The 61,111-nt window shown below is 38.7% G+C and overlaps 1 protein-coding gene and 1 pseudogene across 1 annotated transcript; one reads left to right on the top strand and one right to left on the bottom strand.

Annotated features, from left to right (window-relative positions):
• Positions 1 to 843: 843 nt before the first annotated feature.
• Positions 844 to 7,824, bottom strand: LOC139745194 (uncharacterized; the record flags this gene model as incomplete). Its single annotated transcript, XM_071655601.1, has 8 exons — positions 6,957 to 7,824; positions 5,558 to 5,781; positions 5,146 to 5,196; positions 4,546 to 4,611; positions 3,608 to 3,676; positions 2,495 to 2,542; positions 1,448 to 1,521; positions 844 to 957 (listed from the first exon to the last, which is right to left on the bottom strand). Coding segments are annotated over exons 2-8 (596 nt in total), but the record flags the coding sequence as incomplete, so codon positions are not given.
• A 4,026-nt stretch (positions 7,825 to 11,850) lies between these two features.
• LOC139745187 (uncharacterized) lies at positions 11,851 to 55,711 on the top strand (annotated as a pseudogene).
• The last annotated feature ends 5,400 nt before the right edge of the window (positions 55,712 to 61,111 follow it).

The raw sequence follows: 61,111 nt of genomic DNA, 5'->3' as shown, positions 1-61,111 counted from the left end.
GAGCGTATCTACATTAGAATTGATTAATTTCAATGTTCAAAAGTTGAAATAATCTAATTTATATCAATTAAACAAAAAACCCCCACAATTTGCATTGGATTTGCACACGAAATCATGAATTTGAGCTGTTTTCAGGTTGACATGCATATGCAAAACATTGCATAACTTTAGAACGGTGTACCTGGACGTTGCAAATTTGGTCTCAAAATATGCGAGAGACTTCAATGAAAAAAGTCATGAAACGACGCGGCAAAATCTTTTCGCGTTGCGGAATCGTGGCGCGAAATGTCGAGGGGGGTCAATTTGACCCCCTCCCCCAGTTAAAATAGGGTTAAAGGTAAGACATAGTTCTGGTATGCCTGCAGAACTGTCAAATTTCACTCCAAAATGTACATGCATGCATACATGAGTGTGGAACGATGCTGTAATAACAAGATATTCTTTGGGTAACGACGAAAATGTGAAATATCAACCAAGAAGGCCTGGATCCTTCTGTAATTACCGGTAAAGTCGGTATTCTACACTTTTCATCTCAAAATACTCCAAAACAACTCATCATCCCAGCAAATTGTATCAGCCAGGTAAGTTTCTTGGTAGACTCTTTTGATATATTGCATGCAAATGTGAAATGGTGCAAGACAGGTTCTCATACTCTTACCAGAACTATGTTTTCACTTTAATTTTAACAAAATTGGAAGAAAATCTTCCTAGTTCTTGACCAATGTCAAGTCACTTTAACCCCCTCAATTCCATCGTTTTAGATTAATGTCAGGGTGGTACATGAAAAAAAGATGCCGGTGGTAATGAACGAGTTAAAATGCCCATGGTGGTTGCATGACTCACTGATCCATCTGCTCCCTGGTGAGCTCGTTGAGCACCTCGAAGATCTCGCGGCCGAGTCGTCGCAGCTTGTCGCAGTGCCGCTTCAGGTGCTTCTTGCCGTCCGCCCACACCTGGCTGCAGAGAGATGAGAGAAACAAGAAAGATGTGACCGACCTCCTTTTTGATATCCTTCCTTGGGCTCCTATTCATCTGGGGGATGAACTAACCCCCTCTACTTCGACCACATTATTTCATTTCCACAAACTGGTTTCAGAATGTTCCACTTTGGTTTTAAAGCCTTACATGCTTTGCTTAATTTTGAGTGTATAATGCGTATGAAAAGAGTCTAATCTTTATTTTGATAGATTGACTGAAAGATTGTGCATGACAGTTTGTACATATATGAATAACTTTTCTTGGAAGAAAAGAATGTAATTTTTCTTGTTGGCTTGTATAGAAATTAGACTATAAACAGATTTCTGTTAGATTTCTGTTATAAAAATGCTTACATGTACTTGTATGTGTCTTAAATATCTACAACGAAGACCAAAGAAACTACATGCAAAGTAAAACAGCATTTCTACTTAATCTTTGGTGACAGGTGTTTGTGAACCAGCTGACGTACCTGCATTCCTGATTCATCTCAATGACCTCTTTCTCCCTGGCCTTCATATCGTCCTCGCTGGCCGTGTTCTTTTCCTGTTCAGAGGGCATCACCAAATGAGTGAAGAAGCCAATGAGATCACGCAATAAATGACCGAAAGGCTCCAAACATCTTAAAAGTGTTGGGTTACATTTGGGACATATATGAACCACAACAGTCTTGCAGTGAATTTTGCCAACAGTTTAATACCAGATAAAACATTAAGTTGATCCATTTCATCTTCACAATATTATTGTGCTTTCATGCCTAGTTTTCCATTCATTCAGCTAGGAAATCCCAAGTGACTAACAGCAAGTCACATGTGACTTTCAAAGGACAATTGCTCAATAACATTCTACTACTAGTGGCTACATGCTACTTTTCTCTGTACTTTTTGCATCTCTATATCCGGTAATTTCTGTCAATTTTGGAAGCAAATTTTGCTTCTATTTTAAACTTGCATATCTTGGTTCACTGAGGACAGTTGCAGGCCTACAACATCGATTCCCACTGCCATCCTTGTTTTTTAAAAGCTTAATCTTTCTTTTACAAAACTGTACCACTTCTAACCCATCAATAGGAATACAGTACACTGTACATCCTGGTTTAAGTGCTGTTCAGTAACTTACGGCACATACATGTAGCTTGCCACGGAAACGGAATGGTAGCTTTTCACAGGATAACCCTATCCTCTGTCTGTTACTCAATCACAGCTGATTGGTCTACAACAGTTAGAAGTTTGCATCTTGCCAATGCTGTGTATGGCTAATCTAATTTAATATACATATATACCAGCTCACTGGTAGCCAAGAAATTTCAGGGATAAAACATAATGCTTCCACATCATGCCCAAAAATGAACTGGACCCAAATAAAAAGATCAGAGACTTCCCTCAATATCTCAGGTAAAAAAAAAATTCAAATTTTGCTGCACAGTTTTCCTGTGGGATGCTCCATAACAGCTGGAGGCAGATTTAGATGTCCACCAGTAATTGTTGTCCATCGGAAAATACCTCAAAAGAATACTCACCAAAGTAACTTGGACATCATATAACCAGTCATGAACATCCTCCATATTCTGAGATGTGAAGAAAAGTGCAACGAAAACAAGAACAACAAAATGAAATTTCTAGTTTTTCTTCACAAGAATTGAACAAGAACGAAAAATTCCTCAGAAATATCTACATGTAGTATGGACTCGTCTGAGTCATAGACCCCGTTTACAGTGCGGCGCTGGCCGAGCCGTGGCCGAGCCGCGGCCTCAATTGCGGGGCCGAGCCCGCAATTTTGTCCGTTTTACACTGCCACGTTCGGCCCGGGCTTTCAATTCAAACCTTTCAATATTTTGTGGTAGTGGCGTTCTGCTTGTTAACAAACGCAATTTGGTATAGTCTGGTTTTCGGACCCTTTGCCAACTGGATTCTGTGGAGATGAAGTAGCCGTTCGGGCAAAGGCCTTTGCCGAAGGAAAAATCCTTTGCAGGACAAAACCACCTTAAACTATACTAGTTTTTGACGTTGAGGGGTTAATATTCTGAATAGCGAAAAAGTACGGCCAGAGGGTCTGGAAGCCAGACTAAAATTGGCCGTGCATTTAAGGCTCAGTTTGCGTTTACACTAAGAAAAGGCCGGCTTGGCTGCAGCCGAGACCACCTCCAGAGCGTGGCCAAATGCGCGGCCAATTTTGGCCCCGCATTTGGCCTTTTGCGCGTTTACACTGAAATGAAGGCGGGCTCGGCTACGACCGAGCCGCGGCCCAGCCCCGCACTGTAAACGGGGTCTTATTCTGCACAGATATGCTTGTTGAGCTTGGCAAATCACGGTGAAAACACAAATAACTCTCTGCTCTTGTTATATTTTTTTCTCGGGGTGAGGGATTTCTTTGCAATTCATATACACTGTACATGTATATTTGATCCATTAAATAATCTTCATCCAAGGGTTACGTGTTTTTCTTTTTATAAGAATAACATCTACAATTCCCCATTTTATACAATACAAAAATTTAGCAGCTTTCAAAACTTGGACTACAGAAAACATTTCATTACCACTGCATAATTCATTTACAAACAGAAATGCTTATAAAACATAAATGTCAACATGCCATATCCACAAATATTAGAAGAAAAATGATTCTCACATACCCGTTCACAAGACAAGCAGGTCTGTCCAAACTCATGTAGGGTGTCCAGAACCTTTTGTTTCTCCAGCATCTAATAAGGTCACACAAGAGGTCAAAGGTTATATCTGCATTACAAGCTATCCAACACTAGTAACGTAAAGGTCCACACTTGAACCATGCTTGCCTGAATATGACATTAACATAGTGTTTCTGGAAATAACTCACTATAAAATAATGCCAACTTCTTGCTCAGTTTTTCTGTAACTATTATGTCACCAAGTTACACACATTATCAGCATTTGTTTCATCTATTACTGTGTACACTAAAACTATTTCCATGACATTATTTGTGTAGAGTCAAAATCCTTGCAAAAACTTGCATAGCAACTTGCACGTAACATAATTTCAAACGATCTTATTCTGAACTATGAACTGATCATGCTAACCTCAGAATGTTTTGTCAACATCAAACCATTGGTTATCACAAATAGTAGTAGTGTGCTTGCATAAATCCTAGATTCTTTTAATCATGAGTATCATCAACACCATGAATGCCTATGAATTGAATTGAATTGATTTGAATTGAATTGAATTGAATTGAATTGAATTGAATTGAATTGAATTGAATTGAATTGAATTGAATTGAATTGAATTGAATTGAATTGAATTGAATTGAATTGAATTGAATTGAATTGAATTGAATTGAATTGAATTGAATTGATGAGGTTTATTATTACTGCCTACATGTATTTAAGATGACCTTTGCACATATGAGCCATCAAAAACTTTGTCAGTTATACTTTTTCTCTGGTTTAACAAATGTGTGACAGTTTTCCTTGTGCAACATACAGTTGTATTATGAGATCAAAAATCAAAAGAAGCATTGCCTGTTGCCCAGAAGAGAAATTATTACAAATTCAGTATCCTCAAGACACAAGTATGAATATTGTGATACTCAACCTCTTGTTTCATTTTGGTGGTTATGAAGCCAGGAGGTCGTCTCCTTCTTAGCTCTTCTTCTCTCATCTGCAAAATAATAAGCACAGGAATAATACCATACAGTGAAAGCATTTGAACTGAAGTAACCCACAAGCAGTAAAATGTCTATAATTGTCACTAATATATTTGCAAACTTTAATAAACTCAATCAATATATGCACAGCTAAAGATCTGGGTCTGTGAACTCCAGGAAAATGGTTCTAGGGCAATTACTCCAGACCCTTCCCCTAACCTAACCCTAATCCAAACTCTAACCCTAAACCTAATCTTTACTCTGAATATGAGGAAAACCCTAAAACATGTGCTCGTGCATGTCCAATTCTGAAATTTGTATAATCTCAACAAATACATTGTATAATATTGCTGCTGTTTTGCAAATACACTAATATGTGTGTTTGCACACAAAGAAGATCCCTACACTTTTGGTTCTGAGACAGCTGTTTTAATTCAATGTACAGTAGCTGGAAAGCATCTTGGAAAAATAGCAATGAGTGTACTATTATGCAATTTCTTCACTTTCAAATGGCATATCTTTAAGACATTGGATTAAAAAAGACTTACCTCTTCTTCTGTCAAAACGAGACTTCCACTCATTCCGAAGTGTTCAAGGGCCTTCGTAAAAAGTAAGAGAGAGAAAATGATGAAGAAAGAGATGAAAAAATTCCTTTAAGTTCGCATTGCACACACAACATTATACAATACTAATTTTGAGTGTGACACTTGTTATATATTTTATTTTTTTTTTGAATGTAACAGATATTACAGCACAATAATTGCATCATGTCGAAGGAACATTTAAGCTAGATTCTTTTCAAGATGATGGCAATTTGCCACTTAAGGGGTATTTGAAAGTAAAATAAATTTGGGCTCCTTCATCACCTCACAAACAATGCCATTATTTACTAATCATTTCTTCTGCCTCTTTGGCACGATTTTCTCCCTCAAAAATGTAGTGACCTCGCTGACGACTTACAGCCTGCACTCTACTGTGAATGGCCTGGAGCTGCTGGATAATTTCCTGCTGTGCCCGTATCTGCTTGCCAAAGACGATGGTCTCGAAGATCCCCGCCACAGACGGTTTGGTCTCGAGGACAGCTTCCGACGACGTGATGCGTCGGATCTCCATGCGGCCCCAATTCTTTGACATGATGACTGCTGGACTGTGGCGTTATAGTGACAGGGTCAGAGTATCTAAATCTGGGAAAGATGTCCAGTATCTAATTTTATAAGTATGCATTCATCGTGGTTCTAATACTGTATACGCTATAATTTTCGCGTACATAAATTTTCGCGAATTGCCGCTGTCACACATTTTCGCGAGTGGTTAAATTCGCGATTGGGGGACCAGAGAAAATATGAAATGGCAAAGAAAGTGTGAATTTTCAACTTACTAGCATATAAGAATGATACTAGTTATGCACTGCATGAAAAAACTTACCGAACTCTGCGAACTAGTAAGTTAGAATTCAACATTTTTGAAGTGGTTAAGTCCATCGCGCTAGATTTCTGACGAGTGGTGCCCTTGCGATAATGGATTGGCTCTCTACAGTATTCGTAAGTAGACATGGACGTGCGTAAACAAGCTTAGCCAGTATGATCTCTTCGGTAAGCCGTGACATGGTATACTAGTACTGAAATGTTCGTATCATCAAGGCAAGGGATTCATTTTGGAAGGTAATATTTTCTCGTGTTGTTAATTTCGCGAATAGCTCCCGACTCGCGAAATTCGCGAAAATAAAACCCCCGCGAAATATATAGCGTATACAGTAGTTATGTTTTGTGCAATTTATGATGAGTGAACTATGACATTGTTCTGTTTTAGTTTTTTCAAAGAAGTTTCATTACGACCTACAAGGTTACTCATTAGTACAGGGACTGCCATGGCGTTTTTTTTTTTTGACAGTTTAAATGTCTGACATGGAAGTCATGGCAATTATGGCCTGTCACATTTTGCCCATCCCGTACCCTCGCATTGTCTATTTGAAGTAAATTTTGTCTTTGTTTATTCTTTGATATTCAAATTTAACCCCACCCCCCCCCAAAAAAAAAAAAAAAAAAATCAAAGTGAAAACAAATTATGATATTTTGGAGAAGGCATGTCTCCAGTATTCTACAAATATAGCAAGCATAATACTCAGGGTATTGGTACACTTTAAGAAATACTGCAATTTCAAAGGAACTAAGACTGCAGGAAGTACATGTATAAAGAATCATTACATAGCAAAGGAGTTAGCTACAAATCCAAAGAAATTGTGGGAATGTGCAAACAGAAAAATAGAAAACAGATCTGGAATAAGTGATCTGGTCAATACAGAGAGAAATCTTCTCAGCACTGATAGTCAAAAGGCAAAACTACTAAATGACTTCTTTACCAGTGTTTTTTGTGGAAGAAGATCTGAAAGACACTTGTATGCCTGACATTGGTTGGTTGCACTCTGGTCCTAGAGCTGTCCTAGATATATATACAGAAAAGAGGGTGGAAAAGAAATTGATCAATCTGAATGCAAGCAAATAAATCACCAGGTCCACACGGAATGCATCCAAGATTGCTATTCAAGGAGCTGGCATGTACAGTCTATATATTCTGCTCCAATGCAGGCCATTTTTGAGAAATCATTAGATGGAGGCATCCTTCCCAGAGACAGTAACATGGGCAACATCACTCCTACACATAAAGTGGGAATCATCGACCGATAAGTCTTACGTCGGTTGTTGGAAAGGTGATACAAAGCCCAGTCCAAGATGCAGTGATGCGGCATCTCTTGGAACACAATTCAATTTGCTCTCTCAGACTGTCAACATACCGATTTACTGCAAAACAGTCCTGCATGACTCAACTCCTTTGTGCAATAGAGGAAATAACACACAAACTTATTGCTGCGATTACAATCGATCGTGCATATTTAGATTTTTGCAAAGCATTTGACTCCATTCCTCAACAAAGGCTTCTGAAAAGTAGTGATATCATAATTATGGTATCAATGGAAAGTTTACCTCATTCAAGGATTACTGGCAACTGGAAGGGACCAACGAGTTGTCATAAATGGTCAAAGTTCAGATTGGAGTTAAGTAAACAGTGGAACTCCACAAGGAAATGTATGAGGACCGATTCTCTTTGTTATCTTTATAAATGGCTCGCAAAATCTTTGGTGATGTCAGTACAGCTGCAAAACAGGAATCTCTTCAAACTGACTTAGATGGTGCTGATGAATGGAGCACAACAAGGTAACTCAGGTTCAATACTAGTAAAGTGCAAAATCCTTTACATTGGAAGAAATAACCCAGTAGAAAACTTCAGTATGAATGGTGACGAGCTGGAAGCAACCAAGCAGGAGAAGGGTCGTTGACAATGATAGATGAAGAACTTAAAATCTCCATCAACATGTTTCAGCAGCTGTTCAGAAGGCAAATCAAACGTACTCAGATTCCTACTCCGGATGCTTTCAAAAGTGGCCACGACATACTCCCCATCTTGTTCCTATCACTAGTTCGACCTCACTTGGAGTACAGCAACATCTTATGTCATTTTTGTGTGTGTGTGTGTGTTTGGAGTTTTTTTGAGATATGAAATGGACTCTTACAAAGTTTAAAAGAGCACAGAGAAAAGCTGCTCACATGATCCTGGACTCAAGTGCCTCTCTTTGAATAACGCTTTGAAAGACTCAATCTGCATTCACTACTTACAGATTTATCTACTAGAAGAGATGAAAAGGTGATATGATTACTATCTATGAATTGCTTAAATTGTAATTGGGGATTTCTGGTGAAAAGTTTTTTTTTTTTGGAACCAGCCATTCACTCGGCTGAGGTCATAATTCAAACTCTTCACCAAATGCTCATGGTTAGAACTGTGAAGTAAATTTTTAGCAAGAGAGCAGTTGCTGATTGGAACAGATGGCCCTCTAGTGATGACAGAGCAACCTCAGTTAATAACTTCTAAAATTCATCGCACAACCATTGAAATTTTGTTTGTTTGTTTGTGTTTGTGTTTGTGGTTTTTTTTTTGGGTGGGGGGGGGGGGGGGGGACAAATTCAAAACCTCTGCTCCTTAATGTGCATTTAAAAAGCAACAAAGTACAAACGATGCAGAGTTTTATATTATCCAGATTGGAATATTATACACTATAGGACCAGTAGTACCAAGGAGGTTCGAGAGATGGAGTTACAACTGACTATAATCATTAAATCAGCTGTCAGTTTTCTATGGATGGACAAAAGAATTCCACAGGTGCATTTGTGCCTTAGATGTTCGATGCTTGAAGCCGCCATCTTTCTGAGCAATCTGAAGATTAATTTTTAACGCTAACATACTATCGGGTATATAAACCCGATAGTATGTTAGCGTTAAAAATTAATCTTCAGATTGCTCAGAAAGATGGCGGCATGCTGCTCATTTATATATCAAATGCAATGAAATTTCACCTAATGATAAAGCATATAAAACAAAAGTCAATTCCATTTGAAAATGTGTGCAAAAGTGTAAATCTGAGCTGTATTTTGTGAAAGTGTTTGAAATTTTACCCTCATGGAAAGCCGGTTTGATCACTTTTCTCCTTATTTCCGCTAAATGAAACTAATAATTAATATGGTATCATCTTCAAGTATAGTTCTTTATAAATGAATATGTCAGATTAGCGAACAGACACGTACAGTCGAGTAATTTTGATATCTATTTCAGCAATATTTGAGCAATTTCTATTCGCGCACCCCCTTGCCTTTACCATTGTCTACCACCCATCGTTTGTAAGTAGGGATAGCGAAAAGTAATTACCATCACAAAGACATATCTTCCTTGGAAAGTGGCTGGTGATTATGCAATGAGACACGAGTCAATTATCTTCGCATCTGAGCGGCAGATCCAGTTTGACACATACTTCAAATATTTTTGAGTGGCGGCTTCGAGCATGGGATCAAAGCGAATAAGACTGTAGTGACTCCATTTCTCGAACCTCCTTGGTAGTACAGTACTTGATAAATTACTTCTATGCCACACTGTGATGTGATGATATGTGATGTGATCTATTTGAGGAGGCCACTACTGTATACTCGTCTGTGGACTAGACTAGACAGTAGACTGTGATACGTGGCTGAAGCGCTAGTGCAAACCAGGGTATGGTTGACCGTTGCACTACAACAGCCAGGACACTACACATTACAAGCACAGGCAAGAATTTTCAAGACTAGTTTATTAGGGGTTCTATTTAGGTTATAAGGCAGGTCGATATTTCGGCTTTCCGAAGAGAAACTAACCAGACAACATGTTCCTATATAGTGCCTTCCCCTGCAGCTAGTCCACTTCTTTTACCAGCTGTGTCACAAATAGGCCTACAAATAGTAGAAATACAATGTGCTGGACTAGATAGATACTCCTAGTCCTAGACTAAGTAAAACCTACTCTACACGACGCAGAGCTCATGCAGTCTCCACGCCACGGCGCCACGAGACGGCATCTCCCTTGAGCGAGCGGCAAACCACTCTGACTGTGCTGTGAGCACTGCACCGAATATCGCGACAGCGTTCCTGATTGTTATATAAGTGTTCTATTTAGATCTAACGTTAGATCAGTATAATTAATGGCATAATTAATATCAACGAATGTGGCAATCGACTAGCGACTGAGCTCACCCACCTTGTATGCATACGGTATACGGTACGTACGGTATCAACACAACAGTTTATATGTACGTTACCTTCGTGTCTACCTTTTCTCCGATTACTTCTCCTCCATGACAATAAACACGCCTCCTTGTCAAGCCTGTTCTTCCTCCACTGCATGTTCGTGCATCTTTTTGTTGATAGAGACATGATTCAACTAAACTGTAGTGTAGAGAATCGAGGCCTGAATCCCCGTGGAAATCAAAATGTAAACAAAAGCACACTTCACACGTGTCACATAGCGGCCCATGAAAAGATAATGGCGCGTGCGTGTACTCAAGCGTGAAATAGAATATACCAATTTGTGTGAGGGGAGTCATGTATTTTTATAACAAAATTGTTTGAATAATTACCGTGAAAGAAATACTGAATAAACGCCTTGCACTGGAGTTATGGAGTTTTGTAGTTATTAGTATATTGCACTGTCATTCTAAATGAGACGTCATATCAGGGAAATGATAAAAGCCAATCTTTTACAGAATGGTTTGACCCGTGTTGACATCGTGAACCACGGTAGAAGCCATAGTCTATGCCACCAGGCCCAATTGTGATGTCACAATGGAGCATGACTTAGGGGCTTTCCCGGATGCGTTTTTTTTTTAAGACGGCACAGATTGCGCTTCCCGGATAGATTTCCGCTAGGAAAAAAAAAAATGAATGATGCTCATGTCATTTTTTTTTAAATGATAACATTAATAGAAAATTATGCTACTTTTACGTTTTACATTAGACGAATTAGTGTTGTTATCAACCGTTAAAAAAAAATAATAATAAAGGAACCTAGGCCCCTTGGCTTTATGGTCTATGAGACATGCAGGGAGGTATTCTTTCCACCCCCTGAATCATGTCTCACGCACAAAATGACGGCATACTCTAGGTAGTTTCTTTTTTCCCCCATCAGTTTATATTTTGATTAGAATATATGCAGGTTAAGAATGGAAAATTGAATGAAAGTGACACTGAAAAAAAAATCATGTGCAATATGAATTAGAAGTAGAATCTAGGAAATATACCCAATCGAGATCGACACTGACAGAAGAATAGCAGGAGAATGAGTGCTGAAATAAGGATGTAATATCGGATAAGAGTATAGTAGAGGGACAAAAAATATTTGTAATCGCTCTTGTTATTATAATTCACCCTATATCGCGTGTTTGTGATTCCTAAACCTAAAACCTGTACTGAACGAAAACATTCCCTTGTGGAGGACTTTACTGCTAAGCTAGGCCTTAGGGATGAAGATAAGCGCATTATTGATGGATAATTGATGTGATACAGGTCTACATTTTCACGTTTTCCAGAATTTGGTTCGTGTAGAGCATTGATGACATACAGACCAACACACTACACATAAACACTGTTACGTCAGTGGTCGGAGACACATTACGTGGTACACTGGGTATGTGTAAAGGCGACCTCTGACTAACCGCAAAGCGATGCGACGAAATCGCGCTGTGTGTATGTATGTGTGGGATGGGAGGGAGGCTCCGATTCGTTGTGTGGATGGACCACGGCCGCTAGATAACGGTAGCAGCGCCTTGCTCTACTGCTTGCCAAATAGCATCGCCATACGTGATTCGCATCACGTCACTGCGATAGTCGTACTAGGCCCATTATGTGTACAGTTGACGTGTGCGATTTAGTGAACATCTGAATGGGTGTGGAACAACGTCGGACGTCGCGTTTTGTTCCCTTGAAATCCATTGTTATCGAAGCGTGAACCGTACAAGGAAGAGAACAAAGACCGGCTTGTACTTTTGCTGGATACTCCGGGCTATTTAAACACTGTGTTTGATGGTAAGTTGTGGAGAAACGATCTGTGATTGCAATACGAGTCGAATAAATTTATATGTTCCATGTCCATATTGAACATGTTGAATGCTCACCGTACGGTGTACGAGCTCCCCCTCAAACGCCTCGGATCGCAGAGAGCTGGGTGAGTTGGGTTGAAGTGGTACAGTAGCCGGCAGACTGCCGATCGAGATCGTCCAACAACAAACCAATGCCTCTGATTCACTGATTATGCCTGTTTTACACTATATACAAGAAGAGCCAGTGACTGATGATATTGGCCTTGACTTTATTTCCAAATTTAGTTTAGTAATGTTATATGGTAATTTACTGCCTGATCTTTCACACTGTTCACTGTGATTTTATACACGTTGTAACGTTTAATTCAAAATCTCAAGACTCAGATATGTGCGGACCTATTATTAATTTACAGTATAAATTAATAATATAAACTGATGATTGGATTGAATAGTGGAATGGCTTATTTAGCTATGGCAATTTTTAGCATATTCAGAGAGTAGGGACATCAACTAGGGCCTACTTGAAAGTTTTTTTTTTTTTTTTAAATCTATATACTGAATCTGAGAGGCTCCCTAACAGTTAACTTTATGGATTGCAAAGTGGCAGAAATAGTATTTTATTTTATTTTATTTTATTTCATTTTATTTTATTTATTTTTTATATAACTAGGGGAGCTGTCCCAAAGAAAATACCGTAATTTCTGCCAATGAGGAATCAGTAATTTCACTAATGGCTTGAAGCAGTGTGTGATATATTTGTTGTACATCCCTCCATTGAATCATTCAAAAATGAATGATATTGTTCAAATGAAATTGCTTTTACCATTGAATTTTGTGGCACTGCGCTGCGGTGGATGTGATTACAACGTCTACATACAAAGCGTGTAGTGGTCTCTGGAGTCCAATACCGATGGCAAGTTTGCACTAGCTATGCGTATGAAAAATCATTGATCAGTCTCATATTTGTGAAGTAATATTCATGGTAGGAGAGTGTGCACAACTACCATGAGTATATATTTCATCACAGTATAACATTTATTTTACTCCGTAAAAGTATTTTGTCTTCAACACCACAAGCATCGTAGTGACATTATATTTTTGTCACATGATGCTAAAGCTGGCATGTAGACTAATCAGTGAATGATAGTCTGCTTTCATGTGACTAAGGCTGCCTTTACCATCATATACACCGAAGGACAATTGTGGGTAATATCCAGCAATGTGTCATTGTTTTTAGCTTCACTGCTTATGTTTTTAGTGCTATTAAATGTTACAATCTAATTCTGTTACCATAACATAGTGTATTATTCATTCATGATTTGTCCATGGGACTGTGGCTATTATAAACTCATCTGAATGTTAGGCAAAATTGTGACACTGTACAACGTTATAAGTACAATTATCCACCCTTCATCAAAACTGTACTACGCCTGTCTAGGTACAAATGTAGTTGTTTTTTTTTTACATTTTCTATGGAGAAAATGTATTACATACTCAGGAAACATTGAATATAATGACCCTGAAAAATCTAAGCTTTGAAAGAGTCAACTTTGATAAATTTCAAAATTACATTGTATAGTTGATAGAATATTTGATAGAATTCTTGCAAATTACTTCAACCACCAGTGCCACTGCTGCTTATATGCTACTACTACTTCTTTTACTGCTACTTGTACTATATATACAACTACTGCTACTACAACATGTACATGTACCTATACTACTACTTCTATAACTACTTTTACTACCACTACTATTATTATAGACCACCACGGTCTAACATGGGGTGACATCATACTTCAAGAAATGTACTTTATTGAAATATAGAATGTCATGATCTTATCTGATAAGACTAGCAATACAGCCATCAGAACAAAAGAGCCCAAATGTTGTTCATTTATTGTTTATACCCCATTTGTGTATTACATGTATGCAGGTTTAGTGTTTCAGTTTAGATTGGTGGTACACAAAGTAAAATATCACTGTAAGTATAAAACTGTGTCGAGATTGGAGAGAGTCCAGACTTTTTTTTTTTTGAAGTACAACAAGCTGGGCTCTGCATTCATTCCTCCTTTTCTTCAGGACCAAAACTTTGAAGTGCCATTAAACGAAAAACAAAGCCATTTTCTGTGTATAAATCACAAGAATCAGAATCCAATGAAGCTAGAAAAGGAAAGTACTCTCATTGTATGTTGCTCTCAAAATGCTCTTAATTAAAATGCAAACAAAAGGTAAAGCTCATGAGATTTTGCCATCATAGATAATGCTTTAAAGTGTGATAGCTCATTACCTTTTATGGTATTGCTTTTCTGTCACAAACAAAAGGTGAAATACCTTATAGACCGAATTTATATGAAGCTATACATTATTAAAGGTATTATTTACCATTTGGAGATGAAACAAGAATCCAGCTTTAGTGCTTCAAAATAGTTCTAAAATGTGAGTTGATGATAGGGATAGAGACAACCAATGTAAAAATTTTAATTAGGATAATCAATGTTAAGTATTGTTAAATGTACAAAATGTGAACAATAGTTATAGTAAAAGTGTTTCCAGACTAAACCATCTGCAGTTATGGTTTAATGAGAAAAATAGTCCTATCTCCTTATACAGTATTTTAGGTTTTATTGCAAAGTTTGTATACAGTTGTATGGTAGGATGTTTTGTGATACAACTGACCTACACATATGCATCAAATGTAATAACTCAAACATTTTTAAAATCACTGAGCACTCCCAATGGTAAACAACACCCTTAAGATTAAGTATGAATTGAAAGCAATAAATGGGGAAGGGGGATGCAGAAAACCAGCAGTACTTTTATTATAGATAATTTTTTAAGTAAGTTTACATCTACGTGTGAACATATCCATTTATGCTCAAACTACTGTATTAATTGCATGATAGCTACATACAGGTTTACCATAGACAACAAGATTAGACAGTTGTGGTAATGTACAATATTTGTACGTACATGTATGTACAGGTTGTATGTGCTTTATTCACCAAAGTTGCCCTTAATAGCCACAAATTTTGCCAGAGGCTTGCCGTATCTAGCAACAACCAAGTGAATTCTTGCACAAGGAACTTGAGAGATGGTACAGTATTGGTGGAGGCGAGGATTAGGCTTTTGACTTTTTGTGAAATACCAAGAAACCACTTATGAAATAGTACAGAGCATACATGTGTACCATTCTAAAACAAATTCACAGTTTATTTGATGAAAATCGTTTTTGGATTAGCTGAGACATCCAAAAACAAAGTAAAATAAAGCGATCATATGAAAAGGTGGGTTCCACCTTTTATTAGGATTGCTCTATTTTGCGTATCTCGGCCATTTCAAAACCAATTTTCATAAGATAAATGTTAAATTCCTTTTGGAATTACATGCTTTTTCATATTTCATAAGAGGTTTCTCATTATCTCACCCCAAGATCTTAGAAACATCCTTGACTTGTAATACATTTATTACAGGAACAGTCTATTGCCATCCTCACATGGCAGTACTTGATGGCTTCAAGTGCATTTAGAATATCCATCAGTCTGGATCTGCCTCGACCGAACTTGACCCATATTGTACTCTACCAAGTTCAGCACTGAAGGTTATTATGTACTACACTGTACAAGAACAAGGGAAATGACATTGATTGTTTAAACATAGACAGATATGGATGTAACAGATCACTGTTTAGGTGTTTGCTTTGGGGACATTTCCTGTGTCAAGCTGTCCTACAGGTACAAACAGTTTGTGTACAATGTAATTACCGGTATGGTCAGTGTCCTTTATCACATAGTACAATATACTCATGTATGTTCAGGATGAAAGCTCAAATGCTGTTAATTGAAAATGCACACAGGAGGCAGTATTTTTCTTAAGTTGTTAATTTTGTGACTATCAACAAGGCTTGACACTATCAACTATTTCTTTTTGTGGCCCAACAATGAAATTTGATAGCCCTACAATGTGTATTTACAACGCCACCAAAACATACGTTTCCCGAGAAAGTTATGGCCTGACATCTATTTCTGACGGCCTCGGGCCACTGCTAATGTTAAAACCTTGATCAATTGACTAATGACATCGCAAAAGTAAAAACACTGCAAAAATTTGCATTGTACCACATGCTTGTAACAGTAGTGTCTAGTGAGTGTCACAATTTAGATAATTTTTTTTTTTGCAGTATTTTGGGACCAGTTGACAGTTTACACATTGATATTATGGTATTGTGATATTGTGATATTGTGATATTGTGGTATTTTTCAGAATACAGTATATATATGTTTAGAAGGAATGGATATCACCTTTTAAAATATGTGAAGCCTTCGTGTATGAATAAGCTGGCTGCGTGGTCCTCACCGTGTGGGTTGTGGGAAATTAGTCCTTTCCTGGAAGTAATAGTCAGGGCTAATTGAACATTTTCAGCAGAGATCTGTACGTGCAGTAGTGTGTTGGAAGTGCAGACGGCTCAGTAGTCACGCTGGATTTTGTAGCAGACAGACACAATGAATCATACAATTTATAGTACAATGGTTGTATGTAGTCCCGTCACAGAGGGGTTGAAAACACACTTGCTTGTTCATTCAGACATGGTAATGTTTGTTTTAATACATGTAAATCTGTCAAGTGTACTGTCTGTGCTTTAGGCTGTGTCCTATCTGCATGGATGATTATTCACAGGAAATATGACAAAATAGCAGGAGAGAATAATTATACATCATAGATAATACTAGATAATCATTAATTATTATTGTTATTATGATCATTTCTTCTACGTACTGTAGAACCTTAAATTTTAGCGTGCATTTTAATTTCAAAAGCGCAAAAGTTCTTGTCTTCACTCTTTTGTATTGGATGCCAGTGGCAATTTGCAAAAATTTCATTCTGTGAAAAAGGCTGTTTGCTTTAATTCCTAAAAATTTCATGCCACAAATATTTCTTGCTCTACAGAACTACTTCTGCTGCATCTATTACTAAACTACTACTACTACTACCACCACCACCACCACCACCACTACTACTACTACTACTACTACTACTACTACTACTACTACAATTTACTACTACACTTGTACTACTACTACTACTACTACTACTACAACTATTATTACTGCTACAATGTACCATCATAAACATAAAGTGGAAGGGGGAGGGGAGGGCAAGGGGGAGGTGGAGGGTAGGGGGAGGAGGAGGGGGATGTTAGAAGCTGTTGCCCCATGATACATTGTATAGACCTATGGATTTCTAATTCTTCTCAACTGTAGCAAAATATATATATATATATTTTTTAAATGGAAAGAATTAAGAAAGGGATTGGGAGTAACCTGGGGAGAAATAGGAGGGGAGTGGAAGGGGAAGGGAGGGGAGGGGAAGGGGAAGGGAGGGGAGGGGAAGGGGGAGGTAGAGGGGAGGGGAGGGGTAGGAGGAGGGGGATGTTAGAAGCTGTTGCTCCATATGTACATTGTATAGACCTATGGATTTTCTGATGCTTCTCAACTGTAGGAAGATACCTTTTTTTTAATGGAAAGAAATAATAAAGGGATTGGGAGTAACCTGGGGAGAAATAGGAGGGAAGGGGGAGGGGAGCGGAGGGAAGGGGAAAGTGGAGAGGAGGAAGAGAGTTTCAATGTAGGAAAGGAGTGAGGATGAGGATGGTAAAGAAAAGAGGAAGGATACCTTTGAACTCACTAATTTTAGTCTACCTAGTCTGAAATATCACTGAATAGACAGACAAGTGACTAACTTGGGCAGGGCTCTGCTCAACTTCAGTTTTCTGGTCTTGCATTGGATAAGAGACACAGTTTGTATATGATCACTCGGCCCAAGCTTTTCCTCGTCTGAGACTGCAAATGTGTCACTGTCTCAAACTCAGTCAGTCATTGCTTCCACGAGTACTTATAGTTAATTTTCAACCGTGCTGCTTGGTGTGATGTGTAATGGTATAGTAAATGCTTTACTTGGGGTCATAACTATGTGTACTCGTATGTGATGTGCATTTTGCATATAATCATGCAAGCTTTGTGATGATGAAACTACAGGGAAACAAAACTGAGCCTGACATGCAGGTAGCACAACAATGATTGATACGTGCGAACTGGATTCCAAGTACACTGTATTTCAATAGGGGTCAAGTAAAGAGTTCATTGGTAAAGTTGAACACGTGTACAATGTAAAGTGGCTTTTGCTGTACAAAGACCAATCAAATAGTAAAATACAAACCATATGTGAGAACTATCAATGTATCCTTTATTTATAATGTTTTTTCTGTAGGATATCACTTGTATGTCAAATAGAGGAAAGCGTATACGCTGTAGTAATGTGCTACGACTGCAGTTGCTGTTGTACACTACATAATCATAGTGTACAAGTGTACCTAGCAAACATGATTGAAATTCAGTCCTGCCTACTACACTGTAGACTTTCGATGCATAATCTGTAGTGCATGAGACACTTTACAGTACTTGCTGTTAAAGGTCCTGTTTACCTTTGGGAGCAGTGATTTAAAAATTTTTCAAGATACATCACATTTGATGCATACAAGTGTATGTATGTGGAGGTCTGTTGTATCACAAAACATCCTACCATATAAAACTTTCACAAGAAAGCCTAAAATATTATAAGGAGATATCAGTATTTTTCTCATTAAACCATAACTGTAGACAGTTTAGTCTGGCAACATTTTTATCATAACTATTGTTCACAATTTTGTGTATTTAACAATACTTAATATTGATTATATGGATTCCAATTTTTACAGTGGTTGTCTCTATCCCAAACTCACATTTTGGAACTAATGCTGGGTTTTTGTTTCATCTGCAAATGGTAAATTATGCCTTTAACTTGAAATGCACAGTAAAGTACAAGTACACGGGTGCGTGAACATGGCACTGGTAAATTTTGCTCCATCATACCCTCATCAAACAAAGCTATGAATTAATGATTTGAAAGTGCGTGACAACCAAGGTTAACAACATACTATCAATATCTCTACCTTAGTGCTCCCATCTAGATGACTGGTACACTATCTTTTAATAGTTTAATGCACTTTAATACTAAAATGCTCTCAATTTTCTCTGAGCAGATTTTCACCTTGTTTTATTATCACACTCAAAAGTAAGAATAAGTTTTGTTCTCAAGGTGCCAAAGATCTTTATGTAATTCTGTTCTGTCATTTCTGCACCTGTAATGATACATGTAGGCCTATATTTTGTGACTCTAAAAACTTCCCAGATGGTTGGCACTATACAGGGGCTGCAGAATGTTTTTTTTTTCCAGGGTAGAGGGCCTGCAGGGGCCAACCTGTGGGGGGGTTCAAGGACAGTGGTCAACCCAGTAATGTGAAGACTAGTGAATGCAACATATGAAGGCAGGTATGAATGTAAGGAGTATGGGTTTTGAAGAAGAAAATATTTAGAAACTGGCAGCTGTCACAAAGAGCTAGCAAGATCTGATATTTTTTTTTTAGATTGTGATTTACAAATGAATAGTTTGTTCGCAAAAACCGATAAGTCCATATTTGCCAAATGGAGATCATCTCTGACGATAAAGGTACAAAAAAACCTAAAGAGAATAATACAGAATATTTCTGCTTCTTTTGACCATACACGTAACTTTTAAAATGTACCTTTATATGAAGTGACCAATATATCATTTAAAAGGTATTATTTTGTACTTTATGTCAGAGACTGTACTTCAAAATCTTCAAAAATGGACTTATCGGTTTTTGCGAACAAACTCTTCAAATGTACAGTTGCACCTTCTTTCCTTAAAATTTTACAGCTAAATATACATACAGCGCACATAAGAAACTCCACTGTGGTGTCACAATTGCAGTGTGCTTAACCCTATTTTAAAGCCCATGCTAAAATGTATTTTGACCCTTCCCAGGCCCGGGGGCACAGTGTGCCTACCCCCATGTAACTTTTTTATTATTTGATGTATCATTGTCATATGTGGCACATGAGTAGAGCAACTCATACTCTACATGACCGTACATTTGAATTTTCTCAAAGTCACCCATGGAGGGCGCTATTTACCAAAATATAAAGAAATACATAGGAAATATGCTTTAAAAAAAATGATTTTTCTGTTCTTTATCCCCAACATATAGGGACTTATGTCTTATTATAGACCAGTCATTTTCATATTTGTATACTGTTGGAATTTGAGTTTGCAGATTGATAATATGATAAACTATTTACAGGCATAACTTGGGTAAAGGAATCAAAATCAATGTCACAAAATAGAAGGGCAATCTTTGGAAATTGCTGTTGTTTTCAATTATCTCTATTATATCTATATTGTTTTATGCCTTTGTCACATAAAAACAAAGGAGATGATAAGAAAAACATTTCAAGACCATATTTACGTCACAGTTTGTTTCTTTAGCACTATATGCCCCCCTTGGGCTTCATAGGGCTAAAGGGGAAATGCATTTTACTATGATCCATAATTTGTCAAGTTTTCAAAACTGAAAGTGCAGTGTCCAAATTGCTGTAGAACTACTTGTAGCATAATAACGATCGTTTTGACGAAAGTAATATCATCAATGACTGAAAGAACAGGCATGAAAAATGTGTTTTCTGCATGATTATTATGTAATTTTGAGCTTGTTTTGGACAATAAATGTCACCTTCACTTCATGCCACCTCATGTGGGCTGAATGAAATTGACGTCCTCAGTGTATAGAAGTTTGCAAATATGCCAGCGATCTAGAGATGGGGAACAGTGAAATATGAATGGAGAGAGGGAAACACACTGCCGCAGCCACATGCTAATAAGCCTGATGCTGCACAAGGGAGGCAGAGCCGTGTCGTCACTCATTAGGACACGCCATCATGTCGCCGCGTTCCCGTCTCTGGCCTTTTCGCGCAACTCTGCGACCATATAGATGACGCGATAAGGGCGCTTGGAACAGCAAATTGGAGGGTGACATTTTAGGAGATGTTATCCTGTCCTGCACGGGGGAAAAAAAACAGAGAAAGAATGTTACTGTCAAGCTTTCTCACGTAGCATACATCCCATGAATGAGTCTTTAGGCATCTCATTAAGTATCATGTTTTATTGGATACCAAATTATCTGTTTCATGCACTCAAAAAGGCCTTTAATAGAACCAAAACAAGCACTGTTCCGTACCTTGTAAACCTAGAGTATTGTTCACATCACCCTTTTATGCCCCTGTAAAAACCATGCAGAAGAAATATGCCAGAGAAAGAGACATTCAATTCAGACATAGGCCACTTTTCTTTTTCTGCACAGGAAATTTTTGCAGGCTTTTGTGATCTCCTATCATAGCTCTTGTGTGATAAAAGAAGAAAGAATGATCTTTTGTGTTTACAATTTAGAGGGTGCAGTATACGTAGTTTTGAATTCTCTGTTTCTGGAGAAGGAAAAGTGAAAGGGCTCAAATGCTTTTTATAGTTTTATGTCTAGAAAATAATATGAAGAAAGGGAAAAGCAAAGAGAGGCTGAGGGAGAGGGGGGGGCGGGGGAGGGACAGAAAGAAAAAAGTACTTAGTGTTAGAGAGAGAATGTGAGAATCACTAGGATTTGCCAGGAAGGATATGAGCATCTCTTTCGTGTGTACACATACAGTAGTACATCCAGTATACCCGAAGAGGAGACTCTCACAGCCGTTCCAGCGAAAGTGGTTCACGGTGCAAATTAGCATTTCTGGCGGAGGAGGAGGCTCGCAGAACCAATTTCACAATGTACAGCAGGCATATAGCGGCAGCTATTCACCGTGCGCAGTCGGCTGAAAGCCTGGGCAACAATGCCGTCCATGTACACCAAAGAATGTACTACAGGTATACAGCAAGAGCATTTGATCAAAATCATCAGAATTTTTTTTTTTTCTCTCTCCCTCCAAGGCTTGGGGTAAGCAAATAAAAAGGTCCTGCCCATCCAACCTTCATTCTCTCCCCTTCTCTCTCCTGCTTTTCCCTCACTTTCTCTCTCTCTTACTATTTTTTTTTTTTCTGATGCAGTTTGATTTGACGAACTGGGCCAGTTTGCAGTCCTCTCATATTCCTTTTGTCATTCTTCTTTCTCCTTTTTTTTCCTTCCAATTCCATTCCTTCCTCACCCCCCTCCCGCCCACCCTCAGGGCAGAGAGACATGTCATCTGTTGTCATGGTTACCAAGATACCAGGGCGATGGGTGAATGCATTTGTTTCCTAGCAACCAAATTCCTTTCACCTGACTTATTTTTCTCTTGCTCTCCTCCTACCCTTCCCTGCTCCTCTTTTTCCCTCTCCATTTTATCTCTCATCATATGTGATTGGAAGATATGCAAAAAAAAGAAGAATATATCTGGAAGTGATTATTAAAGATAGTGATCCATGCCGGCTCTGCATGTGATCTTGAATGCCGGTAATAGACTGAGCAACCTGACGGTTCTGCTGATTGGGTGCCTTATTAAAGGCCATGAACTCATAGTCCTGCATGTATATCCCTCCCCCCCCCCCCCCCCCCACCCCGAATTCAGATTAACATACAATGTAGAATGTAGAGACCATCTTTAAAAAGTATGACTCCCTAAGATCCCTTGCGAGGAAAGGAATATTGTATGCATGTCACATATTTGTTGCATGCCAAGCAAAAGGGCCCTAGCATGGTAACATTAACATTATGCTATTAAGGCCCTCCTGCCAGGCACACAATGGTATTATATTCATAGCTGATGGAATGGTGGCTGTGCATTCACAACGTATGAGGAGTACTGGCTTATGAGACATCGGATCAAAACCACAAATTATGACCTTGAAAAAATGAATGAAATGGCACTTCCCATTCACATCTTGTCCTAGTTGATCTGTCAAGTCTGTCTATCCACCTTCTCATTCTTCTCTCACCCTCTCTTTTTGATGATCAGACATTCTCTTCCTTTCCTTCACTTCATTATCTTAGTTCGTGAATTCATGTTCTTCGTCATCTGTGTTTTAATTTTGTTTTCCCGTTTATCTATTTCTTCATTTTTACAGCTGAATGGAGTCAGTCCTTTCTATCTTTTACTTTGTCTATCTTTTCTTCCTTTTACTTTGTTACTTTCTGTTTTGCTTGCAATTTCTTTTTTATCGCACTCCTCAAATCCTCCTCCTCCTCCTCCTGAAGAAAACTTACCCTGCCTACATATATCTGCCCACAATTAGGCTTAAAGGCGTTATTTACCTTTTGCAGATGAAACAAAAAACCCAGCTGTAGTGCTTCAAAATAGTTCTAAAATGTGAGTTAGGGATAGAAACAACCTATGTAAACCTTTGAATCAGTATAATCAGTGTTGAGTGTTGTTAAATATACACAATGTGAACAAGTAGTTATAATAAAAATGTTTTCAGACTAAACTGTCTATACGGTTATGGTTTAGTGAGGAAAATAGTGATATCTCCTTATATTTTAGTCTTACCAAATTTTGATATGGTAGGATGTTTTGTTATACAACTGACCTATACATATGCATCAAATGTGATATCTCAAATATTTTTCAAATCACTGCTCCCAATGGTAAACAATACCTTTAACCATACATTGTACATTCATTTGAGAGACTGAATGTAATTTTATAAATGGAGCAATGCTCTGTAGAATATGAATTCAATTGGACGGTTTACAGTTGTGTGTAGGTCAGTGGTGGAAATGCATGCGATGTAGAAAAGCCCTTTGTGATGTTTTGTATTCCTGCGAGACAAGAAAAGCGAAGAATCGATCTTATCTCACCTATGTACACTGTGTTTGTGTACCTCAATGGCTTATTGTGAATGCTCTATCCTTCAACTTGGAACCCCATTGTATTCGCCGTCTTTTTGTTATGACTTGCAGATAGTCATTCCTTTCATTTGGAGCTGTGATTTGTGCGTGCTGTACTCACATTTGACGTGCCCTGTGTACACCTGGTGGAAGCGAACACTGCACTGTTGTACAATCTTCACAGATGCAGTTGATTTTTTATTTTGGCCAGTTGTCGTAATGTCGTGCTCCTTTTGGCAAACAGGTTCATCGATTTCTGCTGCATGTGGTGGTGAGCATTGTGGAAAGAGGAAATACAAATACAATCCCAAGAAATTTATACCATTGGGCATTGCGGAAGAAGGATATGTCATAGACACATGTGGTGCATTAGGTAAGGGAGAGTGTCTTAATAGGCAATAAACAAAAAGATGACTAGCTGAATTTTGCATGGCTGTACAATCTTTAATTCTTGGAGCCTGTGTCAAGTTTTGCTTTCAAAGAATTTACAGCTGCCGCAATGTAATTTTTCCTGAAATCAATTCTGCTGTCATTGGTGAAGAGAAAGGTCAGGATAACTAGCATCGTAGAGTACAATGTACTTCCACTGATATGACCAGGAGATTTTTTTTTTATATAATTTATGTAGTGCTAGAAAATGTTCATGGCCATAGTGCTTTTGCCAATTTTTGCCAATGAACAAATGTGTATACACTGTTGAGTCAAATAGGATTTGCTGCAGTGTGTGTGCAGACTATTGAGAGTTCATTTTTCTTTGTTTGAAGATGAATGTACGAACTCTCACAGTGGTTTTGTTTTGATGTTGTGAATGTAGTGCATACTAACAAACTGTTGAGATGACTATTTTCAGTATCTACGTACAATGTATCTGCACCATGACGCCTTCCTGATCTGCAGTGATTAACATGTCAAGAGCTAAGAGGCACGTTTTGTTTGCCACTTGGCACAGGTTTCCTAAACGGAACATTTTATAGAAACTCAGCTCTGTATACACTGGACATTGTATAGCCTTCTGAAACCATATTGTACTATGTAGCACTGCAATGGGAATTTCCAGTGTCTGTGTAGGACTGGGAGGGTGTTGCTTAATCATCTCAGTAGCATGGATTTACCTATAATAATAATGATAATAATAATAATGATGATAATAATAATAATAATAATAATAACAATGATAATGATAATAATGATAATAATGATAATAATAATAGTAATAATAGTAATAATAACAATAATAGTAATAATAATGATAATGATAATGATGATGATGATAATAATAATAATAATAATAATGATAATAATAATAATAATGATGATGATGATAATAATAATAATAATAATGATAATAATAATAATAATGATAATAATAACTAGAAAAGCACTCTGAGAGCGCAGACCTCTGCCAAGTAAAGTTGAAGCAGCTACTTTCCACCGGTGATCTTGTGTATAATGCATTTCACAGTACATGTGCTGAACCTCAATAGAATTGGTAAAAGCTACCACCAAGGGCTATTAGACATAAAAAGCATTCAACAGTGACCCAGAAACACAGTGGTATCATAATTGGGTTTGGGGGGGGGGGGGGGGGGGGGTAGATACATGTACTATAAAGCAGGTTTTCCTATTCTAAACATATATTATGCATGGGTAGTAATGGATAGTGACCTAACAAGTTTTACTACTCATACTATAGTTACAGCTAATGGCACATGCATTCAATGTACAGACTGTACTTGTACAAGGGGGTCATGCTGCACTTTTAGGGTTGCTGGAAAAATGTTGAAATCATTCCCTTTGAGTCAGATCAACAGTGATTTAAACAGTAAGATCAATTTTATGCCAAATCTCTGTTTTGTATGCATTTGTTTGGCCCATTACAGCAGTAATTGGAAATATTAAAGGGTGTGTACAGTTCTGGTTGAGGTGGGGATTTAGCTTTTAATGTTTCGCGAGATATTCAGAAACCACTCTATGAGATGTCAAAGAGCATGCAATTCTAAGGGGTACGGTATCAAAAGTTTATTTGATGAAAATCGGTTTTGAAATGGCTGAGATATCCAAAAACAAGGTGAAACAAAGAGATCCTAATAAAAGGTGTGGCCTGTCGCCTGTTATTATTATCACTTTTTTGGATATCTCAGCCATTTGAAAACCAATTTTCATCAAATAAACATTGAATCCTTCTTAAAATTACATGCTCTTTCATATTTCATACGAGGTTTCTCATTATCTCACTAAGGAATGTTATAAACCTGAATCCCCACCTCAACCAGTACTGTACAGTCCCTTTAACCATAATATTGTCCCCATAAAGTGGTGGTCCCATCCATCTGCATCCTTATCAAATGATGGCGACTGTATGTACAATAACTACCTAATTTACCTTTTGTATTTGAGGAATGAATGGCGTGAATGGAAGGAATGTGATGAGATGAGGACACACGCATTGCATGCATTCACTGGATGGGGGGGGGGGGGGGGGGGGGCTAGTGGAGGGAGGGAGAAAGCACACAGAGAGAGTAGGGCCTATATGTGTCTGTGAGAGTGTTTGTGTTGGTGTGTATGTCTGTATTTTTGTGATGGCAAGAGAAGGAGAGACAGAGTACTGTATGAGAGGGAGAGAGAGAAACCCCCTGTTCAGACGCAAGCCAGTTTATACCAAAACTCGATAAAGAAACGACGTATAAAGAATCATCGCACAGCCGACAGACTGTTCAGACGCTAATCTCGACCGTTCTGGAAAACGTCGTATACACGAGTAGATGTGCAGTTTCTCACTGCGCATGTTGTTATGGCCATGAGTGACGGGTACAAGGTCACCTTTCATGCTCGCTCCCATTAAGCCCCACCCAGTTATAACGTTCTGTGGTCGCCATATGTTCAGACGCACAATGGACACGATGGAATGCTGATTCATTATCCAGTTCTAGTTCGAAACGATGCTCTGACTGTCGTTTCGCTATACGTCGTTTCGTTAGTCAGCGTTCAGACGTACAAATCCATTGCATAGCTATACCGTTTTGGTATAGCTATACCGTTTATAATTTTTTTGCGTCTGAACACCCTAAAAGACAGAAGACTTCCATTTGACAAACTGCCACATTCCCATCTCTCAATGCCTACCACAGGGCTAAACATACCACGCATTCCTCTAACGAGAGATGGGGGAGTGCCGTGACAGAATATCAACCCCTGCATCCCTCACCCCCACGCAGATCTGTTGTACATTTATTTAAAAAAAAAGGGGGGGGGGGAGGGAGCTCCGCTGCTGCATTTAAAGCCTTTGTGGGCACGCTACACAAAATCTGTGGTCCATACCTACTACAACTACTTTCATCACTTTCCTAGTTTCTTTTCCTTGGAGGATGTGATACATCATAATACATTTGCTGCTGGGTAGAATGTGTGCCAAAGGTCATGAAAATGATGTAGTACCTATCCTCTTCTTTAAAATCAAATGTAGCTACAAGGTATTGGCAGCATTTGCTAGCATCCATCTAAAAAAGAAAAAATGGTGGTGGTTGGGTTGGGTGGGATACAGATCCCAAAGGAAGTTTCCCTCATCTTGGCTGAAGATGACAACACATTTGCTAACTCTAGCTTTTAGTTTTATCATTATTTTGTACATTGTAGGTCCATGGTTTTTTTATGTGCTGAATGTGATGAATTGTATAATGCTTCCCTTTAAGCTCCTGGGAAATGCATGTTTGGCATTACAGACAAACATTCATATTCACTGAAAGTTTAGACATCTGCCAGCAGAATCTGCAGGTAGTTGAAGCTAAATTTGTTTGCCAACCATGGGATTGCTACTACATAATGCAAGCAGCAGCATAAAATGCTATGACTTTGAGACCAAATTTCAGGAAATGCTGAAGGCCACTAATGGGTGGAGACAGTAAATCTGTAGATAAATGTCTTTGTGTGGTACGTTGACAAAATCGCAGTGTACATTATGTATAAGGGGTCTGTTTTTAACGAGATACTTCAAATGAATTTTGTGCAAAGGGCCTACTGCATTCATTGTCTATCACAGTATTGAGAATTAAAGTCAAAATGAAGTGTTAAACCTATAAATCTGTTGGCATGATTCACATTATTCTCTATGGTACATGTATGCAGTGCACTCCCATTATATTGAACACGGTTAAAAAAATAACAAAATTCCGGTTATAATGAATTAATGATTCGGGCTGGAACATTATCCAGTCTATGTATTTGTATTGTTTATTTGTTCGGTTATAACGAAATTTAGATATACAGTATATAACGAAAGAAAACTGCAGGTCTCAAGGACTTCGTGATAATGGGAGTCTACTGTACATGAACTATTGAAAAGTTGATTGTAATATCGGCTACACCTGTGCATGTCTGTCAATATTGTAGATTCTTTTTTTATGCGATGAGAATCTGAAGAGAAGGCACAAACTCATGCAACAGAATCTAAGAAAGCAGAAAACAAAAATGTGCAATGTAGAGCTTTCTTTACATTCACATTGTGTCAACCAACTACAAATACTTTTGTAGATACCCTGTGTAGGGGGATACAGTGTCACTGTATCAAGTCTGTCTGGAATGGAGATTGGTTTGAGTTTGACAGGACTTTTTTCCTTCCTGGTGGACCTTGGCCTTAGCCGACCTCTTGGCAGGGCTGAACACAGTTCCAGGTATTTTTAGGAGCCTAGTCTTTGTTTCCAGACCTTTGTATGACATCACCCCACAACACTCTTCAGTGTGGAGAGAATACATTGTACCAATAGGAGACAGTGCAATGTTTGTGTTAAATGGATCTTTGTTTGGTCTGGAAAGTGCTCATGTGTGTGTGTTTGCGCTTTTTTTTTTTTCTTTTAAAGGTGAACAGACACCCAAAAAAAGACCTGACTAAAGTACAACATTTCCTCTCTTCACTTATTACTGGTGCCTCCATGGACCGTGTTTGATGGTGTGAATAATGGAATGCGTGAATTCATCAATGGCAAAGAGATGTCCTTGTAATATATGACACTGAATATGACACACAACAATGGCTTGCGCATGGAATGACGTAGAATACATTTTTAGAAAGTCGTTCAAATGCACTAAAGTGCAAATTTATCCATACTTCATGGTTTGGAATGGATGGGAGATGGGAGGAGAAGGGGATAGTGAATCAATGTGTCAATAATACAGAGTTGTTTTCAGTGGGCATCTACACAACATTTTGTTAATAACACTTTACAGGTTTCTTGCGACATCATTTTTTAAAATGATATTACATTATGCAATAGCTTTTAAAGCACTATACCAATGACAAATACATAGTGCAAACTGCACATGCACACAATGGCAGCTCCAAGTACATGTATTTTGTTTGTTTGTTTGTTTGTTTTGGTTGGTTGGTTGGTTGGTTGGTTGGTTGGTTTTATATTTAGGAGGAGGGCCCAAGCTAGTTCAGGTTTTTAAAAGGTTTAAGAACTGCAGCATTGTTGTTATTTTGCAGATTAGTATAGTAACATCCCTGGAAACAATATTCGATTCACAACTTTACAGTAAACCACATATCATTATTTAAAAACATATGCACTTTATTTACAGGATCCATTTCAGTGATATGGGAAAGGATTTTATTGACATTTCTGCCAAATGAGATTGCCTAATTTTGCATGCTGATATGCAAAAAATGTCCTTGGTTATTATACACATTGACTGCATGAAAGGGAACAAAAAATAACTCTCTACAATTATGTGATTTTGCAATTTGTCGAGAGAGACCATCTTTTGTTACTGAAACAGTATCATTGTTTCTACATGTATGGCAGGACTTGAAACATTGAGGTGAAAATTTTAAACATGAAGCTCACACCCATGCAAAAAAAAAGAAAAGAAAGAAGATATTCCAGGAATTGCAACAATTTCTCAGTATCCCAAAAAAAAAAATTGTCAATTACTGTTTAAAACTCTGAAATCACCAACCATAGTAATTTAAATTCACTTCAATTTTTTGTCTGTGATTTTTATCTTAAAAACCCAAACTGGCTCTATCGTTTGTGTCTGAAGTAATATTACTGTATAAAGAGCTGTTCAAGTTTACTTTATAGACTATAACATTCAAGCAGTGATTTGTAAACTCAAATAAGATCTTTAGTAATACAACTGTAGATAGAATCAAGTCGCAGTTGTACTTATAAAATACAATCAGCTTCAAGTTGAATTCACAAGTAGAATGCTAAATATTGCTCACACACTCGGGGAGTGTAATATCAGCTTGATATTTAAATTGACAAAATGGCTCAATACATTGTAGTCAAATCATGCAGTTGAATGCACAACATGTATGAAATGGTTCTTTAAAGATAAGTGTTTTCAACAACCCGACACTCTAATGTGCAATTGAATATCAACACGTAGAGATATCGTGCCTTTATATATAAATCATAAAGTTGTTTGATGAGTAAATACTTGACTTCCCCAATTGACAGGCTATTAAGTGCAATACTTTTTTAGCAATGAATAGATGTGACTGAAAACATCCTTGTTGATACTGAAACAATGTTTTGCTTCATTCAGTGACATAGTGGGATAGAAGAAACTTGAGAATTTTCCAAACAGGGCAGGAAAGAGGTGATATGAAGAAAGTGATGAGCAATAAGCACAAATACACCATGTGATCTTTGTCAGTCATTTGAGTACTGTATACGCCATATATTTCGCAAGTCTAAATTTTCGCAAATCGGGAATTCCCGATGATTTCGCGAGTGGTTAAATTCGCCATTGTGGAGTCTTAATACGGAACGGAGAAATGTACACGTGTATGTCACATCCACATCGGGATCAGAGTCAATATTTTTGCATGTCTTTAATTTCACGAATAGCACCGGACTCGCGAAATTTGCGAAAAATAAAAGCCTCACGAAATATTCAGCGTATATACAGGGTAGAGAGTGTAGAGCCTTTTAGTCAATATTCAAAATGTTGCTCACACATGCAATTGTAGCCCAAGCTACAAATATTCCTTGTATGCAACTGGTAGATTTTATTCTTCAGTATTTCCAGCTTCACCAAGATGGTAGGGAAGTTACCTTTGGGCTGTATAATCCAATATATTTACACGTAGGCATGATTTCATAATATTGTATACGCTATATATTTCGCGAGTCTAAATTTTTGCGAATCGTGAATTCCCGACAATTTCATAAGTGGTTAAATTCACAATTGTGGAGTCCTGTACTGAACGGAGAAATGTACACGCGTACGTCACACCACATCGGGATCAGAGTCAATATTTCCGCGTGTCTTTAATTTCGTGAATAACACCTGACTTGCGAAATTCACACAAATAAAAACCTTGCAAAATATTCAGCGTATACAGTAAGTTTAACAACACATAGAGTGCTTATTAGAAACAATATCTTTTGTGAAAGCGAGGCCAACAAAATGAAGGCCATAGTATTGTCTAGTAGTAGTTACAGTATGTGTATTACAAGTTGTGTCCTGCTTCTATGGCAAGCTATCTGCAGCATCATCCTGTCAGATCTTGTCAGAAGTACATATTCTTGGTGTTAAAGCAAACAGGATAAAGATTACAATTCAACCCACCCCTGACACAGTTGTTTGAATATGTGTGTGTACTATCCATTGAAATCACAGCTTAAAGGGTGTGTACAGTTCTGGTTGAGGTGAGGATTTAGCTTTTAACATTTTGTGAGATATATTCAGAAACCACTCTATGACATGTCAAAGAGCATGCGATTCTAAGGGGTATCAAAAGTTTATTTGATGAAAATCGTTTTGAAATGGCTGAGATATCCAAAAGCAAGGCGAAACAAAGATACTCTAATAAAAGGCGTGGCCTGTCGCCTTTTATTATTATTACTTTTTTGGATATATCTCAGCCATTTGAAAACCAATTTTCATCAAATAAACATTGAATCCTTCTTAAAATTACATGCTCTTTCATATTTCATGAGAGGTTTCTCATTATCTCACTTAGGAATGTTCAAAACATGAATCCCCACCTCAACCAGTACTGTACAGTCCCTTTAAGAGACTTTAAACTTATAGGGATGGTATACAGTGTAGTTTTGGTTGAGGTTGGAGTTCAGCTTTTAACTTTGTGCAATATACTATACCTTAGAAACCACTTTAGAAACCACTTTAAGAAATGCTAAAAAGCATACAATTCAAATGAAATTCAATGTTCATTTGACGAAGATCGGTTTTGAAATGGCTGAGATTATATCCAAAAACAAAGTAAAAGAAAGTGATCGCTTTGTTTTGGATATCTCAGTCATTTCAAAACCGATTTTCATCAAATATACTTTGAATTCCTTGTAGAATTGTATGCTTTTTAACCTTTCATAAAGTGGTTTGTAAGTATCTCACACAAAGTTAAAAGTTGAATTCTCACCTCAACCAATACTATCATCCCTTTTAGGATGATAGCCTAACCTGCATTTACTGCCATTGCAAAATTTACCTTTGATATTAAAGAGCTAACTCCCGCGTTTCTTGTTGGTGAATGTAGTGCATCAATTTTTCTCTCCTCCTCTGCCATCCTTCCTTGGCATCATTGATGAATTCAGGAAAAAAAGAGAAGGAGCTCCTTTAATTTCAGGAATTCTGCAGAGAAGTCCAGCTGAATTGTTCACTGTGGCCGGCATGTTACCTGCCACAGTGTAGATTACACGCAGCCCCTCGCTGAAATCGGAAGACAAAATTATTCGCTGACCTTTTGTGGAGGAGCGCGCGGCATCGCGGAGAAACCGAGAAATAATCACTTTCCGCCCCAAAGTCTGAAGTTCAAATTTCAACGTCTTCGTCAAGCATTGCATGGTTTAGTGATGCGCCATTTTTTACTCTAGTACCTTTCACTGTGGATGTATGATTAACATTTTTCTTATTTTTCCTCCAGCATTTTCAATATTTCAAACAATTGTGTTAATGTGTTAATCACAGTTTAATAATGTTTGCTGTTTTTATACTTGTCATATCTTGAGTATAAACAAAAAGCTCCACATGATAGGGTAGTGTTTGACAGAACAATTTTCACCTGTTTGAAACTCTTGTTCATGAAATCCATGCACATCTGTGCTGCTAATATACAGATTGTAAGCAGCACTTACAGTCTGAAATTGTATGGATAACCTATAAATATTTTGCTAGTACAGGTGTATTGTCCATTTCTTTCAAAGTTTTCATCTTCCTCTTTCTTTTTATTTGCTTGTGTGTATTCCAGAAAGGAGTACCAACAAGATATGATACCATTAATTTCAGAAGAAATATAAAGTTACAAGAAATATTTGTAGGATGTTCTGTGTGTATATATTTGTACACAAATATAAATCATTTTATTTTGTTTCTTCATTTCTTTCATTTCCAACAATAAAAAAAAGATTGTATACAATCATAAACACAGTGTGATTGTCTGAATACTACAGTGTACAAACTGTAGGTATCTAAATATTTGCATACTGCATGTGAATTGTTACAATATGTGATGAGATAGCAGCTTAGAATTCATCAACATTATACGAGCAATGAGTAATTAGATAGGCTTACTTGCAAGCTCTGCAGTTGGCTACTACAGAGGTTGCATTTTTTATATAAATTTTTCTTCAGGGAAAATTACATTAAAGGATTAAGAAAATTACGATCTCTTTTTAGTACCCGATTGAATGACCAAAGATATCGTGCCACAAAATAAATGATGAATTTCAGTGGACGCGACATGTTTACATGCAAAAAGATGAACAGAGTACTTCATAGTTTTTATTACCGGATTCACTCTGGTTTGTTTCCTGATTTTTTTAATTTATTTTTTTATTTTTTTGCCATGTGAATACAAGTCATGTACATTGAACTTACGGTGTAACAAAATACAGGGTACATTTTATGTACAGTGCTGATACTGTTTTACAGATATTGATGGTTAAATGAAGAGCTTACAATGTGGTAATGTGCTGTAGTGTAAAGTGCATTAGTGTGGGGATGAAATGTGGATGAGAAAATGAGTCTAGAATCAGAGACTACTTTATTTATATCAGTCAGAGGGAAGAGAGAGGCGCATCCTCTTAGCTGTCATTCATTCATGCTTGGCCTAGTTGTTTCATTGGCTGCAGATTATGAATTCAGCAGGAGAGTGTTTCTCCCTTCTCTTCACCCTGTGCTTTTCGTGGGTAATCCTGTTAAACTGATGGCCTACATACTGTCTTCAAGACCGCGACTCGAGTGCGAGGGTGCTGTGGAAAGTATTCTGCTCTATGATTTGTATTTCTACTGCCTAGCTGGGTTAATGATCTAACAACTTTAAAGTCATTAATTGCTTGTTTTGTTTTGTTTTGTTCAGTAAATATTGTTGATTTTGTGTTGTTGAAAAGGCATTCTATATTGGTTGTTATTATTAGTAGTAATAATAATATTAGTAATGATAATAATAATAATAATAATGTTGTTGTTATTATTATTATTATTATTATTATTATTATTATTATTATTATTATTATTATGCAGTCCTTTCAATGATAAAAGTGTTACCCCATCCCATTCACTGCTGCATACATTTATATCGTTCTTCAACACATAATTTCTTCATAGAAGTCTGAGCTAACAGACTAAAGGGATAGGAAGAGATGGAACGTGATGTGGGGGGGTTGAAGGAAAATTGGGCAGCATTTCTCACTCTTGCTGATGGAATTTACAATGTAGGTCAGTGCTAATTGATTGTGCCACTAGCAAAGTTGCATAAAATGTCTGACAGGTATCTTGTTTTTGTTTTTGTTTTATTTTGTTCTTTGCTCATGGTGTCTGCCTCTGACACACTTATCCATGCACACACACACACACACACACAAAGATACACACATATCAAGTGCTGAAATGATTTTCTTCTTTCTTTGAGAAGATTGTAAATCATAACAATGCTTCTCTCCCAGCAGCTTTGCTTTTAAAGCCAAATGAATTTAGCACTGAAGACCATTAGACCAATTGCATAATTCCTCATGCAATTAAAGGATAAGCCCACCTTCTTATACATTAAGGATTTAGAGAATGCAGCAATATTAGTAAAACACATCAGTGAAAGTCTGAGGAAAATCGGACAATCCGTTCAAAAGTTATGAATTTTTAAAGTACAGTGTATCTGTGCAGTCACTGCTGGATGAGAAGACTACTACAGTGTATGATGTCACATGCGTACAACGATATAAGGAAAATAAAAAGAGAATTTCACAAAACTTTACTTTTTGAATAAAGTGCACATTTCTTCAACTTGTTACTGACGTATTGTAAGGGTAATATTATTCCCCCTGCCTTCTGAAAGAGAGAAGTCGAGTGTTCTTTTATTATGGGGAAAAAATGGAAATATGTTGAATTTTCTTTTTATTCTTTCTTTATATTGTTGTACACATGTGACATCACAAGCTGCAGTAGTCTTCTCATCCAGTCTCGACTGAGCAGAAACTTCAAATTGTCATAACTTTTGATCGGATTGTCCGATTTTCCTCAAACTTTCACTGATGTGTTCTACTATAAATATAGCTGCATTCACTCAACCCACATGTCTATGAAGGTGAACTTGTCCTTTAATAACATTTAATCTACAGCTTGGCTGAGAGTGATGTAAAATGACAGAACATCTTAATATATATGATCAGATCATGATTTTTTTTTCTGGTTACTTGATAATTTTGCCGATGTAGCAGTTCTCTGGATCTAAAGCATGTCAATCATTGTGTCAAGTATCATTATCGATTGAAATCAGTTACTAGTAAACCATTTACCTGACCTTAAATAAAAAGTAAACCAAAGTAAAATTTCTCTTGGTCTAAGTTCTATTTAAAGCACAATTTTCTGTAGTCTAGTTTACATTCATGAGCCTAACAAGTGTGAGAGGATGTGATACTGTATGTTTTCTTCTTTTCTATGCATTCATCCCAAGCATATGAATGGTTCTTATTTCAGAATCAATGCAAAATAGACAGCATACATGAATTACATTTGTAGATATATCTAATTCATTCATAATATCAGTGTGAGCTGGTGCTATCATACACGTTGTAGGTTTTGCCAGTAAATTGAGTGGGGATAGAATACAAATTGTTGAAAGACAAGACAATAGATAATGGAAAGATTTAAAAATAAGCTTGAGATAATGAGAGGACTAGTTACGATGATGATGATGATGATGATGATTTTGTTTGTGATTTGACTACCAAATCTTTTTGTGATTTGGGGTGGTGCATGCATCATTCTGTAAAATGCACAAACCGTAGGCTATAGGCCTACATTCATCCTCAGTTATCACATTGGAATAAGTTTAAAGCAACAGGAAAGTAACCTACATTGTGTAGATATCACTGAGATGGTGGTTTTATAACATTTTTTGGCCATTAAACAAGATAAAATCCTTGTGTACAACCTAATGTTGATCAGAATTTTATGGGATTCTGAGTGTTTCATTTACGCAATCAGCCATCTCCAAGGGATGCACACTGCATTCTCGTAATCTTGACTGGTTCCTCGTAATGAGAGAAGAGAAGTCAGGTGGTAAATGAAACGTGAAACCCTCCCATGCATAATACGCTCGGCGACTGAGGTGCACTTGTGGAGGAGGAGGAGGAGAAATGACATGAAAATTCCTCAGCCTCTCATCGGCGTACATCCACCAACCAACCGTCCATCCCTCCCAATCCCCCAACCGCACTCGCAAGGTAACCACGGTAATGATATTACTGGTGCGAGGTGAATTTTCAGGCGCAAGCCCGCGAACAATTAACGGCGAGCCCCAGAGACCCAAGCTGAAATATGAGATGCGCTCGCGACGATCCGCTCGCCCGCTCTCCCCCCCCCCCCAGTGGAATATATAATGATTCGCATAGCAGCCGTGTTGATTTAGCTGCCAGGAATTACAGGCAGACGCATGTTTTAACGACATTAGTCCAAATACCATGCTCTTCTCCCTGCTGCATGCTAACACAACTGGTGGCTACATCGTCATGTGATGTATGAGCCCAGCTTTGCCCAAGTGATAGATTTACCGCTACCAGATTTTTGCATTCCATGAGGTATTTTACATACGATGTATTCCAGGAGTCTCGCACATACAAGTGTACATTGTATGTTTCCAATCAACTTTATGAAAAAAAAAGAAGCATCATTGATGGTCATACCTTTTGAAGCTCCAAAAAGAACAAAATTAAAGAAATGCACCTTCACTGCATGTTTTTGTGTTAGAATATGCTATCCAAGTGAAAGCAGTACTCAATATATAGTATGGTGTATGTTAGCATGTAGGCCTAATGAACTGGTCCTTTGCAACGGGAAAAAAAAAAAAACTTCACCCAAACATAGCAAATAAAAATATTAAAAACAAAAAGCTGAGCTTGCAGAAAGAGACAAACTCATACATGTGAAATGAGATAGAAAATGCAACTTCATTCTATGACATTTCATTCCCATTATGTGCTCTATCATGTGATTTATGATCTCTGATTTTAAGAACTTACAGAAATTTTCTTCTTTAACCTTGTTTGTAGGTAAGATAGGATGGTAATCTGTCTGGCTGTATGAAAGGCCAACTATCTAATGAATGATATCATGAGAATCATATGCATATATAAACACAAGTGTAGGCCTACATGACTTGTGTAGGATAATCATTCATCCTCTATCTCAAGAGTGTTCCTATTATCATTTAATGGCCTCTCTGTCGTCGTCGTGTGAATAGGACCCGAGACCAGATCGAGCTGCACAATAATGCTGCACTGCTCCATGATTTGTATAAATTGAACATCTACAGTATCATTGGAGCTCCTACCATTGATTCTTTCTGCACACTCTCACATGCAGAAGTACAGTGTGTACACACATGCGGGTCAGGTTTTACGGTACATGTTGTATGCAGATTATTTGATGCACTGCTGCTATGTTCATTGCTCTCACACTTTCTCTATTGCATGGCACATGCACACATTGTACACACTCAATGCACACACACACACACACACACACTTACAGACAGACGGACATACAAATTGTACCTACTGTGTTGTAGGCCTATATTATTACACATTTGACATTGACTGTACATACACTTGTATATGATTTCCAACGACTTATACATTTCCATAACTAGATTACATGTTATGTAGAATGCATACTTGCATATGTGTGCATGCACAGACACACAGACACATACATTAAATTTGTTCGCATAGGCGCACAAACACACATGCCACCGCACCTCCTCAGCCCCTTCCCCCCCCCCCCCCCCCCACCCCCATCCCCATCCCATAGCTGTCACTCACCATTCTGAGCAGCTGATTCCCTACCACAGCCTGCCCAGCTAGCTAGGGACCTCATACATACACTAATCATGTTATGATAATGTGACACTCTTGACCTGAAGTGCTAGCTGCCTCAGTCCGTCTGACTTGGGTTCTCCTTCATGCGGTTTCCATGGCAACAGCTACTTTTAACAGGGAGGAAAAAAAATCTTTCGACTGTGTGGAGTGTTACTAAAGAGTTTTCTCTCTCCTCTATCCCATTCCCTATTATAATTTTGCTTTTTCAATTCAATTGTTTTATTCTTAGAATTCTGGAAACAATTTCCCTTTCCCCTCCCCCCATGTGTATCCTCATCTCTTATCTTTTCTTCTCCTCATCCTTCACATCTTCTCCTCTCTCTCCCCTATCCTCTTCTTCTCTCTCTTCTCTCTTTTTCTCCCTCCCACACATACACACACACACCACACACACATACACATACATACACACACACACACACCCACACCCACACACACACACACACACACACACATTTGCATACGCTTACAACTGTGTGCCACATATTTCAGTTGATTTTTTTTTCAATTAAAATCAAACTTTATTTCCAATGTCACATTTTATATACGATTTTGAGGGAAACAAACAGAAATTTAAGTGTTTACAATTTGCATGAAATTAATGGGTTGGCACTGTGTCTATAGTTCTTCAGCAAACTACATATAGTGTAGACCTACCGGTACATAGTGGGCTACCTGGTTCCCCCGGGGGGCATTTCATGAAGCATTTTGGTTGGATTTTTTTCTGACGAACTGTTACAAGCTACTGAAATCTTTACATATGATTGGCTGAGAGCAAATTTGTCTGACAACTTTGTCAGACAAAATGCTTCATGAAGTGCCCCCAGAACAACCTTTCTATGTAACATATTCAATTTGACTGTGTCAGTAGACAAATGCATCAACTTCTCATATATCTGAAGTCCTGAGAGAGTAAATCAGAGGTTTTCTATAAAGAACGTTTCTCACAAGAAAGTGGGAAATTAGTGATTGTGAGAGAATTAGGAGTACTACAGAAGTGTGATCATGGTCACATGACCAAGATGGCTGATCTTGGCTGTTTGCAGGGTGGCAGTATCGATGATTTATTGTCATTCAGGTAGTTACGACCTCACAAACTTTCTTAAACATCTGTCAAGTCTCAAATCATCTCTGGCCTGTTTATATTTTGCTTCTCTCTTTTTTTTTTGTGCTTTTTTTAAAACCCTATGCCTTCAGAGTGAATGACTTTGGAGTTTAATTCTTCGTTCATGCAATGTGTACAAACATGTGCATGTACACTGTATGTGTATTTTCTTGTGGCAGTGAAATACAGACAAAATGTCCAGCCTCAAGGTATGGGCAGTACTAAACTTGCAAGTTTGGGCATGCACTCAGTGCATTGTCACACAGAGCTACTGGTATGTTCATGCCCGTTGGGAGTTCATGCCTTATGGGAGATCATGCTTTCTGCGTTTTTACAGCTGTTTCCGTTCATCAGATTAGCTTGTCGAGGACCGAGTGACACATGGAATGTCGCCATTGCTCCCAGAAGTCGCTTGCTCGGTTCAGACTCTCGTTCACAAAGCACACAACTTCCAACTCTGGGGGAAACATAGATTGTGCGTGGTATATCATCTTTTCTGTATGGGGTGCTACATACGAATGCATTTGTGTGGAACTCTCATGTGATGGACACAAATTTGTGGTGCATTAGTGAAAGTGGATGTTTTCAGTGGGAAACTTGTCAGCATTTTATAGAGTAGCGTGTGAGAGGTATTGACAGAGTGTAAATCAAATGCTTCGGTAGTCCGTGGCTGGGCCATTATTGGTGACAGTAATGTTCGGACTTTGCCCCGTGAGGCGTTTTAAAATGCTGAAATGTACACAGACCTCTTCATTAGCGTGCTGGGATGTCTCACTCGTGTCTTTTTCTGTCTGTCTTTCTCTACACAGGTATCCAGAATGTAGCCAATAAGGACACACCATCTCCTAAACAGCTCCCTCGTCCGTACCTCAACCGACTCGGGACGCACATGTGGCCTCCGCCACCACTCAGAGCAACCAGGCACCTTCCCCAGACGTCGTCGCCATGAACCAAGCGGGCGAGCAGAATGCCGAACCTGCCCCTTCGTCCTCCTCCACCTCCTCTGCCTCCTCCTCCTCTTCTCCTCCTCCGCCTTCCTCCTCCTCCCCTCCTCCATCCTCCTCCATCTCATCGAATTCGTCGTCGTCTTCATCATCGTCGTCGTTGTCCTCTTCCACCTCCACCGCCTCGGAGACGACACTGGCAGACGAACCGAGGGGAACGGCAGCCAAGAAGGTTGTCTCCGTTCTCAAGCGCAAGCGGGCCACCAGTTCAGAGTCCACCCCAGACGAACCGACGACCGATGAACCCGATTCCAAGAAGTCCAGACTGGATAGTGGTAATGATACACCACCAATCACTTTGTCTTTCACTTTTCTTTGAGTGTAGTCAATCATTAGCTCATGCTTATTTTGGGAGTGGTGCAATTAAAGAATAAAATCTTGATGATGCATGAAAGCTCAGCTCCCCATAGTGTAGTGCACACCATGGCCGGCGCCACGTTTTCAAAAGTTGGAGGGGGGGGGGGGGGGGGGGGGCCACTTCAGACTTCTGGTGCCACTTCCGGATTTCACCAGCTAACAAGCAAAAAAACAAAGAAAAACCCAAAAAAGGTCTTCAGCGCAAAACAAAGCCTTTCTGTGCTCACACTTCTAGGTTTCTATCTATTTCTTTCTAGTGCCACTTATGTACACACTTCCGGGGTAAAAAAGTGGTGGGCAGGGGGCCCAAAGTGGTGACACCTTATGTATTCCTTGGTATGGTGCCGGTTTTGCCGGCCCTGCACACAATGTGAGCACAATGACAGAGGTCTTTATTTGAGTGTAAATTCTTGATCTTACCCTAAATCTCTCTGAGTACCTTGGAGATTTTCCATACCCTTCCCCATACAAAGTAATGTCTAGATTGGCTAAGAATATGTGTAGTATGTTGGACAGTGATAGTTCACTTGATGTGTCATGATGAAATATCTCTGTAAAACAATCTAAAATTAAGTAAATTAGCATAAATTGTAGTTAGTTTTATCTTCCAGTAAATATTAACCACTAAGTATTTGATAGCATTTACAGGTAGCGAACTCTTCTATCAGTGCTGGTGAAGGGTCATGTAATTGCACAGTGTATAGTCGTTGGCATACAAATTGTTACTGGCACTGCTGCAGTTTTGGGCAGTCTAGTGTGGGAGAGAGGAAGGTGAGTTAATTCGCTAATCCAGTCACGCACCTGCACTGGTCCATTTCAAGGGACACGCCCCTTTCCCCTCACCCCAATATGGGCTTCCCTAGGGCTCCCCCCCCCCCTTTCCCACTCTTCCCCACCTTCCCCCCTCTCTCCCCTTCCCCCTTCCACAACGTCTGTAAATCAACTAGTCAACTGTAAGGTTTTATCCCATGTGGGGATAACAAGTGAGTAATATACACTTATGCTCCCTAAATCTTTTAGCTAGCAAAGTGATGTGCAGATGACTGAAGGCAAGGCCAATTTCTGCCACAAAAGCATTAGCCTGTTACTTTTTTTAAAAATAAACTTGCAGTGATAACTGTAGATTTAATTTATAGTGACTGTATTGGGGGAAAGTCATGTTGCTACAGCGAAGATTGGATGCTATTTAAAAAAACAAAAGTTAAAACCATACTTGTAAACAGTTTGCAAGCCTCAATGTGGCATATACTGTAAAATGAGGAAAGTTCGCGTGCATTTTAATTTCGCGAATTTCGCGAATCCTAGCCGCGAATTTCACGAGCGCCAAGATTCGCGAAATTAAAATGCATGCGAAATTTCTTGTTTACACTATCCACATTGAACGCCAGTGGCAATTCTCGAAAATTTCATGCCATGAAAAAGGCCGTCGGCTCCAATTCGCGAAAATATCGTGCCGCGAATATATCATGTTTTACAGTAGACGATTTCGTACACAAGAAAGAATGGATGTTGATGTACATTTACATACGATAAAAGTATGGCGCAGACATTGTGTACACTCTATCAAAGTTGAATCAGTTTCTAAGGGAACATGAATACTCTGTCATAGCCAACAAAGAACTTTATCTTACATAGTCATGTGTACATGTAGTCTCGGTTGGAAATAGATTGGCACATGTGTGTGTGTGTGTGTGTGTGTGTGTGTGTGTGTGTTTGTGTGTGTGTTCTGATTCTAACTGAAGTGGATATCTTGGCTCACGGTGAAGCTTGGCTCTGTACTCCTTCCTACTTCAGTCAAATGTGATCAAGATCCACTTTCATTTATGGCAGGAAGAGGTATCCAGAGTAACATAAATGACAACGTGATGTTTGTACACCCAAGCACTCTGTCACTGCGGCATGAGTCAGGGTCCAAAAATTAGTGCCTCATGATGTTTATGTGTGATTGAGTATTTATTTGAGGAAGTGGATACAACAAATACTGTAAAACTTCTTTCGTAATCAATTATTACATTTCTCACGATTTGCAAGGGAAAGCTTCAAAATATTTCAGTTTCTGTAATCAGCTGTTTGAAATTGATGCACATGAAACCAGAATAACAAAACAGTGCAAAACTGCATTTCCTCATTATATATCCATGAGTTTTGGATATATGATCTTCAGCTATTTCTATCACATTTGATTTCATTTGGAAGTCCAATTAATTCTCTAGTATTCATTAATTCAATGGTCCCTCCATTAATATCAAAACAGTAATTATCCAAATAAAACTACTAGTATGCAGCAGCTGGTATTCAAATGGCAGGCAGCGACATTCCAAGCACGTTTGAACAGTTTTCTTTCATATTATCATGCTCTCAAGTAGTTTATAGGGCCATTGAACCTTTTCCTTTCCATGTCAAGTTGTCTATCCATGATGATGGTGTCTCAGCAAAGGCTAAATATATCATCATCATCCATTGGTACAATTAGAGAGAAAGATTGGGTCCGCTTGCTGAACAGGAATTCCCATCTAGAGGTCGGCCTGGAAATTGGCACATCCGTTTCAGGTTTTTTCGTCCCCACACCTGAAGCAGGAACATGTGACATGGCGCGATGTGGTAGTCTCCTCGTCTGCCTGCATTTCCGCCCCGAATCCAACGACGTATGGTAGTGATTGAACACTTTATCGGTGGCCTCGTGAACTTTGCGAGCCCGGAGAGGGAAAGCGATGATACTGAATGTGTTTATATGATGCCAATATTGGCTGCCCTCCAATGACACGAGTGGAAACTGTTTCGTGATATTAAAGGGGTGGATGAAAGGGGAAAGACAGTTCAGCTTGTGGATCGATGAGGATACATTTTTTTGTTGTATGACTGTGTCTCCATTTGTTTTGCACGGTGATTCACCTGATAAAAAATGTTTGTTTGTTTGCAGATACTCTTGTGCATTTATTTAAAAAAGAATTAACAGCAGTGATAAGTAATCAGGTGATAAACAAATAATGTGGTTTACATTCAATGTAATTTGTTTGATAAGCTATTAAAATACAATTTTGATCAGTGCAAAAAGTGAGCTCTCACTGTCAGTAGCAATTGCTTGAAGCAATAGTAGGTTATGTCCACTTTATCATGAGATTATCATCATACACACGCTCTCTCTGTGTTCAGCTGCAAATACCATATGATGGATAATCTCTCTATTTTACATTAATATAGCAAGATTGTTTGAAATTATCTGATGAGATCCATGTGTCCTGCCATTGGAATCTCTCCCTTGACCTGAGTGAACGACAGGTCACTTACAGAGTGTTGCATTTTTGTTTAAACTGTGGTTAGTTTCAGTTTCTGCCAGGCTATTGTTCAAATGATGAAAACTTCTTCATCATGGTGCGTGTATTAATGAGTGTGCACACGTATCATAAAAATGCTGCATGGTTATAGGTGTAGTGTTGATGCTGGATGTCCACAAATTAACAGAAAAAAAAAATCCATTTAAGCCTTGCAACCAGACTAGGTGATCCCTGTCATGGACGTAGCGCACGTAATGTCGGGGATGAGTCACTTCGATTATCTGAGCGCACAAAGAGAGAAGAGACTGTAGTAGATACTGTATGGACATTCCCTCAGCTGTTGTAAAGCCGTAGACATCATCATGATGGCCACAAAACGTGTCTAGGCCTGTTGTCGGGTAGCTGCTTCCACGGCAACAAGCAGCGATAGCCTTTCTCCCGCACACCCACAGAGCAGCGTTGACAAGTGTTGAATACATAAAAACTGACCGCATAATGATAAAGACGCAGCATGACGGTCTTCTATGCTTCACGCAACTAAAAGATGAACAGTCAGTCATGAAGAGCTCAAAAAAGTATAGAAGTAGACTATCTGTTGTTTTGTTTTAAATGTGCTGCAAACTGAATGCAAATCTCAATCAAAATGTTAAAAATGATGACATCTCCCTGATTTCTCTGACATGGAAAATTACAGGAATGCTCATGAGTTCAAATTAACCAGGGCTCTTTCTAACATTTTTGTGATATCAGGAGCAGAAAGTTAGATGTAGAAATTAAAACTTGGCGAATGCATTTTCTTCTTTCTATTGAGTAACTAATCTGATTTTTTACCGGTATGTTTTCAAGTGAATGACTTTTGGTCCATGGTGCAGTACGTGTCATCAAATCACTTTTAAAGTCCAGCTTGTCTTACATACATGTAATGTATAATGTCTTCTAAGGCAGTGTATGAATGGACAAATTGAAGAATATCATAGACAAATTTTGGTTTACTTTTGGCCGGGTTTTGGCTATATGAAAGTGGTAGCACTGTTTAATATTAATAAGATATTACAGTTCTGAATAGTTTGTGTCAAATTACAACAACTGTAGTAAACCCTGTTTTGGTAAGGGGTACTGGGAAATGTTGAAGGGTGTGTGCCATTCACCATTTTGGTAGATTTTGGGCATGCTCAGTTTCCTTGACAAATTATTGTGATCGGCAATTAGTGGGATATTTCTGCCCATCTGTCTGAGTGAAAAAAAAAAAAAAAATCTTGGTATTTGGATCGTGATCATTATCCTGTTATTTTGTCTGTGTGAATGCGAGTTCTATAATTACTGTATACATTTTATACAGTCTCAGATTGTGTGAGATTTTACTGAAAGAAATACATTATTTTTATTATGTTTCCTATCCAGGGTCAGGGGATGATGGAGAAGGGATCGTCAGGAGGAAGAAGAGGAGGGTCGTCTTTGACGGCGTGACGGTTTTCTTCTTCAGACGCACGCAGGGTTTCACGTCGGTGCCAAGTCAGGGTGGATCCACATTAGGTATGAAACTCCTGACATTCACGAATGTGAAGCTGGCTGGATTTATGATAAAGGCTGCTTGGAATACAACTAAAAAATTCATAATTGAGGATTGCTATCACTCTCAATATTTGTGATGCTGATAATGATAAAGACTTACATCCCAAGAATCCTTTCTGTTGTCATTATTCAGTAAAATTTAAAGAATTGTCTCAATGAAGCCACTCTATAGGAAATCAGTGACATGTAGTATAATTTGGTGCAATTCTATACATCACAATTGTGAGAAAAGGGTGAGTTGGAGGATCTAAATCATTTTTGTTGAGGGGGGGGGGGCAGGAGTTTGTCATATTCTTGAACTATTATAGAATGGGCTTTAGAATCTGTGCAATCTGATTGGTCAATTATCTTGCATTGATTTTTACTAATCCACACTGAGCTAAGTGTCCGGTGAAATCCGAATGCATTTCTCAAGCCTTGTATAGTGGTTTAGGTGCACCAGAGGCATGAGGAGGAAAAGGGTTGAATGTCTTGAATTTACAAGCCCATTTTATAACTTTGGAAACAGTTTAAAACCTACTCGCACTCATGGGTTTAAACAGTTCCAAAGTTAAACCTGTGCATCCAATTCTCACCAATCCACTCTGTCCTGTGCATCATTTGTATACTGACAATGAACGCAAAACCCCCAAATGTTTCCTGCTTTTTTTTGTGCAAAATGGAGAAAGTTTCAAAGCCCTTTTTACTCGGAAAAAGATATTCGGAATAGGAACAAAACTGAAGTCTTTATGCAAATAAAAAGCCACAGTGAGTTTGACCTCTTTACTAGAACTTTTTGTTTTTTCTATGGCAGGGCCCTTTGAAGACAGTATCCTGTAGAAATAGAACTTTCACAGGATATGTTTATTTTTAAAAGAAGTCACAATAATAAGATATTTGTAAGAAATAAAACAATCTGCATTAAAGAACATCGATGCTTTTAACATTAAAGAAAGCCACTAGTTCCCTTTCCAAATACATGAAAATGATGCATAAGAAAGCAATGCAAAACAAAGTAAGAGATATGAGTAAAACATAGTTAAACTTTTGAGATTTGCTTGAAGGGTCGAGTCACTGGACTCTCGATTATTTTTTTTTTTTTCGGCTGGAATGGTCCTTAGGCACTAGATTATTCATGAATTTTATTACTATAGCTAGGATAATTACGTCGTATTATTAGGATTTGAGCATAACCTATAGGGGAACGCTGTTAGATTCCGCACTAATATTGATACTTCCATTATCAGGGTTGATTTGTAGTCTGTCGGTACTCAGTTTAAAGACATAACCACCTGCTTGAGAAAACCTCTCTCCCACTCACTTCCCCACCCACCCACCCCTCCCAAAAACAACAACACAAAAAATGAACCCCAATGTATTCCCTGCTGAGGAGGGTTTTAATCTGTAGTTGCACCCATCTCGCTTTTGGTCTTCATGTTCCCTCTCAGCCATGTCAGCTGCTGTTAAACTTATACCATAGCTGGCCTTGCTCAGGAACATTTCCCCCTCCCCTTCCCTCCCCTCCCCTCCTTTCCTCCACTCTTCTCCCCCCCCCCCCCCCTTCACCAATTCATCTTTCTCGAAGATCCCTGCTCCCCGTCTGTGGCCGCCACGCCAAACATTGCTCAGCCGCAGTAGGAAGTCGCGGCTTCCTGCCGTCAAACAAGCGCTCTAAATTTGGCCCGTGCCATGCCGCGATCGCGGAGCTGATGAAAGACACTTTCTTGATTATCCTATACCTCTGCGTCTCTGTGAATGATCAGAGCGAGTGGACAAACCTTCCCAAATGTCAAACTATCATATGTGGTTACTCCATTTACTGTTATTGCCAAAATGTTTTACTTCTTTTCTATTTCATGCCACTTGAGATTTATAAACTCATTTTTTAGTTAGATAATGCAAGGTAGAGTTGAATTATTGTAAAGGAAGTCCAAATTAACCTGTTTTTCACTCGGCAATTGGTGCTGTATACCCCTGGCAGTATGTGTAAGGCAAAGGGTAGTGTAAAAGATTGTAGCTCTGTGAAAAAACCAAACAAACAATTGTCACTTTCTGCCCATATCTGTGCTTTTATTGCTCATGGAATGAGATATGGTCTTCACTGTTTGTTATTTATTCTTACGTATTTTACAGCATAAGTGGGCGGACTAATGATTCAGGTATTTTAAAAACAGAAAAAATTCATTGGAGTTCTTCGTTAATAAATGCAAGTGTTCATGCAAATCCTCTAGAATTTCATAGCAACTCATACTGGGCCTTGTAAACCTTGATATTTTGTAAAACAGAGAATTCTTGGTCAGTGCATGTGCAGAGATGCCAACTGTTACTTTTTTCTCCAAAATACTTTAGGTTTTATGAAAAAAAAGCTGTTATATTCTCAAATTTTGTGACTCTGTGTGTCCATTTTGCAGGAAAGGCAAAAATATTCCTTTCCTCCTTCAAAAATAATTATGCCTTATTAGCCATGCTGTGAATACAGCAATGCTGTTCTGAGCATAGCCATCCTTGCATGTGGGTGTGCTGAGAAAGCCAGATACAGTTGTATACGTTGTGCGTAATGATACAAATGTTATCTCATAGCTCCTGTGTGGTCATTAATCAGTTATATATGTATCTTATCATTCGTGCCAAACATCCAATTTGTAATGATTCCCATATATGCACCTTGCTGATATAAATGCAAATGGAAATGGTAGATCAATAGAATACTAAATTTTTGTTGGAAATAAAGACAGAGCACCTCAAAAACCATACAGAGTGCCTAGAAGCATCAGAGACTGAGAATCCTACCATACTTGAATAATGTTTACCTGTGATATCTTTGTGTTCTTATGAACTTTGGATAATTAACAGGCAATATATCACAGTGTCCGATTTCATTTAGGCTGACCAGTGTAGTTCTGCAGGCTACATTTAAAAAAAGAAAGAAAGAAAAAGATTGACTTTAAGGCTTGGCACTTTTCCAAAATGTGTTGTTTCGCGCCTTTTAAATAGCATGTTGCAACTATGATGTTGAATGGCAGGAAAGACTTCAGCATGTTGAAAGGCTTTCAACAACCCAAATGGCTTCACAATTGGGAGGCCCAGTGGTTAATTTTTGGCAACAAACTTGCAAAATGCTTCATCCCTGGCTCAATTATCCTTGACATTTTCATGTAAAGTTGATTCTCTGTTCAGCGAAGTTCATCAAAAACATCTTTCTGAAAACATGTGTAGACTAGGCAACCTGTTTGAAAATATCAAATTGGGAATGAGAAACGTTTGTTTGTTTGTTTTCAATTTTAGTTCATTGTTAGCTGTTCAATTGTTAGCTGTTCATTTCACGTCATTTTTTTTCCAAAATAGCTAATAAAAGTCAATATTACATGTGCATGTACATGTGTTGTCACTTAAGTGAACAAATTACACTTACAGAAGTGAGAAAAATATACAACTCAGAGTAGATTTAACCTATTCAAAACAAAGTACAATGTCATAATTCACATACCTTTTCAACGAAATTGCCTTCTTCTGTTTACTAAAGTTTATTGCAAACAAATGCTTTTGGCACTCGTATAAAAAATTCGTCTAAAACAAACAAACAAACAAACATTATTGCAGTTTAGAATTTTAAGCACTGCATAGATTTCCTGATGATTGCAGATTAGACATTTTTATCTATTTGTCTTTTGCCGTTATGACAGAACATTTGAATGTGAAGTTTATATGACAGTAATTTAAAAAAAAAAGATGGTGAGGGAAGATCACTAGACACTGATTGTGATGAATCATCCTCTAGAATGTCTTGGCTTCCAACACTGATGTCACCATGGTCTCCACTAGACAGATTACCCTTTTGAACTTTTGAGATTTCCTTGAAAATTTTACTCTTGAATGGAGATAATACAGTCTCACTCGACTCTCCTTCAAGAAAAGAAAGAAGGATAAAATGCCCCCCCCCCCAAAAAAAAAAAAGAAGAAGATGATTCTGCTGCATTGTTATTTATTCACTTTTGTTTTGTTTTGTTTTGTTTTTTGTTTTTTTTTTTTGGGGGGGGGGTGTGAAATGAGACATCAAAGGAAACATCAGATTACCCAAACTTTCTTTGTATGTGTAATTGAGGGAGCAGAGGTGCAGCTAAAAATGCACCTTTGTTTGCTGTACAATTTGTACCTGCCATCTTTATGTTCTGTTTGGATGTCTCCATGGAATTATATTGCAGGTATACAATCGTAGGCATCAACTTCAGATGATTCCCTGCTCCAGATTCTGATTGGAATAGGCATAGAATGTCCGGATTGAGTCAGAACAGTGATAGTGCCTGAACTATTTTCTATCAATTTTACTGTAACACAAGCATACTGTCTCCATCACTACATGGCATAGAGCTTACACTTCAATTTCATTTAAAAACAAGGAAAAGTAGAAATTACGCGGTGCGTAATATATGTCCCCGCCGGAAGTAGCATTTTGTAACAAAATGTGCAATATAGGTAAAAAATCAAGGTCAAAGGTCAAAGAAGTCAAAGGTCAAAATTCTGTGTAGAAGTTTTGAAGCCCTCACCTAGTGCCATCACATAAAGCAAATGGAATCGAAATTGGGTTAGAAATGGTGAAGGAGTAGCATTTTGTAGCCAATGTACAATATAGGGCAAAAATCAAGGTCAAAGGTCAAAGAAGACAAAGGTCAAAATTCTGTGTAGAAGTTTTGAAGCCCTCACCTAGTGCTATCACATAAAGCAAACGGAATCGAAATTGGGTTAGAAATGGCGAAGGAGTAGCATTTTGTAGCGAAATGCACAATATAGGTCAAAAATCAAGGTCAAAGGTCAAAGAAGTCAAAGGTCAAAATTCTGTGTAGAAGTTTTGAAGCCCTCAACTAGTGCCATCATATAAAGCAAGTGGAATCGAAATCGGGTTAAAAATGGCGAAGGAGTAGCATTTTGTAGCAAAATGTACAATATAGGTCAAAAATCAAGGTCAAAGGTTAAAGAAGTCAAAGGTCAAAATTCTGTGTAGAAGTTTTGAAGCCCTCACCTAGTGCCATCACATAAAGCAAACGGAATCGAAATCGGGTTAGAAATGGCGAAGGAGTAGCATTTTGTAGCAAAATGTACAATATAGGTAAAAAAATCAAGGTCAAAGGTCAAAGAAGTCAAAGGTCAAAATTCTGTGTAGAAGTTTTGAAGCCCTCACCTAGTGCCATCACATAAAGCAAACGGAATCGAAATCGGGTTAGAAATGGCGAAGGAGTAGCATTTTGTAGCAAAATGTACAATACAGGTCAAAAATCAAGATCAAAGGTCAAAGAAGTCAAAGGTCAAAATTCTGTGTAGAAGTTTTGAAGCCCTCACCTAGTGCCATCACATAAAGCAAACGGAATCGAAATCGGGTTAGAAATGGCGAAGGAGTAGCATTTTGTAGCAAAATGTACAATATAGGTCAAAGGTCAAGGTCAAAGGTCACGACTGAAATTCTGTGTAGAAGTTTCAAAGCTCCCATGTAGTGCTATCATATAAAGCAAACAGAATCAAAATTGGCTCATAAATGACAGAGAAGTAGCAAATTGAAGATTTTGATCACACACGGACGCACACACGGACGCACACACGGACACACGGACACACGGACACACACACGTACGGAGCCCGTTTCATAGTCCCCTGCTCGAACTCGTTCGGCGGGGACAAAAAAGACTGAATATTAGAAAAACAGATTCTTATTTCCAATATTGAGATCAATTTTAGATTGATATCTTCTGGCACAGTTTGTGTGAACTTCTTCTCCTTTGAGGATACTGCACAGGGAAATGCTTGTTTATACAAAATGTTCATATTTCATGGAAAGTTTGATTTATTCATCTACAGGTTTAGAATTAATGAAGCAGTAATGATTCAAGCACAAGAGGTTTTGTTTAAACACTACCAAAATGTTGCAAGGCATTTCTTATTTTCTGTACCAAAATATTTGATGGGAGGGCAACCAATGCTATTTTTCCTCCAGTGCGCAAATGTAGTTTGCTTTGATTAGTGACAATTCTATGAAAGCAATATCTGTTGTGAGTCATACAAGCATGCTACATGCCTTGAAAAGTGCCGGTATGTCAGCAATTTGAAGACTGAGATGGACAGGATATTATTAGTGAGATTGACATGGCGCTCCTTATTTTAAAGTTTAGCTCAAAGTTTTAAACTTTGATGGTTAGCTCGCGTTTTATCCCCATATAGATGCACTTGAAAGTTAGCAGATTAGTTGATGAACAGGACCACATGATTTCTTAGGGTTTACACTCTACCCATGAGCCAGGGGGGTCCCCACTCATACAAAATTGCTAGTTCTATTAGCATCATATGGCCAGGATAATCAATGAACTAGTTAATAATGAGTTAGTGTGACTTCTCCATGAACCCTATTCCCCTTTAGCTTTCGGGTCAACCATCACTGCGTGCTGTACACTACAGTGGGCTCCAGTTATATTACAAAGTCCATTGGACTGGCAATTTTCTTTCGTTATATCAAAATTTCGTTATAACCGAACAAATAAACAATAAAAAACATAGAGCAGAAAATGTTGCAGTTCAAATTTTACTGAACTGGAATTCTAACTTGCATCAATGCCCATTTTTTTTTTTTTTTTTTTTGTCACTAGACTGTGTGTAAATTGTATGTATTTCTTCTGGTTCTGTGGTCCAATTATTGAGTGAAACTCTTACTCAAAAGTTAAATCTTCAGTGTTGTGTGGACACGTGGTGCACTGTAGTTTTAAAACTGCAAGCTAATCATTGAAGTTGAAATTGTTGAGTTAATCTCCAAGATAAGACACATTGTATTTGTGAACCTTCATGTAACTATTGTCAGCTGTGCCCTGCCTCAAGAATAGATTCTGGTGTGAGATAAGATAGCAGTCTGCTGTCAGATGGACACTTTCCAGTGCCCCATGTGTTTGACCTATTACTGCATTGATAGCCTGACTGTTTGCTAGTAACACCTGGAATTTCCAAGCATCTGCCAGCTTGTCAAACCTCACTTATGCTTCCGTAAGGATGGTTTCAGTGTGAGAAATTGTGAAAAATTGTATCAGAGCCATCACCCTAGTGTTCATCTTTATCATGTATCTGACAGTGAAGCTTCTGAGGAGTGCTGCATCTTTGAATAGTCTTTGATTTGTTTGTTCTGCTTTCAAAGGAGAAAGAATGCGTAGTGGTAATTTGAATGTAAAATTGACAGAAGATTGTACCAGTTGCATCAGTGCAATTGTGTAACTGTAATTTCTAGAGAGAAAAGCATTCTTTTTCTGTCTTAAAAGTGCCAATAAATTCTAGACAAGTTTATGTGAAATGGCTCTCATATCAAAAGGCAATCACCATGACAGATGATCTAGAATATACACTGATAGATGGTGCACTGCCCTCTTTTATGGAAGAGTGCAAGAAAAGTCACTGCCTTTAATGAGAGATGAGTTGTCTTGCAGTCCTAACAAGTTTTCCTTTGACTCTTTTCTTTTGCTGCATATTAAAGGCATGGCTTCGAGGCACGACCACATCGGCAAGTTCACCTTGAAGCAGTTTGCCCTGTCCCAGGAGAAGACGCACCGCGCCATTCTCCGCAAGCAGCTGATGGAGCGGCGGTGCCAGCAGCTGAGGGATTCGCCGTGCGGCAACATGGCCCTCCGGGAGGCAGAGTCGGACCTGGACGAGGAGCTGGACAACATCAACATCAACGACTACTACTTCCTGCAGCCAATCCCCACCAAGCAGCGCAGGCTGCTCCTGCGGCGGGCTGGCGTGAAGAAGATCGACAACTCCGAGAAGCTGGAGCTTAAGCGTATACGGTTGTCACGGGAATCCTGCGGATGCGACTGCCAGATGGTTTGCAATCCAGAGACCTGCATGTGCAGCCTGGCGGGAATCAAGTGCCAGGTGGACAGACAGTCTTTCCCGTGCGGTTGTACCAAAGAGGGCTGCCAGAACCCCAACGGAAGGATAGAGTTCAACCCTTCCCGTGTCAGGACACATTTCATCCACACCGTGATGCGGTTAGACATGGAGAATCGTAATGAACCGAAGAACTTGCCGGGTGAGAGAGACCCCGATTGCTTTGAAGGTCCCCCGGATGTCAGCACCATCTCTCAGCCCCTCGATGACTGGGCACACCAGCCCTCCACAAGTAGCAGCATGATGTATTCAGGAAGCCTCAATGGGAGAGATTACTACGGGAATGGGGAGCCAGCAGAGCCTGGATGCAGCTCGCCCTTGTACCCAAAGTCTTGTGATGCGTACGGTAGTGGCAATTCAGTGGAGGAGAACATTCCAGTTGAGGTGCACCCTCCAAGGCAACACGACCTCATTCCACAAATGCTGCATTTCAATGAGTCAGAGGACGAGAGTGCTTTGACCCAACCCATCGCTCCCCTCTGTAACGTCCCACTACCCACAATGCCTTGCTACGACAGCTCGGAGGACAATCTCAGCTCGTCGTCTGAAACGACGTCCAGCTCGGAGGGGAGCTCAAACTACGAGCTGAACGAATGCGGGGCACCTTTCAATTTCAAGCCCACAGCTGATTACAACCTTGCCAGTAGTCTAGTGCAATCCCCGGAGGTCAACAGTCTGTCCCAGGGTCCCAGTGTGGAAGGCAACTTGCCACACTTGACCCCACTGGAGGTCTCCAATGTCTTCTCAACCAACAGGCATTCTGTCCATGATTCAAATAATAAAACCTACACTGAACTTAAGCAACCAGATAGCTATTCCAGCAGTAGCTTCACGCCTGGACTCTACAATCCAGAAAATTCCGCCCATAGCAGCTATAGTGATATGTTTATACCGTATGAGAGTTCAAAGGTCACAGAATCCATACCTCTTACCCTCTCATCTTTGGCGCCAGAGCCACTGACATATACCACCTGCAACAGTCCAACTACATCCAGTACATACACAGTGCTGAGTTCACTGAATTCTGTAGATTCCCTTGCAGAGATGCAAGAAACAGCTCTTGCAACAAGCAAATTAAGTTCAGTGTCATTTGGCTTGACTGATGATCCCAGTTCCTCCTATGCCCAACCAGAACCCCTTTTGTTCAACCCTAACTCAGTAAGTCAACTCTATGATGCAGCCTCAAGCTACCCGGTTACCACAAGCCAAGATGATGGTCATGGGAATGAAGCAGCTGCAATGGAAATTCGGGAAACCCTGCCATTACTGAGCACTGAAGACACCACAGATTCTGCACCAGCTGCGGAAGCGATTGTTGCAGAGTGCTCTTCCAGTGGAGGAAAGACAACAGGGCCATTGGTGGATCCAGAACTGTCATTAGAAGACTCAGAGGAGCATGTTGACTCAGTCCAAAGTTCACAGACAGATCAACTCCCACTAAATGACACCAACTCCAACCCATGCTGCAGCACAACTCCACCAGGTCACCGTGAATTCCCCTCAGCTCAGAGTGCGAGAGACATTCAAGATGGTGCCAAGGATGCGGGAGAGGCTGTGGCAGCAGTCGATGCAGGACATGCTGGAGATACCCACGGAAGCAGCCCAGAGGATGCCAGTGCTTGCGTGCCAGAGAGCAATTCCCCAGAGACACATTGCAGCGAAAGTACTGTGAGTGACAATGTGAATGCCGAAGAGCCGTGCGGGCAAAGTTCTATTGAGTGTGTTGGTGATAGTGAGTGTGAAAATGACAGTATTTGCCCATCCCAGTCGACTCCCAGTCATCATTCAGTGCAACCAGTCAGAACTGAAGAATCTCAGATGAGTGCTCAATTGCCAAATGAACTTGTCTCATCTTGCGCCGACGCGCCAGATGTCTGTTCCCCTGCAGCACCCAACTCCAATGGACCAATCTCTGAAGAGAAGTACTCAGTGGGACCAATCGCTCACGTAGACAAACTGCCTCACCTCCATCCATCTCTTAACGGGAAAGTCCCAGTCCTGACCCACTTGCCAAACGAAGCCCTCGTGGGCAACGCCATGGACCTTGCCAAGAAGATCCAAGTGATGCGGGGGAACAGCGAGGGTGAGACCACCCCCTCCGTGTCCTCCATCTCGCCCGATTCCCTGAGTCCCGACGGAGCCATGTCGGATGACCCCTTCAGACAGGCAGACGACCCGTCAGCCATCGACGAATCATCTTTCAGCAGCTCGGACAGTGCCGTCGGTCACATGACGGGAGTCAGCTTTCCTGAGATATCGTCCGCCCTCCCCTGGTCCAAGCTGGCCTCTCTGATTAGACCTTCTTGGGCTCTCATATTAGGCACTGACAGATCATTTGACAATGACTATCTATAGATACTACACTGTATGATGAAGTAGTGAGAATGCATACAAAATCCTTTTTTTGTGTGTGTGTATGATTTGATAAGAAATGCTTGTGCAAAAATTTGACAATCAGTCGTTAGATATGTCAAGTCTTGCCAGATGACTTAACTCTCTTGGTGTCAACTTGATGATAGTCATTGATTCTTTGATTTCCATTATCTTTTTTCCTTTTTTGGGTCGCTTTGAAGGAATCTTTCTCGAGCTGTATCCAACAAGTGAGTCATGAACGTAAAGACTGTTTTTCAGTCCCTTGATTAATTGAGATTTGTATTAATGAGCCTGACAAAAAGTAGTGAAAAGCAATCAAATCATGTGGTGTTAATCTGTTCCAAAGTCAGGACATCATCAAACGCCATGACTCGAATCTTTCCGGTAAATGCAATCATCTCAAGATGTGTGTGAGGTCATCACTCTCCGTGCATCTCCCTGCGAGATTGCCACAATCTGCCAAGTGCTGCCCCTTCTCAAAGTGCAAATAGTGCCGTCATATACAAAATAGTTTCTGGGAGAATTAGGCACACCTCTGTCATAGACATCATTCAGCTTGTGCTCTGTAATAGGTATAACGGGTCAACTTTTGTGAAATTTCAGGATTTTTGGTGAAAAAAGTTCTTCCAGGCTGTGTATCACCAACATACCTTTCTCATCAACATCTTGCTAGAACTTTATCAACTCATTTGTCCAAGGGATACCTCATTTGCTGTGTTCAAAATCCCCGTGGTGCTGTGAACCTGTTTGTGTACTTGTAGCACAAACACAAGTCTTAACAAAGTCATATTCAACCCCTCTTCCCCCCCCCCCCCAAAAAAAAAAAAGGTACTGATTGAATTAATTGCTGCAGGTTTTGCCCTGATCATATTTTTTTTTCTCCAAAAATAAGAAGGAAAAAACAACAAAGATCTTTCTCAGAACACCCACAGACTCTTTCAGTGGGTCAAGTAGTGATGTTAATAGATTTAAAATGGTTACTGCTCAAGCAAAGCACAAACATGGTCTCAACACTTGCTTTTTGTCAGTGTTTGAAAAGGCAAAAGTGTATAGAACTTCAGAACTTTGATGTTCAAGAAGAGATTCCAGATCTCTGCTGATATATCTTATGTGCTTCTTTGCAGTCGTCAGTTTGTGCATCACAGCTTGTAGAATTTTTGTACGAGATCATATGAACATAAGTTTTATTTTTCCCCTTTATTTATTACCAACTATTTATTCATTATTTATTAGTGTAAGATGGTAGCAGTTGAACACAGGTAAGATCAAGATAGCACATTTTGAATATGAATTGTTTGATTTTTTTCCTACCATAACTCAAGTGCTTTCCAGGCCTATGTATGTATAATGAGAAGTCTTTTCTTGAAGGGGCCAAGATTAAAAAGAATGAAGTATCCATTTGAAGAAAGAAAAATGTACTTTCTTTCTGAGAATTCCGATGAATGGTACTTATCAGAGCAAGAAGAGTACTGGTTTGAATCTCTCAACATTATTCGTGATGCAGAAGGAAATTATATTTTGATAGGTATCTGCAAACACACATTTACATTCTGCATGTAAATGTTTCGCCAAAATTTTCTTTGAATTGAAAGCACAGTTGATATTTCCAGAGTTGCATGCAACTTTATGTAAAAAAAAAAAAACAGAAGTAAAACAGATACTCTTCTGTCACCTACAAAGCTGCTGATAGCTATATATTTACAAAGCTCTCTCATTTTTATGCCACCAATGCATGTTAGACAAAGAAAGAATGGAATATGTATATTGAGTCTTGTTTGGTGCTTGCGTTGAAACACAGTGCAATGTTTGTATGGTTTTAGAACATATATCTTTTACAAACTTATCTTTTTGTAGCGGAGAATAGTTTTGTAGCAACTAGATGAAGTGCAAGTCATATATTGTGTTTTTTATTTTTTGTTTGTTTTTCGGGGGTTACGCAGTAACTAGTGTCCAGTAGGTGAGTCATATTTATTCACCAGTTTTAATTGCTTCACAGAAGCAGTTCACATTATCCTTATTGTGTGAAATGAGGATCGATTGTGGAAATATTATTGACTGAATCATGCAAGAGTATTGTTATTTATGTTGTTGATATCCTCTGACAAGTGTAAGAAAAATACTATGAATATGTGGAGACAAAGTAAAAAAAAAATGACAACAAAACAACCCTGTATGTAATAGACAGATTTCCTTGCATGGTATGATCATGCAACTTGTGTAGAGGGTTGAATCAAACTACTGTGTAGTTGTAGTGGCCATGCCTTTACAGCAGTGACCTGCAGTTTGGAGCCAGTACCAAACTCTTTCCATGGGAAATAATGCATTGAAAAGAAGGCCCTGTGTAGAGAGTTCATCTATGCCAGGTGGCCAATGTCCATCCCATTTCTTTCCCATTGCCAATATTTCATGGGGTGTTCTATTTCCCCAATACAAAAGCCAGATTTATCTGTCTGCCGTTCTTCTGAGTGAAGATGTTGCTGTTGTGTTTGTTTCAATATTGGTCATATTCACGAAGCACAGGTTTGAAACACAATGATTCATTGCTTGCTTGGAAATTCCAAGAGAGATCAAAAGCCAAAGTTGGGGGGAATTATCACTATGAATGGATGTGAAAGATATTATTTGAAGATAGCAGTGCTGTCATAGAAACAAAAGAATATTAATTTGACAAATCTCTGCTGTCCAAACCAACATGACAATTTGAGCAGTGTCTTGTCAGTAGTTATTTCCTTAAGTTTTCAGCAGGTACAGCCTGTTCAGGGCCTTGTTTCATAAAGAGTTGTGATTAATCTTACAGTATGCTATTACAGCACTACACTCAGATTTGCTGTGTGAACATGGTCAGGATGTCCCTGATGTGTGTGGGCCAATGTGTGGCACACTGAAATTAGAGGCTGCTTTCTGTCTCCTCAGCTCTGGTGTACAGAGGAATTTTGGGATACTGCTTGCCATGCAAGCCCAAAATTGGCAACACAGAGAGCTTTTGACGGTCTCCCTCAAGACACACAGCATGAAATGTCTGCTTAAACACTGTTGGCAGGACATTAGTGGTGCTTCATGTATTTGAAGATTATGTGGCTTTTTACACAAATTTGATATGATGAAACTTCTTTCTTTTCTTTTACAAAGATATGTAAAATTTTAAATGACAGAATGTATGTAAGGAAACTATTCAAATTATGTGATTACAGTTTGACAATGGTGGGGACGGGTAAGTTCAAATTTTAAAATCGTGAATGTTAATAAATTTGTAAAAATGTACAGTTTGTGCCATTTCAAATGTTCCAGTTTCTTGTGTGGATAGCCATGGTTTTGACAAAGATTATATTAATCAATGTACCATGGTTCTAGATCTGTGGTGATATGTGATTGTTTTCAATACTGTATGCCATACTGATCTCACACAAATGCAGTTCCATGACATATGTGTTTCTCTGATTCTGATAATGTGTACAAATGAAGGTGTACATTTGAAGTACGGTGAATGATTACGGAAAAATTTGTTTGAAGTTGTTTCGTGCTAATACAGTGGTGAAGTCTAGATGGTGGTCCCTCCAGTATTTCAGACAGTTACTAGGGGATATCTGTGACAGGTATTCATTGTGTTGTAGAATGAATATGTAGATGTTCTTAGCAGGTTCTGGGTGTCCATATGATGTTTTATGGTGATTATTTGTTAGATAGATGAGTTTGACTGAAGGAAAAGACTGAAACTTTGTTAGCATTTTGGGGTCTTTCTTGTTTTTCCCCTTGCCTGTTGGAAGCACGCAAGGCCCGGAAATAGTTGACAGAATCCACAAGAATCAACAAGGGCCGAAAATAACACCTTGCCTTTTTTGTAAACAGACAGCATCATCAACAATGTGTGCAAAAAGAGTCTAAAAGAGAATATGGCTTGAATGCATACACAAAAAATATACATTCTTACTGAAGTTTGTTGTTTCTCAATTGTCCCATACAGCACATACCCAAGTTTGTACTTTGTAACTGCTCATGTTGTTTGAACTGTTTGTATAAGTTGTGTACTGTTCAATTTATCCAAATCAGAGTAAGATGAAACTTCACTCATTCAGAATGAAACAAACAAACAAACAAACAAACAAATAAATTACCAGTCTTTCTTGAAGCCCATTTTTCTAAGCACTCTGCTTGGGTTTTGAGCAGCAAAGCAACTTGGTCAAAGTCATGAGATATGTCATATATTTTGGGGAATATTGCCAACACAATGTCAAATACTAGCATCATTCTCTGACACTCGGTTCTGCCTGTGAACTACATCAGCAACCATCTTCACCCTCACACAAATCCAAGTGACTGGGACCAAAGGCTTCAATCTAAAGTGACAGTAAGCCTAGATACATTATAAGATGGGTTAGGACTGTCTTACGAAGTATTAACTTTGCCGACTATTTGACATTCTTTTTATGGTTGTTCTCACGTGGTTAATTGTGCTTTCTTTTTTTATTTCTGTGTTCCTTGAAGTTCCTTGAACTTTTTTTTTTTTGATTGAAAATACTTTTCTTTTAATAGTTTAACATTCCTATTCATCACCCCTCCTTGTTTAATTTCTCATGTCCCATAAAGTTGGACGGTAAAAATCATGCCATTATGAACATAAGGGTAAGATTGTTTGTGATAATCTTACAGTTTGGGTATCTTTTCTATTCGGAAACTTCTCTATAAAGTTGACAAGTGGGCCCTCTCAGATTTTTATTTGAATCTTCTATTTCCTTGCAAACTGTCCTGATTTGAGTCTTGAAAATTAAAATAACAAACAAGATGATAATCACCGATGTACTCCGAGCTAACACTATGCAATGTTTCATGAAAGTCCAGTGATACATGCATATAGGTGCCCAACAAACATTGAAAAAACAAACAAACAAGCATACAAACAAACAAAAACGTGAAGAGGTTTGATGAAAAACCTTGTACATCTCAAAGAAATATTGATAAAAAGCACCTCGATAAATGACTTGCCTCTTCAGTGAAATCTGAGGTAGTGTATGCAGTGCCAGTATTATTGTGTGGAAATTTTCTAGTGAGAGACATGTATACATGATATAGATTTATGATGGCATGTATAAAGACACTCGATATGCATTGTAAAAAAAAAAAAAAAGATGAGAAAATTGTAAGATACTTAAAACCGATTGAATTAGAGACATAGCAAGTAAATTACTTGTAAATATGATTGTAAAGTGAATACAGTAAGTAAATAGTTATGAAACACACAAAAAATAGAGATATAATTTAAATTGCAGAGTGTGTTTCAGTATGAATTTTTATATGTCACTGCGGCTGCTGCTTTTCATTTTTCCTGTAGCAAATATTCACATAACAATTTAGACCTGTGAATGCAGTCAAGCTTTCAGCAACTTGATCTATTGTTACCCTCAG

The sequence above is a fragment of the Diadema antillarum genome, unplaced genomic scaffold, assembly GCF_040938485.1.
Source record: "Diadema antillarum isolate AM-2024a unplaced genomic scaffold, OU_Dant_1.0 seq00001239_RagTag, whole genome shotgun sequence".
In the NCBI taxonomy this organism is placed as follows: Eukaryota; Metazoa; Echinodermata; class Echinoidea; order Diadematoida; family Diadematidae; genus Diadema; species Diadema antillarum.
This window is presented reverse-complemented; position numbering and strand designations above follow the sequence as displayed.